General features: G+C 53.7%; 1 protein-coding gene across 1 annotated transcript; it reads right to left on the bottom strand.

Annotated features, from left to right (window-relative positions):
• Positions 1–5,824: 5,824 nt before the first annotated feature.
• Positions 5,825–58,001, bottom strand: HS3ST4 (heparan sulfate-glucosamine 3-sulfotransferase 4). Its single transcript, XM_030958429.1, has 2 exons — positions 57,325–58,001; positions 5,825–6,461 (listed from the first exon to the last, which is right to left on the bottom strand). Exons 1-2 carry the CDS (start codon positions 57,999–58,001, stop codon positions 5,825–5,827), a joined length of 1,314 nt encoding a protein of 437 aa, XP_030814289.1.
• Positions 58,002–70,809: the final 12,808 nt, after the last annotated feature.

Raw genomic sequence — 70,809 nt, forward strand, 5'->3', positions numbered from 1 at the left:
GCTGGGAGATTTCCTTGGGTCTTGAAGGGCACAGAATTCCTCCAGGGAACTACAGGCCTGTCAGTCTGACCTTGATGTTGAGGAAGTTTAAAGACCAGATTGCCTTGACTACCATCACACAGCACGTACAAGACAACCAAGGGATCGGGCCCAGTTTAGATTGGATATTAGGAAAAAATTTCTCCATGGAAAGGGCTGTCCAGCCCTGGCACCAGCTGCCCAGCAAAGTGATGAAATCGCTCTCCCTGGAGGGATTTAACAGTCATGTAGATGTGGCACTTGGGGATATGGCTTAGTGGTGGCCTCTGCTGTGTTGGGGGAATGGTTGGACTAAGTGGTCTCAGAGACCTTTTCCAACCTAAACAATTCCATGATGCTATGTAGTAAGTCATCCTTATTCAAAGGGCTCTGTTTGAAATCTGGCATCAGCAATACAGAACATGTTGCATCTTTGCTGGTACCTCTTCAATCTGGTTTGCAAGACATCCTGGAGGACGTGACCTTGGAGGCAGGCAGCATATCGAACCTGCATAATCTGAGCATCTCTGCATCAGTGGCAGCCTGTTGGGTACCGGGCAGTTAATAAATAATGAGGATGTCAAAGATGACAGCAGGAAAGTGGGAGCAGGTAGCAGCTTTGCAGCCAGCTCTCTGACAGCTGCCTGGCAACCTCCCATTACAGGGCGAGGGCCGGCGTTCATCTCAGCAGTGTCCGGCACCGGGCAGCGCCGAGACCACGGGCTGCGGGCACTGCCCAGGGCTGAGGGCACTGCTGAGGGCAGGGTGCAGGCGCTGCAGAGAGCAGGGTGCAGGCTGTGCCCAGGGCAGGGTGTGGGCACTGCGGAGGCTGCGGGCAGTGCCCAGGGCAGGGTGTGGGCACTGCGGAGGCTGCGGGCCGTGCTCAGGGCAGGGTGTGGGCACTGCGGAGGCTGCGGGCCGTGCCCAGGGCAGGGTGTGGGCACTGCGGAGGCTGCAGGCCGTGCCCAGGGCAGGGTGTGGGCACTGCGGAGGCTGCGGGCCGTGCTCAGGGCAGGGTGCCTCTGCGCGGCAGATCCCACCCCGCAGGGCAGCGGGAGGCACCGGGGCAGCAGAGGAGCGACACAGGGCCCGCCGGTCTGGGACCGGGTGCGCCGAGGGCACCAACCCCGCTCGGAGCAGGGCTGGAGGCCGTGCAGGGGACGGCTGGAGCAGCTGAATGTGACAGTCGCTGCCCCGGGGACAGGGGGACGCCGGCCCGGTGCTGTGCCGCGGCACCGCTGCTGCCGGGGCGGCTCCTCGGGACACAGCTCCTGTTCACAAGTGTTTCCTTCAAGGGTTGAATTGCATCACACCAATGCTCAAAGATTAGGAACCTGAGGTGTAATGGATCTTCTGATGGCTTTTAAAATACCTGATGAGAGGGGGCTGCTTTCCAAACAGCAGAATCTACACCAAAATGATCTTGATTTGAATAAGTATTCCATCCTTGTTTGGTAAATATACCCAGTGTTAATGGTGCTTAATGATGCCTGTAATTGGTGTCTAAAGTTATTTAAAAGTAAATTTACTAGAAAATAATTAGCAATTTTATAGTTCACTACTTCCTAATTTTGTCGATAAAAGTTTTTCTGTGGTTTTTATCAGATGACACAATAGAACCATGCTGTGAAATAACCTTTTTTTAAACAAGCAGGAAATTGTGCACACAAAATAAGATTAAAAAATTTGCCTCCAAATTTCTTACCCTGGAGCCAGCCCTCCCCCATCCCTCTCTTTTTATTAGCCACTGATTTATCCTTAATCAGCATCAAGTGAAATCTCCCAGGTATTGTTTGGGGATTTGTTCTTTGTGACCTCGGGACGTGCACCCCAAACTGAGAGGTCAGTGAGGAAAGCTCTCCTCCACTCCAGGACTTGCAGGCTGGCCCAGGTGGTTCTGCTCCTGGTCCTCATTCGGGTCCTGGCTGCAGCACGTGCCTTGCCCAGCCCTTTTGGCCATGGGGGCCATGGCCTGTGGGGCAGGTCACAGCAGCCAGGTGAGCTGGGGTCACAGCAGCCAGGCGAGCTGGGGTCACAGCAGCCAGGCTGGGGTCACAGCAGCCAGGTGAGCTGGGGTCACAGGAGCCAGGCTGGGGTCACAGCAGCCAGGCTGGGGTCACAGCAGCCAGGCGAGCTGGGGTCACAGCAGCCAGGCTGGGGTCACAGCAGCCAGGTGAGCTGGGGTCACAGCAGCCAGGCTGGGGTCACAGCAGCCAGGCTGGGGTCACAGCAGCCAGGTGAGCTGGGGTCACAGCAGCCAGGCTGGGGTCACAGCAGCCAGGTGAGCTGGGGTCACAGGAGCCAGGCTGGGGTCACAGCAGCCAGGCTGGGGTCACAGCAGCCAGGCGAGCTGGGGTCACAGCAGCCAGGCTGGGGTCACAGCAGCCAGGTGGGCTGGGGTCACAGGAGCCAGGCTGGGGTCACAGCAGCCAGGCTGGGGTCACAGCAGCCAGGTGAGCTGGGGTCACAGGAGCCAGGCTGGGGTCACAGCAGCCAGGCTGGGGTCACAGCAGCCAGGTGAGCTGGGGTCACAGCAGCAGGCTGGGGTCACAGCAGCAGGTGAGCTGGGGTCACAGCAGCCAGGCTGGGGTCACAGCAGCCAGGCTGGGGTCACAGCAGCCAGGTGAGCTGGGGTCACAGCAGCCAGGCTGGGGTCACAGCAGCCAGGTGAGCTGGGGTCACAGGAGCCAGGCTGGGGTCACAGCAGCCAGGCTGGGGTCACAGCAGCAAGGCGAGCTGGGGTCACAGCAGCCAGGCTGGGGTCACAGCAGCCAGGTGGGCTGGGGTCACAGGAGCCAGGCTGGGGTCACAGCAGCCAGGCTGGGCTGGGGTCACAGCAGCCAGGTGGGCTGGGGTCACAGGAGCCAGCTGGGCTGGGGTCACAGCCGGCGCTGTCCTGCTGTGGCTCCTGCTCATAGGGTGTTGGTGCTGCTGGGGGGCCAAGAGAAATGGAGCCAAGAAATGCAGCTGCTACAATGATTTATTGTTAGTGCTGGGGGTTCCAGGGTTCAGTTCAGGACAGTCACATCGTTCAGGTACAGAGACACTGACGGACAGAGACGCACTGGGGAGGCAGTGACAGCACAGCAATAAGATTCAGAACAGACCCACTCTCCATTTCCAGTCTCTGAACCAGAAAGTACCAGCTTTTCCAGAACAATGAATCACTCAGTCTGTGTATAAAATTAAATATAATTTATGCTTTGCTAATTGAAACCAAATACAAAATTCAATTTCCTGGGTATTCTAATGCTGACATTTGAATAGTTTTTTTTTTTTAAAGTGTTATTAACCTGACTCTCATTTGGGAGGCCTCTCTCTGGCCAGATAGAAAATAATCCCCCCATCCAGCCCCAGCTGCAGTGGGGCATACATGGGGCGCATTTCCAAAGAGCAAAGCAAAATAACACCACCCCCCAGCCCAGGGTGACTGGCATGCCCCTGCTCCCTCCCAGCACTGCAGTGCAGCAGCACCGCAGCTGCACCTGGGGACAGGGCTGTGGGGCTGCAGCGTGCTGTCCCACCACGCTGCGTGGCTGCTGTCCGTGGAGCAGGTACTCAGGGCAGAGAGCAGGGTCTCCTCTCCCAGTGGGCACCCATCATCTCCTGCCGAGCTGGAGATGGCGTCTAGTATAAAAAATAAACCTCTGAATATATGGCAGAAATGACAGGGGTGAGTGTGGGGGCAGGAGTGAGGAGGGGCACAGTGTGTCCCCAGCCCGCCCAGGAGCCACCAGCCCCGAGCTGAGCCCCTGAGCCAGGCAGCCAGAGCCAGTCCCAGCACCCAGCCCTGCTCCACGCTGGGGTGCAGTGACAGGCAGAGACTCCCAGACATCTCTGCTGAGGGGGACACTGGGCCTGGAGCCCCTTGTCCTCCATTCAGCATCTTGCACCAAATCATGCAACAACAGGTTTCATGTAGGACCTGTTCTGATATTGTAATAATGTGTGAAACATCATAAGATTGTTCTTATTATATACTTCCAATTTTCCTGTAGTAATTTGGGAGTTTGTGGGTTAGTGAAAACTGTGCTATGTCAGGAGCTGTTTTTACATCTGACCAGGCTGATGGGAACTGATGTGGTGTCAGCAGGGACCTTGCAGTGTCCCTCCAGCACGGGCCACATAGTAAATGGTCCAAATGGCTTCAGCTCTTCTCATCCAGTCCAAGGCACCAGCACCATTTCATGGCATAGTGAGCCACACGACGGGCCCTGGAACCCTGAGCAGGGTCAGCTTGTCACCCAGTGAATGCAACAGTGATTTCATCTGCTTAGCTGGAGCTGTAGGGAGTTCCTTCACCTGAACCAGAACTGAGTCCTGGTCCTCCCACAGCAACCCCTTCCTGCACCTCTGCTGCAGACCTGCCCAGTGTGAGGGGGCTCTCATGTGGCTGCACCCCGAGCTGGAGGCAGCCTCAGCCCTCATCAGAGCAAAGAGAGCTGCCAGCAGTGTCTGAGTGCCCTGAGAAATCACCATGCAAGGGACCATTTCAGCAGCTCTGCTTTCACCCCTGCTCCCCCTCTGCCTGGTTTCCTGCAGCAGTGGAGGTGGAGCTGTGCAGTTGTGTGAAAGCTCTGCTCTTCTCTGCTGGGCCCAGCAAACAGCTCTCATGACACTGGGGGATCGAGTGGGGATATAGGTTTAGTCTATAATTTCTACCAGGATTTGCAAATTTGGGTGACTTGGTCATTTCTGCTAGAAAGCACGTTTTGTGCACCGAGCAGTGCTTGCCCTGGGAATTGATTGCTCTTTTGTAATTCTGAAGTAAGATGAAGGCTGCTTCCCTGTTCTGCGACCCCAGCTGTCCGCAGCAAGCAGCAGGGATTGCATTTTCAAGGTGCAAACAAATGGCAGTGCCAGGGGTCCTGACTGTCAGACCCTGTGCCAGGGCTGTCCCAGGCCTCCTCCCCCTCGGTCCCCACTGGCAGCACTGGCTCCAAAGCATGGAGCAGGGAGCAGGGCATGGCACAGCCTGGCCAGGAGGCACCACGCTGTGCACCACACTGTGCCTTGGCAGCCTGGCTGGGCAGTGGGAGCCTGGCTCACTCCTGGGGAGCCTGGAGTGTTCTTTCAGCTTCCAGGAGGGTGGAGGCCTGGGGGGATCCCAGTTCTGATCTCACTGAGCATCTCAGCAAAGAAGGAACAACTCTCTTCCAACAGTGGAAGAGCACCCATCAGTCAGAGGAGAATTGAGACCAGGTGTCTGTGGCACTTGGCAAATTCTAGTTTTAGTGCAAGAAGTAATTGAAACATTTGGTGCAAATGAAATTCCTGTACATAGTTCCTTTGCAGCATAACTGGCTTTATTCCTTCCACACATGAAGAGCAGTGTGCATGTGAGTGCACAAGGCCTGAATTTACCAGATCTGATGCTGCTGTTTGGGCAAAACTAAAGTGCAGGGCAGGAGAAATCAAATCTGTGGGTGCTGGGTTTTGGGAGCCACCCTCTTGCCAGCTTGCTGTGGCAGGAGGTCTGGACCTGCCTGCCTGGCTGCAAGGGGGACACCAGCAGCGAAACATCGGCACAAAGTGCCCCCTCACCCTGAGGAGCCGTGCTCCCCCTGCCTCCTCCTCCTCCTCCCACCTGCCCCTGGCCCCAGTGCTGCGGTGGGGAGAGCCCGAGTGCAGCCCGAGGTGACACAACAGTTCCAACTGCACACCTGGGGCCACTTCTGCTGCAGCCCTAGCAACACAAGAGCCTGTTACACACAGGGAGGAGCCTCTGGCCCCAAGAGAGTTTTGGGTCTCAAATGATGATTCACATCCCAAAAACAAAAAATATTTTTTTCCTGATTTTGTGGTTCTACTTATCACTTTCTTCCTGCTCCCACTGGAAATCTTGGCCTGTCATTTGGTAAAACATGACATTGAAGGGTTTGTAAAACTTCCGCAGTCTGTGGATGACATCTGGGTCTATTTTGGGGTGAGTTCGACCCTTGGACTTGCCCAAACACCGGGGAGCACTGCTGTCCTCTGGCTTCTTTAGACAGGGAAACCCCTTTGTTTTATTAAAATAAAAATGCTTCTCTGTCACAATCCTCTTGAGGCCTAAGAAGTCCTGGACCTTGGCCATTTCCCCGGCTGGGTCAGTGATGAGTCTCTCACCACTGACAAACAGGATCTGGGAGAGGGGAAAATACTGGAGCCAGTTTTCCAAGTGCAGGGCATAAATCCCAATGCGGATAGCACTCCAGGAGGCATCAATCAGCCCCAGGGTCCTGTTCTTGAAGGCCAGCACCTCAAAGGTGGGGATCTCTGGCTTTTTGGAGAGGGTCTGTGTGTAGTCCGAGATGGCGCGGGTGACGGGGTTGCGCACCACCACGATGAGCTTCGTGTCCTTGGCCATGGAGTGGATGCGCCGCGGAGCCTCGTTGGTCACAAAGTAGCTCGGGGTCTTCTCCATGGTGATCTGGCCCTCCAGCGTCTTGGGCATCACGTTCCTGTGCAAAAGCAGAGGAGGGGTTAGTGAGGGGCCAGGCAGGGGTGGGCACCTGGCGCAGGTGTGATGGGACATGCAGGAGGAGAGATGCTGTCACTCCTGTGTGACCCCCAGACCCAAGCCCTTCTGTCTTTGTTTCTTCTCAGCCCCGGCCATGGTGGGCACCCAAAATGTAACGGCAGCCTTGGTGACACATTATGCAGACAATTTGCCATAGGCGTGTGTAGAGCAAAGCTAATTGACACTAAACCTGCACAATACCTGCCTGCTCAGAAGCCATCTGCTCCCATTTGCTCAATTAAGCCTATTCACTCCAGAGCCGTGTACGGAGCGCCGCAGTTCGGATTACACAGGACCTTTTTGTTATGATGACATGCTTTTAAATGTCTCAGCTAATAAAACTTAATACAGAATAAGATCCCTTGCTTCTAGTACAGTAATTAAATTTATTTACTATCTTGTGTGTGAGAAAGAATGACTTTTCTTTTATCTCTAATTCACATGCTCTGTCAATAATTAATTGCAGCTGGGTTTTGAGCTTCCTGTGCAAGCACTTTTATTAGCCAAAAGGAATTTGCCTACTGGATAAATTAGCATGTAGCAAGATTTTCCTGGATAGCATATTACCATATTGTAAAATGAAACTGCAGTGAGATAGCAGTTATGTCTAAGAAAATGAAGAGGTAAATTCTTGTCCCAGTGCCACCAGTTAAGGATTATCATAGCCAGCCAGAGGCTTTTAAGTGATCACAGAATCACAGAATAAGCTGAATTGCAAGGGACCCACAAGATGTCCCCTGCAGGAGTGTCACAGCCTCGTTCACACCTGTTGTGCTGCCAGATGGCACGGGGGCTGGAGGCTGTGCCACAGCCAGGGGCCTGCCTGCTGCCCACACCCAGCGTCACTGTGGCCCTGGCCGTGGGCAGCCCCAGCCCTGCCTCAGTGCCAAGGACAGGAGCAGAGTCACTGCCCCGGGGAAGCACCCACGGCACTGGGCAGATCTCCCGTGTCAGAACGGAGGATGGCCATGACCATGGCCTTGCAGGATTATCCCTTTGCACTGCAACTATTTTTAGTACAAACATATGGTGAGGAAATAACGTGGATAGGCTTGAAATGGCTCTGTGAGAGCACCTTGGGCAGCGACAGCGCAGTAATGCTGACGTCAAACTGCTGGGCCCCAGGAAGACCCATTTCAGGAATAACACAGCTGAAGCCTGGAGCAGAAGCAGATGATAGGCACAGCCTGCTAGATGTGCCTGTCAGTGTCACCTCGTATTTGACTGCTAAAGGCATCTTCTGGCTTTAACGCCTCTGTAATTTGTGCATTCACTGCTGGTGCCGCCCAGCCCACCAGGCTTGTTCTGCTGAGCACAAGGGTGATGAGGGCTCTCCTGCCAAGGCAAGAGTGAGGGTGGGTTCGCTGCTGTCACAGGGCTAGCAGTGTGCTCAGCATTTCGGGTGAAGAGGCTGGCGTTCCTCGGCTGCCCCTGTCCTGTTGCAGAACCTTTCCTGCTGAACAGTCCTGTCTGAGAACCAGCAATGCAGCCTGCAGGGCTGCAGCACTCCCTGTCTCTGGGCCAGCATGCTGCTGGCCAGGCTCTACAGGGAACGCCATCCCCGTGGCATCAGGTCCTGCTGGAGCTGCCTTCCCAATGGCAAGGGGCCTGCAAGCCTGTCTTCTGTCCAGAGCACTCTGGTGCTTCATGCATGCCTTGCATCAGCCACTTGAGCAGCAGTGGCACAAAGGGAGCAAGGATTAGTCAGAATGATGTATCTTGAGGTATTTATTCCTTTAAGAAAAAAAATTAAGAAAAAAATTAAGAGGGATAGGAGCACCTTGGGACTGCAGATGCTGCAGAATTACAGACCAGCTTCCCTGGGGAATCCAGTACCTGAATTTAACAGCCCCATGGGAAGGAAGCAGCTTTTATGGCTATGCACATCACAGCAAGACCCACAGACGATGAGGGATGAGCCCTTGGGTGCCCACTGCTGTCCTGCAGGGGGTGGGGGCGTGGGAGGTGCTGCCACCAGCAGCACTGCTCCGTGCCCACTCCCACAGCCCATCAGCTGGTAGGGGAGGATGGAGTGACCCACCTGCAGCAAGGACAGCAGCCACCATGGTGTCTGCTCCCCACAGCAGCACCAGATGCCCCAGGGCTTTTGGTTTGGTTTGTATAAAACAAACACACTGGTGGATTATAAAAGAAGCATGAACAAACATGTTAATTACAACTGCCCCTTCAGATGATGTTACCATAATAAATGAGAGCCCAGAAATTGCAGAGCTAATAATCTGAAAGTGTTGCCACATTTAAGGACTGTGTTTAACTCTGTGCACAATAAAGACAAATAGATGGATGGGCTGGCCCTGAGGAGAGAAAACGGGGAAGCAGTGATCAAGGAAAAGAGGAGGAGAAGCAGATTCAGCATTTGCTGCACAGTTTTAAGCATAAAGCTGGAAGCCACAGTTTGTCCTCAGGACACCCTGGCCATGCAGAGCCCGGAATGACTGTGCCTCTGGGACATACATACAGAAAGGCTTTACCCCAGACTCTGCTGTGTTTCAGAATCCCCCCACGTGCTGCCCTGCTGGGGCAGGAGCTGAGCTGCCCTGTGCAGGTGAAGGAGGCTTAGCCTGCAGCCCTAGGGTCGGGTGCCCTGTGTGCAGCCGGTGGCACACGATAACTGCTGCCAAACAGAGAGCAGCACTCTGCACGGCCAGCTCCTGCTGCTGGGAATAACAGGGGTGTTAAAGCTGGAGCAACGGAGCCTCTGGCACGGCAGGGATGCTCCTCAGAGCAGTTAACCTTCACAGAGCTGTGCCATGTGCTCTGCCCTAATTGCGTGTGTGCTGATGGAATTCTAACCAGCTCTGTGTGTGCAGGCAGAGCAGCACACAGAGCTTCCCTGCAGCGGCTGGTGCAGAGCAGTTTGCACTGTGGGGCTGGGGCTTTGCTCCCTCTGAACACATTTTGGCTTTCCCTGCAGTGTTTGTGTTCCCTTTTGAGGCCAGTCTGGCGGCTGAAGATGCACGGCCAGGGAGGGACTGCGCCTGACATGCCTGCACAGGGCACTGCAGGAGGCGAGGTGTTGGAATGGGACATCTCTACTCATGGCTCTGCCACTGGTGTCTCCCAACCTGCACCTCTTCTCTCTTATCACTGCTCACCTGAAAAAGGGGAGCAGTGACAACAATCCACTGGCTGGAGCTCTGCTGACTCAGGCATGAACCAGCCCCCTGCTCCCTTACGGGACAGGCATCATCCCCTTGTGCTGTGGGTGCAGCATCACTACACTGTGCAGTGCCAAAACTAGGCTGCCATGCTGGCCTTGGGCCCGGGAATTACCTCGTCCTCCAAGCAGATGATCCAATGTATATTACTGAGCACTTGCTTGGGCTTTGGATATTTGTCTCCTTTGCTGTTCCTTCCCCAGTGCTCCTCAGAGGCTGAGGAGGGGCAGACTGCTCTGTGCCCCCTGAGCTGTGCAGGGGCTGCTGCTCTCACTCCCGTTTCTGCTCTGCGCACAGGGAGCCCCCAGCCAGGGCAGGAGGCCGGCAGGACAGCTGGCTCCCGCCCGCCCTGGCTTGGACCAGGGACCCTCATTGGGAAAATGTGCTCCAGTAATTGCTCTTAACTGCTGGTTTCAAACAAGCTCTTTATTTTCAAAGGATACATTTTATAAATTTGCGAATTTGCATGTTGCCAAAATCCCCTTGTGGTTTATTTAAATCCAGATTATCTTGTTTATTCCTTCAGTCACAGCTGTCATTTATCTCTGTGTAGGCAGCTTGTTCACCATGCTGCAGGTTTCCTGCAATCCCACTCAAAAAGAGTCTTTGTTAACTGTATTTTCATGTTCTCAACAAGAGAAAAAACTTCATAGCAACTCCCAGGGCTTGGGGAATCACAGAGGAGGACAAGGATTTGCACAGCTGCCGTGGAAAGAGGAAATGGCCAGGTGCTGCAAGTGTCACTTGCCCACAGAGCTCTTCTCTGCTGCTCTTTGCGGTGGAGCAAACAGCTGCTTTTGTCTTCTGAAAAGACAAACATGAAACCTTTTCCTTTTTATTATTAACACATTCCAGTATAATTGCTTGAGCTGTCAGCTGTGACCTGCCAGTAATTCAGCAGGCGTGGGACTTTCAAGGGGAGAGCGGCATTGCCACTGAGCCCGCAGTAGGCATTAAAAGCAGAACCCATTTGCTATAAGCCCCCGAGTCAAATCTCTTGTTGAATTTGTTCAAACATAAATTTACAGCTGAATTTACATAGGTTTAATGTTTTATAATCTTTTCAGTCTGTGAATCTATATTCAAGAGTGAGTGCATTAGCTCAGAAATATTGTGCTTAACGCTGAAAATAATTTTAATCTCTCCAAAGTCCAATCCTTTGCACATCACTAAACCTCAGAAGCCAATCCCTTCTAATAAGAGACACAAAACTTGCATCTGTCGCTGCCTAATAGATTCACATTGCTCTAATTCAAACAGCTCACATATGTCTGTTAAAAAACACTAAACACCATTTATAAAGCCCTTTCAGAAAAGCGGATGCCAGTTCAGACTGGGGGCCAAAGGAACTATCCCCAGGAGATTCACTGGAAGAGTTTAATGGTTAGGAATCTGGTGGCTGGGAGACGGGGGTGAACCACCCCTCTCTGTGACTTGCATTCTGCTTTTGCAGGGCTCGTAACCCCAAATTAGTGGCTGCCGGTACCATTGGTTTCCCTCTCCAAAACAAGGAGCTTTCTCTCTTCCCAGAGTTTCCAAAACCATTTGCTGTCCATGCAGAACACTCTTGTGAGGGGCAGTTTGGGGTTGCAAGGACGGCCCCTTGCTCTGTGCCAGCCGTGTCCCTGCTCAGTTTCTCCCCAGCATTCCCTGCAGGATGTGGGAGCCCCGGACCCCAATGCAGCCAGGGAACAAGAAGCAACTGGGGCTTGGGAGCGTCCCAGTGTCCCTCAGCAGGGCCAGCCCTTCTGCCAGTGCGTCCAGGGCTGCCTGGAGCCGTCCGTCCGTCCGTCCGTCCGTCCGTCCGTCCGTCGGCAGCACGGCCGGATGGAGCGCGGTCCCGGGTTGCCATACCAACGCAGGTGCTAACGCGCGTTGACTAGCTGAGAGCTGAGCTGATCAGAGAATGGCAGCTTGCGGTTGCCATGGCAACCGAGATGCCAAATTGGAATCCGTGTCAATAGCAAAGGTATCCGGGAGGCGGCAAGCGCGCAGGGGGCAGCGCCCGGCGGGGCTGCGGCACCGGGGGCATCCACCTCCACAGGCTGCTCCTGCCCGCTGGGGCGGCTGGAGACCCCGGCACCGGGGCCATCCACCTCCACAGGCTGCTCCTGCCTGCTGCTCCTGCCCGCTGGGGCGGCTCGGGACCCCGGCACCGGGGGCATCCACCTCCTGCTTGCTGCCCCTGCCTGCTGCTCCTGCCCGCTGGGGCGGCTCGGGACCCCACGGCCGCATCCCAGCCGCCACCCCCAGGGCCCCCATGCCATGGGCACAGCTGCCCTGCTCCCTCGCTCCCTGTCCCCTGCCTGCTGTCCCGCGCGGAGGGGTCGGTGCTGCCCGTCCGCCTGGTTCGGCTCCGCAGCGGTGCCTGCAGGGAGGCTGCACTCAGGGGCGCCCCTGCAGCCGCACCCCCGACACTGAGGAAAGTGCCTTCGGAGCACAGCCTACTTCTAACGTGATTTTTCACAATATCGCCTAGTCTAGAGTCCAACAATCCCAATGAAAGGGCTTCTGTGTCTCCACAAAATGCAAAATCTTTAACGGCTCATTGGCATGTGCTTAAGTTGGCCTGGATAAGAAGTTACTCCTGAGAACCTGCTATTGATTCTGTCAAGGATTCAAAGGTTTTATAGGCATCGCTCAAGATCTCTTTAGTACTTGTACCTTCTTAATGGCTCTCATCACCAATGGAACTGGAAACATCCCCCAGCAGTCTGGCAACAGCTGTCTCTGCGCCAGGAGTCAGACCACGCTGCTGCCCAGGAGGGTGGCTGCCCTCCAGAGGGCCGGCAAGCCTCCCTGGCAACCTGAGAGGGGAGCCTGTGGCTGCTCCGGGGTCTTTTAGAAGGTGGGGCAGATACCGGGGTTGGGAAAGGGGCGGGGGGCAAACTGAACCCGGGAAGTCTCCTCTCCTCCTACCACTATGCAACAAAATCAGTGGGCAGGTGGCTGAATAGCAGACAAAAATATAAATATACTCTGATTTCACTGGGACCATCTGGCTCAGGCATGATAGGTGGGTAGGAATGCTATAATCATGGAGCAGAGTACTAAGCTGCATCCATTAAAGTCTTTTAGCAGAAGCAACTATGGAACCTATATTAATCTGGCAATGCTTTGTGAACAGACATCACAAGGTTAGATCCATTCAGCTGCAATTAAAACCAGCCCTCACTGATCAGGCTAGCTGGGAGAGCTGCTGCAGCATTGTGTTCCCCAAGGCTCTCATGAGTATAGACTGTTGATACTTGCACAATGTAATCTGAAATTATGATCCTAATGCTAAATCTTGCTTTCTTCTGTTCTTTCCTCAAGTGGATCTCCTCTGGGACATGGCTGCTGCCTTGTGCCCAAATCCCTTTCCTGCACAGCTCTCACACAAATTGGATAGGCTCAGGTTAGTGCCGTGGGGTTCCTGATGGGGAAGTGCCTGACATTGTTTGACCAGGGATAAATTTGGCCCAATCTCTCCAATTTTAGTGCAAGATTTATTGTTGGTCAGCATGTATGGAACAAGTTGTGAGGAAGGTTGGAAATGCATATTTCTAGCCCCTCTGCTGTCAAAATTATTTTGATGAAATCTCACTACCATTCCCTACAGAAGGCCATGATCCTATTCACTGGGAATCTCAGCATTGTCTGCTGGATTTAGTTACTGCATTAGGCACAGTTATAGCAAAGGACTCATGGGCAGGCAGGGGTGTGGCCTGCCTCCTATTACTGAGGCTGTTCAAGTGCAACTAGTCTGCTCTCAGTCCAGATTTCCCTTCAACACAGGAGTTCAAGCCCTCTCGGTGCCAGTTCACTCACTTTCCACTGGTTCTTTGTGCCCCATGCCAGCGCTCAGCTATGGGGCAGAGCCACATGAAATACTGATGCACATTCAATCTCTGCAGGACAGAAACTCTCTGAAACATGCAACCCAGTGCACCTTGCTGGCAGCAGCCATCACACACACTCCCTTCCCACCCTCTTGGGATTCCAGTCTGGGAGATCAATACCAACAAGCAGCAGGACAAGCCCCAGCACCAGCCGTGTTCTTCCTGCCCGAAGCAGAGCACCAGGAGCCCACAGGGACACCCGCGCAGGGCTGCTCCCACCCAGGAGTGCTCCCACCCAGCCAGCTCTGACGGCTGCTGAGCGGTGCCTGTGGAAGTTACAAGACTGTCAGTAGCAGATGCTGTTTGCATTGCAGGCTGCAGTACCTGGAACAACCAGTTGGATGTGGGGAAGCCACAACTCATGGGGAGAGCTGTGTGCACACCGTGCAGCTGACACCTAACACTGACCAGACTCAACTGGGTGGTCAAATCACTCCAGTTTCCCAAAGATGGGATGGGCCCTTCCTAAAGAAGGCCGGGGAAATAAAATATTAAAATATAGTGGTTTGGAGCTGCAGATCCTGAGGAGTCCTTTTTCATCTTCTGGAAAATTTAATTCTACCAGGAGAAACACCCTGGCAATAATGGCTGCCTAAGTGAAAGCACCACAGCTGTATCATACTAAAAGCTTTTCAGGGAAAAGAGTAAATAAATTCTATTCTTCAGATGTATCTGGATGTTATCCTAGCGCAGTGCCAGAGTAATAGGTAAGCCATCAACAGCTAAAAGGCTGGGAATTGTTATGGAGCAGGGATGCTGCCAAAGAGGCTGAAAACAGCAGTAATCGTTCACACCCTGTGCTGAGCTCCAGCGCCGCTGGCAGCCGGGCATGGCAGAGGGGCCAGCATAAACAGGCTGGACACAGAACCACCATCAAGGCTGCCGCAGGAGCCCGGGCAGGTCAGAGGCGGTGGCAGGACCATGACCCTCTGCACCCTCACACCTGCAGTTTCCTGTTCCCTTTCTAGCTGTCAATGAGATGGATCCATGCAAGCCATCAGTGCTGCAGGCAGAGCAGCTGAAGGGGCGGGTGGGGAGGTCACGGGCTCTCTCTTTGCTCTCCTAGCAAAGCCAGCTCCAAATCCCTCCACAGAGACACTGAGTGGTGAGATCTTCCCAACTGCATGAGCCTCTCAGCTGCCCGAAGCACGACATCCCACTGTTTAATCTTCAGAGGACCAGTGCTTGCCTGCAGCCTCTGGAGCCCAGCAGATGCCCTGGGCAGAGCCCCAGTGCTCCCCTTGCTATTGCAGGCAGCAGTGCACACCAGTGCCGCAGCCCCTCCTCTGCCTCCTCCCCATGCAAGTGGGAACCACGTCGGTTCCAGCATCAGACAAGTCCTGCAAGGCATCTCCCAAAACAACTGCCAAGGACTGCACAGATCCAGGACTTGCCCATTCCCACCCCAGAGCTGCTCCTCTGCCCCTGGAGGGAGTGGTGCCAGCCAGGCTGCTGCCGAGGGCACAGCTATTTATTATTTGCTTCTGTTGATTATTTTTGGGTTTAAGTTCATTTATTATGTATGCAAGAATGGTAATACATTGGCATCTGAATGTCTTTTAGGCATACAATATCCTTATTATTCAAAGTGGTTTTTCCTCCATAATTGAATGGTTTACCTTATTATTACACTATGTTAATGACCCAGCATTTCCATTTTTCTATAGGATGCTTAATTGTAAGCAAAGTGCAATCAGAATCAGAGATGCCATCTGTAATTGACAGCATCATAATAACAGCCAGAGTTGCAGGAACGAAGTACCAAAATAAGTAACAGTGGGGAGAAAGCTGCCCTGAAACCCCTCAGGAAGCTGATCTGGGCTGGGACAGAGCCCACCTACACAGGATCCTCTCCCCAAACTCTGACAGTTTGGGCATTAACAGAGATAGAGTGCTATTGATATCAGTTTGTACATTTAATCAGTTTTTTTGCAGTTTTCAGCGAGATGTGAACTATATCCCTGTCCAAGGCATTTGGTTCAAATCAGCTGAGACAGAGAATAATCAAGATTTATGATTCTCATTCTGACTCGGATCACACAGTCAGTGCAAACGGTACAGCAGAGCTTCCTCCCTGAGCCCCAGTGACATCCCTCTGCTTGCCCTCACACAGTGATTTAACGTCCATCCCAGGGACTCTCACCATGCCCCTGCAGCTCCACATAATGGTGACTCTGGGCTCTCTCCATAATCCCCAGGGGTGGCACTTGAGGGGCACCACAACTCAGTTAGGGGCTGGTTGGCAGAAATCAGTAAAACAGCACTTTGCAAAATAAAAGGGAATTCATCTTGCTGTGCCTCCCAGCACAGCCTGGAGCAGCCTGGAGCAGGAGCAGCCTGTGGCATGCCTGGCCTCTCTTACCCAGAGCATCCCTGCTGGGGAAGCACACCGTGGGCTCTCACAGGGGAACCATACCTACCCCTGCAGGCGTCAGGGCCCCAGGAGCAAAGTGAGCACTGCAACTGCACAGGGAAGGGCCAGGGATAGCTCCGGAGGCAGCTCCCAGCAGCAGCAAGGGCTGTCAGCACATCCTACAGGCAGCTCCATTTCCAGGGGCTCAGCAGCAGCCAGGGAGCCAGAGCTCTCCAAGAGCTCAGCTGGGAAGTGAATGTTTAGATAAAAATTAAATGATCCAAAACCAACTCTAACAAAACCAGCCAGGTGATGGGAACAGAGCAATGGTGAGGCAATTTTCAAGCCATTTTGAAGGCAGCCGTGCTGTGTGTTGCTGGCTGGCCAGTATGCTGTTGCTGGCTCCTGGGATGCTCTGGTGGGCTCCTGCCCAGACATCTGCTCCCATCAGTAGAGGACGGATGTGAGCCCAGGCCAGGCAGCCCAGCCACGACTGTGGAGGAGGTCCTGGCGCATCCCCACTGCCCAGCAGACCTGGGGGTTCCCCTCTCTGGGCAGCACAGCCCCACATCTCAGCCCATAACCCCGTGGCACAGCTCTCCAGTGTGTGGTCCATGGGAAGAGAGTGTTGTGATCCTGCTGCTGAGTGGCTCCACGCAGGAATGGGGCAATGGGAGCTCCATCTGGCAGGGGGCTGGGATGGGGAGCAGAGCCTCCTCTGCCTCCTGCCCTGCTCACAGCGATGGGAGCTCCATCTGGGACAGGGAGCAGAGCCTCCTCTGCCTCCTGCCCTGCTCACAGCGATGGGAGCTCCATCTGGGACAGGGAGCACAGCCTCCTCTGCCTCCTGCCCTGCTCACAGCGATGGGAGCTCCATCTGGGACAGGGAGCACAGCCTCCTCTGCCTCCCTCCCTGCTCACAGCGATGGGAGCTCCATCTGGGATGGGGAGCAGAGCCTCCTCTGCCTCCTGCCCTGCTCACAGTGATGGGAGCTCCATCTGGGACAGGGAGCACAGCCTCCTCTGCCTCCTGCCCTGCTCACAGTGATGGGAGCTCCATCTGGGACGGGGAGCAGAGCCTCCTCTGCCTCCTGCCCTGCTCACAGCGATGGGAGCTCCATCTGGGACAGGGAGCACAGCCTCCTCTGCCTCCTGCCCTGCTCACAGCGATGGGAGCTCCATCTGGGACGGGGAGCAGAGCCTCCTCTGCCTCCTGCCCTGCTCACAGTGATGGGAGCTCCATCTGGGACAGGGGAGCAGAGCCTCCTCTGCCTCCTGCCCTGCTCACAGTGAGGGCGGGAGCACGAAGGCAGGAGGGCTGCCCTGCTGGTCCTGCTGCCTGCACAGGGGCCCTGCTGCATTCTGTCTCAGCAGGGTTTGCTCAGCCACCTTTCCCCACACGCTGTGTGCAGCAGCACTCAGGGTTAGCCAGGGCTCTCTGTTAATTCACACATGTAGTGTAACATCCAAGTGAGTGAAAAAACAGCCTGATGCCACTCCAGTCAATAGAGTAAACAATTCCTGGTTTGGATAAACAGAATTACTAGTGTTGAAGAGCTCTGGGCAGCACTGCACAGTCTGATTAGTGTAAATGCTAAACACAAACCAATTAACACTCTCTAAGTCTGCTTATCTCATGTCACTTAGTGCTAAAATAAAGGCTAACACTAAACACACACATTGATTTAGCCATTAAATCTAGCATCACTCAAAACAGCTCATTATATCACTGAGAAACAAATAAAGTCACCTGAATTTTCAGAAGCTGCAGTGTTATGAACAATGACTCATTTGCTCCATCCTGCACTAGGGAGCCACTGCTCATACTGAGAACAGACTGATACAGCTTCACCCAAAAACCAAATCTGGGCCACGGCAGAGGTGCCAGGTGCCATCCCTGCAGTACCTGAGGCAGGGCTGCAGTGGAAGCGCCTGGGGCTGGCCTGGTGCTGTGCCACCAGCTACAGTGCCCAGGACAAACATCACCACCACTAACAACAATTGCTTGGCCATGAATCCCGGGCATCCATCAGCTCTGCTGAGGAAGAGGAAAGGCTCTCCACAGTCCCAGCAAACCCCACCAGATGCCAGTGCAGTTTTTGAGAGCAAAACCAGCACTGACAGAACATCCACCTTAGTCCCTGAAGAACCAAAGCTACTTTGGGTTTGATTTGGGCTTTATTTGGGCTTTTCTTCAACTAGAAATTATTGAAAGCTGGTATGAGGGAAGCTGATGATAGGAATAGCCTGTCTGGGGGTATCCTGCCCTAACAAGCACTGGTAGCAGGCAGGGAAGGATGTGTGGATGTTAGCAGGCAGTGTGAGATGTTTACATTCCTAATTACAAGGGCCAATTCTTTGCTTTGGCCAGGTATCCCTTCTGCAGACAAGGTTAATGGGATGTGAGAGACCACAGCTGCCACAGCACCGAGTGAGGAGGACAGGCAAGAGACAGCAGCATTAATCAGCAAGGAGCCATGCAAAAATGGTTATCTCAAGCTGTTTGGAGGCATAGAGTAAAAATAAATCTCCCTGAGTTTAATATTCTGCCAGTCAGCTCCTTTTTGTAGGTGGAATCTATTAAAAATTATCTTCCTGCTAAAATGCTAAAGTGTTTCTGACATTTAACAGCTTGCTTCGAGCAAAAAGGTGCAATAAATACATAGGAGAGCTAATTGGCACCAGAACATCCAACATGCACCCAGCACAAGCAAGCCCTGCTGTGTCAGCTCCTGAGCCTCTGGCAGACCCCAGCACCTCCCCTGAGAATGGTGCCCTGCTCACCTGGGGGAACTGGGAGGTTCCCACCATCATCCAGCACCTGCAGATGGAGTGGCTGGAGCCGAGGGGCTGGGGGACACGTGCTGCAATCTGGTCCTACCCGAGTCTCCACTTTGAGGTACTTGGTTGCTGCAAGATGCAGAAGGAGCTGCTTGGCAATGTGGTCTCAATAAAAATTAATGCTTTAACAAGAAGCCAAATAGCTACAGCTAATGTTCTTCTGAATGAGATCTAAATTTTATTCATAAGCATCAGTGTCAGGACTAAAATAACAGTTTTATGGACACTATGAGCATAAACAGCTCTGCTGATTCAAAAACAGAAACTGCACTTCTGAATGAATCAACGTGTTCATTTGGAACAAAAGCACTGCTCCAAACACATGCCTCAAATAAAAGAGAAAGCCAGAGAGTGTTCTCCTGGTGAGTCTGCTTCCATGGAATGCACTGCAGAGGGGAAGGGAGACGAGGGAACAGTGATTGGGAATGTGCTAGGGAGAAGGAGCAGGGCTCACTCAGGGACTCCTGGGGCACGGCTGGAGGTGGGCTGGGATGGTGTTTCCGCCTCATCTGCACGTGGAAAAGAATCACAGGTGAGAAAGAAGAGTGCTACACTCCTGCAGAAATCCCTGCTGAGCTCCAGCATTCAGGACTGGATGGCTCTGGCGAACAGTTGAAATGGCCTTTGTTTTCTTGAGGTCAATGCCTCAGGAAAGGGCAAGAGCTATATGGCTAACAAGTAATTGATAAGAGATTTTTAGAAAAATACTCCTTGGAGAGTGGGCTCAGACAGACAGAAGTCAGGTAGCCCACAGTGTGGCGTGCATGTGTGGGCAGTGGCATGGCCACGCTGGCCAGAGACTCCAGAGCACGGCTGAGATGGGGTGGAAAACACTTTGTATATTCAGTGAGGAGTTTGTCGTCAGGCTGCTAGTGGAGCCTCTGGACAATTTGTTTACTTTACAAGGCCAATTAAGGGTCACGTAAGAGGGAAGAACCAACTCCAGCATCCCCATTCCCACACCCCTTCTGCAAATAGGAACAGGACCAACAGGACTGAGCACGTCCAGTCAGCACTGAAACACCTCAAATATCATGATACTTGTCCAGCCCTGGGAGGCCAGGATCCTGAGATGAGGCAAGCCCAGTCCCCTGCACTGGGCAGCCCCAACAGTCCTGTGAGCTCGGGTTCTGCAGGGAGTCTCTCTGGGAGAGCCTGGCTTTGCTGCTGCAGTGCTTCCCATAACTGGGGCAATATATCTGTGGCCACAAATGAAAGATCAATATTTATTTAACAGACACACTACCCTTTAGAGGCCCCTAATTGTAAATTAATCATCATTAACTGGCAGTAATTGAACACGCTGAGAGCTGTGATCGCAGCTATCCCCCACAGCAGGGTTTGGCTCCAGCAGAGGGGAGTGGGATGGAGCTCAGAGCTGGCAGGGGGACCCACAGGGGCCCTGCAGGGATGCACAGGGACTGCTGCAGCCGAGGTTTGCTCAGCCCATAGCAACCCAGCGCTGGTGGGACAGAGCTGCGTGGGCTGGGGACTCTCGCAGTAAACTGGAGCAGGCAAGGGCCCCTCTGCTGCAGCAGCCCCACAGCCCCCAGCAGGACACACTCTGGAGCTTGGGCCCCAGCTCCAGCTGGAAAGGCAGTGTGCTTCGGGCCAGACAAGCCCCCCTGGCCTGTGTGCGCAGCACAGGGGGCTGAGAAGGGAAAGGAGAGGGTGACAGGCCCATCAAAGGGAAGGGAGACATGGCTCTGCCCTGCCTGCCTGGGGAAGCACCTGTCCAGCACCCATCAGCACAGCACAGAATGCTGATGCTGCTCACCTGCTCAGGGCCTGCTGCCTGCTGGAGGCACAGCTGGTGGCAGACTCTAAGCCCAGGGGATCCCTTCCCTTTGGGAGGGAGAAACTGTGGTTTGTTTCTTTCCAGATTTCACAGGAACACAGACCAGCAGTGCAAGTGCCAGCCCTCAGAGCCATGGGGCAGGAGCCTGCCCACAGGCTGCTGCCAGGGGATCCAGGGGGACACAAGGAGATGCACAGCCACCAGAGCAAGTGCTTTGGAGAGCGCTGCTTTCAGACACCTTTGAGCACTGGAGGGCTTTGGAGATGCTGGTGTGCTCTCTAGTCTGGGGCTTTGGGAGGCTCTACCCTGTTTCTGGTGTCACCATGATTAAGAAACTAAATCTAACATCGTCCTTGGTGTGAACACAGGCGAGTGCTCTGGCCTCAGTGCCAGCAGGCTGTGGGGGTGAGCTGGCAGCAGGAAATGCAAATTCTCCTTCTGTAAGGACGACAGTGGCACGAATGCTGACTTTATTAAAGCGCAGAATTATTTCAGGGCCCTTTGTTTAGCTCAGAGCCCAGAGGTAATTTATGCACAAGGATGGAGCAGCGAGGGCTGTGCTCGGCTGCCTGGCATTGCCAGCAGTTCCTGGCTGTGCTCCTGGTGTGAAGGCTTTCTAACTCTGGAGGCAAGCTCTGGGAACTCACAGTCTCGCTGCTTGTTCTTGCTGAAGGATTCTTCCTGTCCTCACAGCTCCTGTGTACAGCTGCTGTGCATGGAGCCTTTACACAGAGACTAATTAAGTGCTTGCTGATCAAGTCAGCTGGTCTTCTGTCCAGAGACATCCCCTCTCTGCCTGCCCCCATCCTGCTGCCCAGAACAGCCTGACTGTGCTGGGGCCTGGGTCTGCTGTGCCCACGTGCCATCCCCACCCCCGGGAGCTGCTGAGGGCCTCCTCCCGTGCTCCCCACGGCTCCCTGGGAACAAGGCAGGACCACTGCCCCACTGAGGCCTGGCCAAGGAACCTTCTGGGCCATGGGCAGTGAGGAGGGGCCCCTCTCTGTGCCCCACCATGGCTGTGAGCTGCTCCTGTGAGCTGTGGCCACCAAACACGTTATCACCTCTGCCCTGCCCCAAGTACCCTCAGGTGGGGCAGTTCATTGACTTTGCAGCCCATGAATTCTCTTTGGATTTGGAGACTCTCAAGGCAATCTGAGCTTCTGCAAATTCTCGTCAAAACTTGGGACTTAGCTGGCACCTCCACTGCTTTGGCCTCTCTGTCAAAGGGATGTATGCAGGATTTGGCAGAAAAAATTCCAGAACCTGGCACAGAGATGACAATTCATTTCTTATGAATAAATACTACAACTTGAAAGGATGAGGTTCAGAACTCCAGCATGGCTGGAGCTGTCCGGGTCCCATAAACAGCTGTGGAGGTCCTGCAAAGGTACAGGAGAGCATGAAGCAGGGCTTTCCCACACGCAATAGAAGGCAAACAGAAAAGAGGTCTCAAGGTCTCTGAGCAGCAGCAGTAAGCTCACTTGCTCATCACCACAGTCCTGGGAGAGGGTTGTGGTGGCTCAGGTGGAGCTGGCTGAAGGCTCAGGCCACTGCATTTCAGATGAACAGGTTCAGCCCAGTGCTGGAGTGAAGCAGCACAGCCCAGGGGCACAGAGGGATGCCAGGATGTGTCCTGGCAGCAGCTGGGGACTGCTGCAGCAGCACGGGGCACAGGGACTAATGCCAGGCCCTTCACCTCTGCCAACCATCACTGCAAAGGCAAACAGAGGCTGCTGGAGCTTCTTGGCAGGGAGGTCTATTGAAATGAAACCTTTGCAGCAGGTTATGTGCTCTTGTTTTGAAGAGTTTAAACCATGTCCAAGATCAGGCTAGATTAAATCCTTGACTTCCACTACTGCCCAGGAAGCCTCATCTAGGCTGATTCACGTTTTCATCTGCATACTAATGCTGGGCTTTAATCAGCAAGGAAACCTTCCAGCACATTATTTCAAAGGTAAATGCCTGCAGTGGAAGGCACACAGGGAGGAAACCCCTGCCAGCTTCTTTCCCCCTTTCCCATGCCACATACACCAGATTTGCTGTATCTCTGCTGACAGGACACGGGGGCTCTACTGCCTAACCCCACAAGCTGCACGGCTGGCATTAGGCTGTGCACTGCTGGGGCTGTGCTTGGGGAATATTGCTGTGTTTGACACAAGGTCTGGCTTCACTGAGCCAGGTTTATCACCTGGTAAAGCTGCTGTGCCCAGACATCCCAGGCAGAGCAGAGGGCCTGCTATTAGCAGGGGAAGGAGCTGGGGAATAAATCCACCTCTCCTGCTTTTGTGCAGGTGGAGTGCAGATTTCCATTGCAGAAGATCCATGCAGTCCGTGTGACTCCCAAATGCCACCCTGCCCCTCACACATCGATGCAGCAGCTGGTCACAGCCCGCAGGCTGACAGGAGGAGGGATGGAGCCGAGAGCGCGGAGCCAGCCGCCCTTCTGGAGGGAGATGCTATTCTTAGGCGGGTACTTGGAGGCAGTTCAGAGGAACCTGCCTTGTCACACTTTTAAATTCCTCTCTCTGCAGTGGCACAGTGACAGAAGCCTTTCCGTATGGTGCCGTGGGAGGGAAAGCTTCCGCCCGCCACTGCCTGTGGCGGATGCCACCCGGCGCGCTGGGCACCTGCCACCACGGGGCTGGCACCCCGACTGCACCTGCTGCCAGGGCAGCCACAGCCCCAGCCAGGGCAGCACGGCGAGCAGGCTCCCACAGCGGGCGCGTTCCTGGCCACGGAGCACCGATTCATGGCACTCAAACACCCTGCCTCAACCCCCAGGCATCCTGCTTCCCTAAACCTCTTCACTTCTCATTCCTCACATGGTGATCTCCTTGCTACACATGCCACCAATTACTATGCAAAATAATCATGTTAATGCCCACATCCATTAGCAAAGAGACAATGAAATCTCTGGCACCCACCAGAGGAAGGTTGGGACCACAAGCACAACCTGCAGAGACACGGGGCTAGCAGCACTGGGACAGCACGGCTGGGAAGGAGCTGGAGAAGCCCCAGGTTACATGGAAGGAAAATGGGCACAGCCTCAGCAGGAAACAGTTCTGTAACGTGAGGGGCTCCATTCCAGCTGACAGCGGCACCATGTGCCACCAGCCTGCCGGCCTGTGCCCTGTCCTGCCACAGGCAGCCACTGTGGCACACACACATCCCAGTGCCACTCTCGCGCTGTCCCTGCAGGGCAGCACCACGTCACGCCTGCCCCGGCCCGAGCTCTGCCTGCCCTGGCTCCTGGCTGCCCGGGACAACATCGACAGGTCAAGTGCCAACTGCAAGCACTGCATTTCCACAGACTTTCCTAGAGGAAATGTTTCTCCTCTGTATTTGAAAGGTTCCAGCAAACAGGTGTTGCAGGTAAGCAGGCCTGGGGTCAGCCATCCTGCACCAGAGGCAGCCGTGCAGCCCCACTGCAGCACACAGAGGTGTGAGAACATTAATCACCGCTGCTGAGCTCCTTTCCTGCCGTTGTGTCGCAGCCCTAATTGCGCTTGTTAAGTGGAATGTCTTCCTGGCACTTGCTCGGGGCCACGGCTCGTTCAGGTAAGACAGACCCGGGTCGATGCTGCTTGACAGGCGATGCACTCCGCTGCACTCCCAGCAAATGCTGCACGGCCTGTGCCCCTCAGAGGGCTCCCACGCAGCGAGGAGGGCATCCTCCTGAGCCCAGCGGCCCCCGTGTCGCCGTGCACTGTGAGGAGGGATGTCTCTGGCACGGGTGTGTCACTGCTGTCCCGCCAGCACTGTGTATCTGCGCCGCACAGCTTCTGCCAGGAGGGCACCAGCCTCCAGGGAAACCTGCTCACATCGCCAGGAACAATGACCCCAGGCCCTCGCGGGGCTCTACCACACAGGACACTTGGCAGCTCTGCCTTTCATGGTTGTGCTGAGCACAGGACAAAGCTGGAGCAGACCCAACACTCTCAGCATCCCAAGTAATCCCAATAGATGGTTCTGTGATATCTGACTGGTCACGAACACCTTGCTTTAAGGCAGACCCAGCTCCTCTGGCTCCGTAAGGTGATGCTCAGTCTGAATCTATCACAGCTACCCACAGCACGGGCAGGGGCTCACAGTGCATCCCAGCTGCATGGGCTCGAGAGCTGCAGCCAGTCTGGGCACACATGCTGGCTGGAGCCAGGTCACTTTTCCCACTGTCACCTGGGACTTTTCCAGACTCTTCATATTTGCTGTGCCTTTTGCAGCTTGAAGGGACAGGCCATGCTTCTTTGGAGGCAGCAGGACAAGTTTCCTGCCTGCGACAGAGCTCAGGGCAGCATGCTCTGCATCAGCTCTGGTTGCCTTAAAAGCCTCAGCCCACGTGGATGCATTTCCCACCAAATGCATCTCTGGCTGAGGAGTGCTTGGGGACCAGCAGTGACGGATGAAGGTTGTGGCTGCCCTGAGCAACCTCAGGCTTGTATGGAGACATCTCCTTCCTGTCAGGGGAGAAAAAAGCTATAATCTGCTCTAACTGATGCTGTGATTTTCTTATCCATCACAGTGGCAGCTTGTTTATACCTACCCAGGGCCCAGTGCTGCACAGGCAGCAGAGGAGAAGTGGGGCAGCTGCAGCAAAGCAGTGCAAGTGCCTCATGGGCTGGAGCCGCAGGACCAGCGGGATGAGCCTTGCTGACCAAAGCCAAAGGCCACTGCCCAGGGAGAGGGTGTGCAGCATTAGCCCTGAGCACTCCCAGGGCAGCTGGAGACCCAGGTGGGTTTTGAGAGCAGAAGAGAAGATTTGGGGAGTTGCCACGGCAACAGCATCACTTATGTCAGGGTATGCCAGAGCGGCATTGTCTCTGATTCCAAAACCTTCCTTCAAATTAGCTCCAGAGCGTACCATACTGTCTTTGGAAACATGTAATGTGCTCCTGTCCATCTATAAAGCCTTGTTTGTCAAATGGTTGGTGACTCTTCCCTGCCTGAACAGCATGCTTGAGTGCAGCCCAGCCCCTGTGTGGCACAGAGCCTGCTGCACACTCAGCTGGCAGCGGCATCCAGCCCTGCAGGGAGCTGTGAGGAGCCAACCCTCTGCCTGTGGAGGGTCTGCCCTGCACGGCCCCGTTACCCGCCACGCCTCCTACACATCCCCTCCGTATTTACAGACATCAATCCTCGGCAAATCACAAGGAAAGATTCAGCTTTGCCTGTCAGACTTGTAAACAACCTTGCAGTAGCCCACAGCTCTGACACAGACATTTTAATGTGGCACTGTCACGCGCCCAGCTCTGTTGGAGTCAGCAGCTGCCAGGTGAACCTGCTCTTCAAGGGCTGGGGCACAACCACCAGCCCTGCGGGGTGGGTGTAGCTCCAGCTCCTCATCCCACTGCACAGACCCCGGCAGAGCTGTGAGGTTGCAATTGCCCAGGCTTGGGACTCCCAGCCAAGCCTCAGCTCAGGCAGTGTCAGCAGGAGGACGTGAGAGAAGTTCATGGGGCTCTCCAGCCCGGACAGAACAAACAGTAACTTTTTAAATGTCAATTAGCTTCCTGTCAATCAGCTTATGCTGAAGTAAGGTAATTACCTTGTCGCTTACAGAACTCCCACTCTCCTGGAGAAGGCAAACCTTCCTCCTGCCTGCTGGCACCAGCAATCCCCAGACTGATCACCTGGAGCCTGTGGGGACGGTGGTGGCCAGTGCTGCCGATTCCGCTGCTCTGGCCACTGGCTGCCTGGGCACAGCACCCGCACTGGGACAGGCTGGTGCTGAGCCCCTGGCTTCCACACCCAGCTCCATGCTGGGTCTGGGCTCCCTTTTCCTCTGCTTCTCTCCAGATGCTTCTCCAGGCCCTCCCAAGGGCGGCTGGGTCAGGAGAGGAAGGGATGCCCTGGGTGCTGTCAGGTGCCAGCAGGATGCAGCACCTTCTCCCAGTCAGCAGTACCTGATGAGCTCTCCTTTGGTGTTTGGGGAATGCTGCTGTTTCCAGGCTGCTCCCTGCAGCCACAGCTTGGCAGAGCCACCGCAGTTACAGTCCCACTGCAGTTCAGGAGCTGCATCTCCAGAGGCAGACGCCCCCCTCGCGGTACGCTGCCCTGCCTTGTCTTGCCATGTCTGTGGCCAAGCAGCGTCTCACAGGTGTGTCAGAATAGGAAATCTCCATTAAAAATAAAGTAAAATAAAAAGGTTCCATTGTAATCCTATTAATGCATCTCCACACAGGTCGGTAACTCCTGAAGAACACTTCCCATTAGAGAAATCAATTTAGTATTCGGCTTTCTTCCTGTGGTGCATATTGTAGTGGGATTTGACAATGATGGAAAACAGATTTGTGTTAAATACTGCCAATAATGTCTCATAGCTCAAGGTTACAGCTTCTGGTGAGCGACAGACGCTCGTAATCCAACACATGGAAAATACTGCACTCCACTATCAATTATCTGGAGTTATTAGGTTTTAAAATAAACTGCACATCCGGACTTGAGGCCACATGTTTATTTTACATTTCTCTTGCAGCTGCTTCAGCCAGTTTGGGGCTTTCTGGTCTGTCTGACGGCTCTGTGCACAGCTGGCTCCAGCTCCAGCTCCAGCCTGGAGTCCCAAATCCTCTCAGGGTGCGATGCTGGTGTCCTTTTTGCCCAGGATTTCAGACCTGGATAGTGCTCCAGACTCCAGAGAGGCTTACAGGAGACAGGGAATTTCTTGATCCTCTTCTTTTAACAAATTGGGGTTTTCAGATTCACCAGTTTAGTGGGGAATTTTGAACAAGTGTTTTCCTTCCTCAGGTTCCTCAGGAGCCCACAGCAAAGCAGTTGCTTTGTGTCCTGAATCGCCACTTTGATGCTTGACAAAAGCTTTTTTCTCTTTGATAAACAGAAATGAAGGCAAACATTAATGGATCCTTTCCTTCCACTCAAGAAGGCTGGGGAGCCTTGCAGGGGGTCACAAGACCTTTTGGAGCCTCTTTTTACTTTGAGGCTGGCAAAGTCTCAGGCGAGGAGGGGAACTGAGCTCCTGCAAGCTGCTCCACGGAGGAGATGCCTGGGCAGCAGCAGGGAGCCACACTGATCCCCAGGCTCAGGTGCCAGCATTGCCCAGCTGGCGCCCTGGGCTGCACAGGGAGTTCAGCCTCAGCAGTGCCACAGGGAAACTGGGATAACTGGGAAATACACACTGGGCTGGATTTCAGCTCCTGCTTGGGGATGCGCAGCGTTACGTGTCTGTGGAGGAGGAACTGCCACGTGCTGGGGAGCAAAAACAACACCCAGAGCTGGGAAACAGAGAGAGAACTGATGGATTCGACGACAGGTGGGGAGTGCCACATGCACACACACCTGGACAGGGGGGCCCAGGAGCCTGGACCCCCAGGCACACACTCACTGTTGGGCATCTCCCCTGTGGGTTTTTACCCTAATTTGCAAGTCAGTAAGAACCCATATAGAAACCCTGTCCCGTTTCTGGATTGCATTGTGGAAGCAGCATTCCCTGGGACAAGGAGCCTGCAGAAGGGGACACAAGGGTGACCAGAAAGCTGGAGCCATCCCAGGGGATCATAACTGTGACACAGGCAGATCACAGAAACATCTGCTGGTCCTGCAGAACCCAGGGGAACAGAGAATGTTCCTCACCCCTTCATTAAGCAATTAGACCTACAGACATCTCTCTTCTATTAAGTGTCCCCGCATCAATGGCAAGGGCCTGCAAATATTCTAGTGGCATAAACAGAGTTATTAATCAAGTGCTGTAAAGGCAAGAAATTAACATAAGGAAAACGCAGACTGAATATTGGAGAAAGTTTTCTGGAAGCAAATGATGTTAGTCAGGGAATTGCCATCCCAGGGAAAGGGGAGAAACTCCACAGCATGAGATGGATTGGAGATCCCTGGCAAATATCCCAGAGGCAATGCACAAATGATGGCTAGTGAGACGAGAAGGATGACCCATTATGTGACTTGCTCTTCCTGACATAAATCATTGAGTGATTTCTAATGACAATTCACTGCTCTGGGTAAAGGTCCCTTCATTCACACAGTGTGCTGCCCTGCCACAGGCTGGGCTTTGCACCAGGACAGTTATTTCTTTGCAGCAGGTTATCCTCCTGCAGCAGAACCACTGTGGAATCTCCACTGTCCTGCGCCGTGGTGCCTGTACCCCTGGGGAGCCAGAGTCCCCTGCTCCCAGGTGTGCTCTGCACTGTGGCCACAAGAAAAGCTCTCTCCAGCTGTGGCAAAGAAGTTAATCCAAAGGATTGGGATGTATTCAGCTGCTGCCAGCTGCTCCCTCCCTCCAAGCTTCTGGAAGGCCATGCCCTACCTGGCTTTCCACTGGAGGCAGAACACAGTGAAAACGCTGGCTGGCTTCACAGCACATGCCAGGAACTTGGTGTAGTAACAAGTGTGACAAGTGCAACTGGTGCAGCTGCACGGATGGCAAGGTTACCTGTGCCTCCATCAAGGGGAGCAGCTGCTCATAGGACGCCCCCTGAACGCTGACAGATCATTTCCTCTGCGTGTCCTGCTGCAAACAGATGTCTCCGTGCAGCAAAGCAGCCACCCGAATGCTAAAGCAGCTTCTTCTGGCTCTCCATAAAGATGTCATATTTGTTCCCAGAAGTTAATCTTTATAGATTTTTAGAGGGATCAATAACCAGTGGAAGTGTGCAGAGCAGGCTGGAGCAGCGGCTGGGGACAGCAGCAGTGCAGCAAGCACCCATGCTGAGCCCCATGCCCAATGGTGGGGACAGCAGCAGTGCAGCAAGCACCCATGCTGAGCCCCATGCCCAATGGTGTTGGGGACAGCAGCAGTGCAGCAAGCACCCATGCTGAGCCCCACGCCCAGCAGTGGGGACTGTCCCCCACAGCTCAGACTGGGGGCACCCGGTGCCGAAGGGCTCCAGGGGCTGGATGCTGAGCCCTGTGGCACTGGGGGCTCTTGGCACTGAGCCCGGGAGCCATCTGAGCACCTGGGCAGAACTGAACCAGGCCAGCACTGGTGGGAGTTCCCAGGACATACCAAGTCATGCTGCCTCGGACTGGCTGGGAGCACACAGAGCCCCACCAGCAGCAGGGCTCCTGCCTGTCTGTCCTGAGCCATAGGCTCTGGCTGCATGCAGATGGCTGCAGGGAGCAAGGGGAAGTTTAGCCTCAAGCTGGCAGGCGGATTAGCAAGGAGAGGAGTGCTCAAAGCCAAGAAACTGGAAAGCCATTTGCACGAGGCACAGAGCAGGATGCTGGGCTGTGCCGCCGGCGGGGACAGCGTGTGCTGAACTGAAGGAGCCTGTTCTGCAGAGCACGGCGTGCAGCCCAGCCCCACAGTGGCTGCTGGAAAACTGGCTGTCCATACACAGCACAGGTAATGTTATCCTCACAGAGCTCCCCTGCACCCGTCCCTGTGCCCCTCCAAGAGCCAGGGCGGATGTGAGCACTGAGGGCTGCTTCAGACATCAGTTCCCTGTGCTCCAAGAACGCAGGATAGGAACGCTTCAGGAAAGCACCCCAGGTCCCAGCAAACCCCCTTCCCCCATCTGAGAAAAATTTCCATATTCATGAGTCTTATCACTCCCCTCAAGCTGCTGTGTGAATGCAGCAATTCAAAAAGCAGCACCACACAAAGACATATTTTGAGGCCATTGGGGAATCAGCAATGGTTTCTCAGGCTCCCTTGCTCTGTGCCTGTCCTGTTGGATTTGAGCTGTGTTCCAGCCCCACTGGTGCAGTGACTCGGTCCCAGCAAAGCTGGCACAGGTCAGAAGTCCCTCTCAGGGCTGTCCATCACGTGGCAGCAGCAGGGTCCATGGGGACAGTCCTGGCACTGCCCCTGGCGTGGGCTGCTGCTCCCATCTGCTGGAGGGTGGCAGTGGGCCCTGGTGAGGCGCTGGAGTTGCTGAGTGCTGCTGCCTGAGGTGGAGCTGGGCAAGGCTCCGGGCTGCCAGATTGGTGTTATGGCCAGCTTCGAGTCCCTGCCACAGTCAGCCTGTGCCTGCTCCCAGGCTGGGGTGGCCATGCTCAGGATGGCCATGAAGCCTCGCTGCTTTCAGCCCTGCCCACTGTTGTGATTGGCATTTTATTAAGGAGAACCATTATCATTTGCAAAAACATTCCAGACTTTGTCAGTGCTTATCCTTGTCTGACTCCACAAACCTCGTTGAGCTTTTATCTCCTGCAGACTAGATTACTGTAATGCCTCCATGCTTGCCAGGAGGGCTGATTTCCAGCCCTCAGCCCTACAGGCAGCACAGATCGTGCCCACTGTGCCCACCACCAGCCCAGCACCGTGCTGGGGCTGCTCCCTGGCTCTCCCTCCTGGGCAGGTCTGCAAAGCAGAGTGCTCTGTGTTGGCACCATGACCGAGCTCAGTCCAGCTGAGCTCCCCGTGCCCCAGTGCTCAGCTGCAAGGGGCTCAGCAGCCAGCACTGCTGTCACCCAGGCTTTGCCCCTGGCAGAGGAGCCCCGGGTGTTCCACTGCTGCCATCCCAACAGCCCCAGCAGGGAGATTCTCCAACAGTGTGCTCTCCTGCTCGCCACTCTCTGCAGCCTGCCATCATACCTGGCTGCGTGGAACCATTTTGGCATTCCTGGGGCCCAACACACTCCCTGCATGGGGTAAAACTGCCAGAAACCTCCTCCTGCCTCCTCCCAATAAAGGTCCAAAGTGCCACTTGTATGTTCAGGCAGTGACCCCAGCCTGGCGCAACGCTCCCAGACCATCCTGTGGGACTGAGCCATGGGTGGCAGCAGCAGGGGAGAGGGGAGCAGGGCTGCCAATGAGGCTGGCACTCCTGGCTCCTCAGCACGAGGAGTGCCACCATCTCCCCTTCCCAACACATGCCACCTCCTGCTGCTCTACCTGCGCCATTCTGCTGTAGGCTAAATTAATTATTTCTAATAAACTCGTGTTTAAATTACCAACCCAGGCAGGGGCCAGCTGATTTGAGGGCTTCTCACTCTGTTAGCCTTACTGCAGTCAGCACTGGGCCAGGCAAAGGCCTCACCCCCACAATCAGCTGGGATGGGGCCCTGCAGCCCCCCTTCCTCTGCTGGGTGAGACCTCAGCCGTGTCCCGTGTGCCTGAGCACAGCCAGACTCACCACATGCCCAGGCACACGCCTCAGCGCGGGTAGAGAAGGAACAAACACCTCCTCTAATCTGTGCCAGTGATGGAGAAGATGTCACAGGCAACAGGGACATGGGGACAAGCCAGCTCAGGGCGTGCAGCTTCTGTTTTGGGGAAAGAGCAGGGATAATACACAGCAAGGACAGCAAGTGTATTTATAGGCAGAGCTGCTTCATGAGCAGGTGTCTGCAACAGGCAGGTGCAGTCAGCAGGACCTGCAGAGGCAGCTGTGGGGAAGAGGCTGAAGCACCCAGGTAGGCTGTAGCCCTGTGCGTTGCAGCTTTGTCGCCCCGAGCCCGGGGAGGTGAAGCACAAACCCTGGCAGGCAGCAGGTCCATTCCAGCACGCTGCAGGCAGAGCCTGAGCTCTGGGCTCTGGGCTCGGCTGGCTCCCCCCACAACTTATCTCAACTCTTCCCAGATGGCTTTTATCTTTAAACTACTGTACAGCAATACAAAAAGACAACAATAATTTAAGATCCTCTTTGACTGCAGGCTAATACCAATTCACTCCGCTTGCCGAGGGATGGCACTTTCCCTTTTTTATATAGCCTCTGTGATTTTTCTAGCGTATGCAGATAATCTCAAGCTCCTCATAAATGCAGCCATAAACTTTCCTCCTTCTGCCCCCTCGGAAGTGCATAAAACCAGCGGGATAACCAGCATCATCCTGGGAGGCCTCTGAGGAGGCAGCAGCTGAAGCAGGGCTCAGTGCCTGGGCAGATCTCGTGGGGAGCTCCCGGAGCTGGCGCGGTCACTCACCCCGTGCCAGCCTGCGCAGAGAGGGAGGGCAAAGCACACAGCAAGGCAGCTGGATCTCTGCACAGTGAGAGTCTCCACATCCACAGTGGCTGCCTGGGAAGGTGTCCCTGGGCAGGGCTCCTGGCCAGCCTGTGCTGGGGAGTGGGACCTCTGGGCACACAAGGCTGCCAGCCTGAAATCAGCTCCTGGTCCCTCTCAGAGCCTGCGGCTCACACAAACACCTCCTGGGGCCTGTCTGGAAGGAATTCCTGCTTGCAGACAAGCCAGGAATGGTTCTCTTTCCCTGAAGAGATTTTAAAATATAAAATGCTCTTCCTGTGTGGATGAAAGACCAACAACTTATCATCTCTCAGTAAATTATTTGGTGTCTATGGAAATGTAGTCTTCCAAGAATTCAGCCCTATTAGTTTGGGGTTTTTTACATTCTAGGCCTGAAGTAATTAAGCCTTCACATTCTGACTCATTTTCCAGCCTGTTCACCAGCACAGCTGAGAGAAGGTGTTCTGTCAACAATGGAACCTTTCCCCCAAACAATTTAAAATCCAAAGGTTCATCAAAATCAACTTTAGTTTGCAAACTGTTTAGGTTTTGACTTAGCAGCTTTTCTTTTTCTTGTGGCAAAAAGAACGGTTAAGAAAATCTCCCAGGCATCTCTGCTGCAGATTCTGGGAGAGCAAAGGGGGCTGGCACAGAGCTCTGATTCTCAGCCAATTTCTCCAGCACCAGATTATAAGCATCCTTCTTCCTCTTGCTGGAGTGCAGACAAAAACTGCATGTTCTCATGAAAGCCCCCAGCCATAAAGACAACAAAATGGTGTGTGGTTTAAGAGAGCATGGCTGTGGCTCTGTGTCCCTGGGTTTTGCAGGGGCAGCTCTGGCCCTTGCTGGCCCCCATCGCACTCAGACACCCCTGGTGTGCGGCACATCCCTGCTGAGCAGTGGCAAGGTGCCACCATGGACATCAGGGTGCATCAGCCCCAGGCAGGAGTAAACCTTTCCAAGGCTTACTTGCAAAGGGGGCAAATTACTGGAAATCCCTTTGCTGCAGCAGAAACCTCCGGCCTGTCTGCTGGCTGCTCTTTCTCAGCTCCTCGCCAACAGGGGGAATGAGCACCTGCATTTCCCCTTGGCCTCTGACAGAGGCCACCTGGAAACCACCTGGAGGAACATCTCACGCTGCTGCAAAGGTGCTGCCCCACCTGGCTCCAAGGTGCCCAGTCAGGTTTGACAAGGAGACTTCAGGCTTTGTAGGTTCTCTCTCTAAGGCCACCCTTGCCCATCCCTGTCCTGGGGCAACCTGGGCTGCTGGTGCAGTGCTGAGTGTGCAGCTCCACCAACAAACCCTCCCAGTCTGCTCCCCACCAAGAAGCAGCATCGAGTTTTTCCAGGAGTCATCTCATTCCAGATGCCTCCATCCTGCAGATGACAAATCACTGCCTGAACGGACAGGCTGCACGGCGTGTCTCTAGCTGAGTTGAGATTTCACCCAGAACCACATCCCCAAGAGTTATTACCAGTTTCATTAGATTAATGATTGCAGAACCACCAGCAGCATCGCAGATGAGGCGTTAACGTTTGCATTCCCATACAGTAACACCAGTTGCATGGTTTTGCTTAAATCAGGACAAGAGACCAACTGGAGACTGACACAGTGAGGTGTGATTTCTTGCTGGCTCCAGCAGCAAGAAGACAGATTTATGATGCTTAAAAAGCACCAACTGGACTGGGAGACAGAAATCTTGGTCTGTGCATAATGACACACAAGACTTTGACCCCAATGACACGCAGGACTTTAACCCCCTGTATGCTATAAACTTCCTCATCTACTCTCACATTAGCCTGGTAGTAGAACCCCCACTAATACAGGGGGGTGAGGAAAAGAAACTAGAAAACATCCATTCACTGCCTAAACTGTCATCTGTGCTGCTAACAGTCATGGGCAAAGCACATGGTGGGCCTGCTGAGATAAAAGGAAGCTAAGAGATTGTTTGTACCATTAATACATCTCGTGATAAATGATGTGTGAAGTTTTACTGCAAGGTCTTGAGGAGGCTGTGAGCCTGGAACACCAGCTGAGGGAATGCCAGCTTGGGGGAAGGACTGAGGCAAATCTGGGGAGGCTGGGGAAGGGTCAGGAGCAGCCTGAGCCATCTCTTCCAGCTCCTTGTGATATCCCAAAGGCAGATGCAGGGCACTGAGATTCCAGATCTGATGGAGGCTGGATGAGGGAGACTGGGGCATCCACACCAAGAAGCTGGAATTGAAGATGCCTGAGACAGGTGGAACATTGAGGCAGCCACGTCCGATCCTGGTGGCTAAATATGCTCCTAGGGGGATTTCTTGCTTTACCTCTTTTAATATTTTCCTATGCTGTGACCCAGTGCTACATGCAATAAAACAATTTTTCAACCTGAAAATGATGCTTTGTGCTCAGCCTGAGGCTGCTGAGGACTGTGCCCTGGTGCCCAGGGAGCTGGAGTGAGCCAGGCTCTGTGCCTCTGGCCACAGTCCACGTTCGAGCCTCTCAGCACCCCTCCTGGAACAAATCCTGGGTCCCTGGGAAGCTGTACCCACCCACATCTGCTCTCCCTGCCCATCCATCAGCACCAAACCCTGCTATGTGCATCCCGATGCCAGGGGCAGATCTGTGACTGGGGGCGCTCCGAGCCACTCTTCCCCACCAGGGCTTTGAGATCCCCAAAGCAGAGGATTGATGCCATGATTATCTCAGAAATGCCACACAAACATGAAAATTGAGCAAATGATAAAATGTAGATGAATTTTCAGGAGCAGAGAGACTGAATAAGAAAAACCAAGGCATCAAACTACACAGTTTATGCACAAGAAAGATATATCTTGACAAGGACTAATATTTTATGGGGTGCAAATAATTCAGTAGTAACAGATTTGCACACTTAAAAATATGGTATTAGGAACAAAGTCCTGATTTCCCCTACTTTTCATCCAAGTCCCTGACATACACAATCTCCTCACCCTGGCCTCAGTGCTGTCTCGTATTCCAGCCCTCCTTTTCCCTGACCTTCTCCTTCCTCCCCACAGGAGCTGCCACGTTGGAATGGGCCTGGGGCTCCAGCTCTCCAGTGTGGAGAGGGAGCACCTTCTCCCAAAGCCTGATGGGCAGTGTCCTGGGTGGGCTTTGGGTGCAGAAGAGCCCACCCCACACACCCCAGTGCCCACGTCACACCAGGGGCTGCCCTGGGCCCCACTCCCTGTGCCAGGGCTGCTCTCGGCACAGGATCCTCCTCAGCCCCAGTGATTTACACTTCTGTGGCTGCTGTTCATGGAGGCAGTTTGAGACCAGCCCAGGGGAAGATGACATGCTGAGGGAGTGTGAAACAGTGGCCACGATGGTGGGCCCAGCCCCAGAGGGATGGGGAGCTGGGAGCCCCAGGTCACCCCAGACTCTGCCACAAGGCCCCCAGGATGTGTTTTGGCCAGGGTGCCTTAGCAGCTCCCCGTGCTGCCTGTGCCAGACCATCTGTCAGCGCTCCCCATCTCTCCCTAACACAGCCAGAGATTTGCACAATCAAGCCCATTTAACTGATGCTGGAATCTTCCTACCTGGTGTGAGGCTCTAAGCCTTATCTGCATTTAGGAATTGTGCTAAGCCAGCAGATCTCCTGCGTATTTGCTCTTTGAAAGCCCACTCTGAGGAGTTCTGGCAGGAGGGCCACATAAAGGGAAAGCCCCACAGCTCCAGCCCACAGATAAAGCTCTGTACCATACAAGACATTTTGATATTTTATGCCAGCATTTGGCGCTGCTCCAGAAGAGCTCTGAGTTATCTTAAGCTTCATAAATGCAGAGCTAAAGCATTAGCAAGGGAATTGCTCCTAAGTCAAGGGTTAGAGGCGGGCAGCAAAATGGGTTCTTAGGGGGTGCTGTCCCCCTGGCTTTGGGGGATAAGTCTGTATTTACCACCCCCCCAACCCTGGGCAAACTGTGATGCTCCCCAGTGCTAAGCTGAAGGGTTTTACTGAAACACTCCAGCAAAACGATTCCTTCTGGCTCCTAAGTACATAAAAGCATCAAAAAGTAAAAATGTATTCTACACTATGGAGATTAATTAGGATGATGGATGAGGACAAAAATCTGGTTCCACTGCCCCCTTTGCACAGATGCAGGAACTGGTCTGAGAGGAGGAACCCAGGCAGGTCAGAACACAGGGGTCCCACTTGTGCACTGCACAGGATGGCAGGACACGACCGTGGCCACCAAAACGTGCCAGGGGCTCTCTGCCCACCCTGGCATGGCAAGGCAATCACATCTTCATCCGTGCCCACCCTGGGCTGCCCATTTTGCAGGAGCCGATGGTGGGAGCTGAGGAGCTAAAATAGATGGTCTTGAAATAATCTTGAAGGAGAGAATCAAGGCAGCTGCTCAAAGGCTTGTGCCAGCCTGGAGCTGAATCTCGCTCCAGGAAAGGTGCTGCAGCAAAGGGGACCCTGCCTCTGATCAGGGAGCTCACTCAAGAGCTGGAGCATTGAAACAGACACAGCAAAGGAACTGGGAAACAGAAAACAGGAAAGAGGAAACGGCTTCTAAACAGTGGAAACGTTCTGCTATGGAGGAGGATGGGGCCTGGAGAGGGAGGATTAGCCAGCTATAAATACAAGCAGTGCTGAGTTAAAAGGCTAATTAGAATAGCAAAAAGAAATACAGCAGTACATTTCAGAGATGATTCTGACTAACAAAGAGTTTTTCAAATCTGTTTGCAGAAGTGAATATGAAAGAGAAAATTGGATTCCTATGAAATTATTTCAAAAATTGGAGGAGGAAAAAGGTAATGGCAGATCTCTTCAACAGCCAGTCAGGCTCCTGACATCTTCATCTGCTGCAAAGGCAAAGAGAAAGGCGACAGGTCTCAGTTTTCATGTCTTGGGAGGAAAAAAGAGCTGGTGACAAAGAGTGGTTTGTGCAGAGATGGGGCACAAAAGCTGATGCCAGACATTCTCCCGGAGGCAGCCTGGAAAGAAGTGACCAGTCTAAGTGCTTCAGGCTGAACTCAGAGGCTGCAGCTCTCCCCTCCCTGAGGGCTGGGAACTGTGTGGCCCTGTGCCAAAACACATGGAGGGGACATTGCCACCCGCCACTGCCCCTACTGTCCATGGCCAGGGAGGGTGAGGGGGCCCAAGGTCACCCTGCCTTCAGGCCATGGGGTGGTTTGCTCTGCAAACCCCACTCTGTGGCAGCAAACCACTGAGCCCTCAGTGATTAATCACCTCCAGCCTCAGCATATGCCAGAAATGGCTTTAGCTTCCCCCAAAAGCTGGAACAGATGGTCCTCAAGTTCTTAACCCAATAAATGTATACAGACACACTGAGACACACGTACATACATACAGATATATAAAAATACAGCCTCTACCCCGCCTCACCCTGCAGACATGCGAGGCTGGTTGAGCCATGCCTGCCTCTTCCCGTGACAGAAGGATTTAATGCTCTGTTTTTTCCAAGTCTCTGGGACACAGAAACATTCCTGCACTCAAAGAGCTTGGACCTAGCCTGAGACAGAGCTTGTCCCACACATCTGCTGGCCAGAAGCAGCACACAAAAAAGGAGACTGACACCAGAGCAAAGACTAGTTCGGATTCACATCCTTCATCTGGGCTCCCAGTAGTTGGGGCTGTAGTGTGGGGCTGTCATCAGAGACCCTTGTAGCTGGAGGAGAGGGACTGACATCACCAGAGCCCACGGTGAGGTAAACAGCTGAGGATAAATGGGATGACTTTTGTTCTTCGACTGTTCATGAGAGCACTGGTGGCTGCTGTGACCAGAGCCACAGGTCACAATGACATCAGGCCATTAAGAGGACAAAGAGTGACAACTGGGATCATGCAAGAAGCAGGGATGGGGCAGGGGGGAAGAGGTGCTCAGAAGGAGCAGACAAAGAGTGCTGCTGTCTCCTCCGTGGCAGACAGCACGAGCTGGCTCTCTGTGAACCTGTCTGTGGCAGGGACAGCACAGTGGCTGTGGAGAGGGCTGGCTGGCTGATAGCTCTCTGAAATTAAACTAATTGCATTGCCTAGTAAATCCTAACAGCAGCTACAATACCTTTGCTCTTCTCCAAAGACGCTGAGTGGCTTTATGAGCATTAATTAACTCCGACACACACAACAAGCCTGTGAGGCAGGTACAATTAGATCCGTGGAGAGGGAAGTCCACAGCCCCAGGTCCCACAGCCTGGCAGTGTGTGGGGGTCCCTACAGGACCAGCTCCGTCCCCAGGGTGCAATTACAGCCCAGGAGATCCCACTCCCAGGACTCTCCTCTAATTAACCATCCCATGTCCCTGTGCACTCACATCCATATTTATCATGATTTCCTATAACAGACAAAAGGGAAAACCACGAGAAGCTTCGCTAATAAACAGCCACCAGCAGCAGCCCTTCATCCTGGCCAGTCCCAGCAGAGTCCATCTGTCCTCATGCCATGACCCTCCATGTCTGTGCTCCCTCCCAACACAGCCAGCCCACGCAGCCCACGGGCTCTGCAGCTCCATGTCAGTCTGCTCCCTCACCCGGGAGTGCTGGGCCTGAGGCAGCCCTGGAGGCATGGGACATGGCATGAGGCTTCCAGACACTCTATGGGCTTGGCTCTGAGTCCCTGTCCTCTCCCCCTGACATCTACGAGACCCCATTCACTGCAGCGCCTGCACCCCAGAGAGTGCTCCCTGGGTATGGAGCCAGGAGAGGAGAAGCAGAAAAACCCACAGACACACACCTAAATAAAATATTTTAAAGTGAATTTCCCATGAGGTGTCAGCAGCTCTTTAATATTGTACTGCTTTTCCTGGCCAATCATGTTGTCACTCCAGCTGGTGGGAGAGTGATTGCCAGCTGCCTATGAGAAAAGGATGACAGGAATGTCTCCTCTTGCCTGGAAGACCTGCACTGGCTCATCCTCCTGCCCCACTCCTGACTCCACAAACAAATGGCTTCTTGCAGCAGGAGCAGAGAGGCAGCCAGAGGGTCAGCACACACGTGCCACCACGGCTCCCTGCCCTGTCCCCAGTGGGGAATGGAGGGCAGGTCCCAGCACAAGGCACACAGCGTTCTCCTCGGGAGCCAGGAGCTGGTCTCACAGCTGTGGAACAGAATGGAGCCTTTTGCATCCGCTCAGCCCGGACCCGCTGGCCAGCTGGGACACTGCCCTAGCCCTGGAGACCTTGCTGTCCCTCCAGCAGCCCATGGGATGCAAAGCCATACAGCTTCATCCTTTGCCAGTCCCCACTGGGCACCTGGCTGGCCCCTGTCCTGGTCCTCAGGCTGAGAGCATTTGAGATTGGAGAAATACTGTAGGAAATAGAGAGCAATACTGAAATAGAGAGCAATACTGTCCTGTGTCCCTGAGCCGTGGGGCCTATGGGATGGCATGACCCTGGACTCGGTGCCCTGCCTTCTCCACTGCTCCAGCTGCTGCTGCCACCCCAGAGGCAGAGCTGTGGTATGGAGTGGGGACAGCTGCTGTGAATGTCCCTGTAACAGCAGGCGTCACCGCCACCGCACACAAGAGCTCCGTGCCCTGTGGCAAAGCCAATGCAGCTGAGCTGCACAAACACACCAGGTCAAAGCTGGCCAGCTGCAGCTTACAACTTCTGTGAATGGGGAAGAAATAGTTATTTCCCCTAATTACAACTTAAATGCCAAATAAGTGCCTGTCCGCTATGGTAATTGCAATGTCACTGGGTGATTAGTGCTGCTCTGCACTCCGAGAACCTGCAGCACATCTGCAAAGCACAATAACCCACACCCCGAGTGCCCCAGCTGCCGACAGCCCTTCTGTCCCTGGCCACGGGGGCCAGAGCGGGGCTGCAGTGGGAAGCAGTGGGCACAGAGCGGCTCTGCAGCCTGCCAGGAGCCTGGCTATGCCCAGCTCCCAGCTCCCAGCTCCCAGCCCAGCCCCAGGGGCAGCTCTGTGTGCCCGGGGTGTGCAGGACCCCGACCTGGCCATCCCAGGAGCTCCCTGAAGCTGCTCTCACCCCAGCCAAGTGCTTATCAATGCCAGGCTGGACATCAACACCCATCTCCAGCTGCTCTCAGGTGCCAGGGCCAGCACCATGCTCCTCCAGGGCTTCCTGGGGGCTCGCCATTGTTACCCGTACCCACGATGCAGCGTGGGAGGGGGCCTGGCCCCAGCCCACCCACCAGGCAGCCACAGGGCCAGCTGCAGGCAGCCAGGGCTGAGCTGCACATCCTTGCCTGCTGCCACTCCTGAGGGCAGCCCCTGGGGAGAGGGACAGGCTTTTAGCTTTAGCTTTATATGTATAGGAAGGTCTCAAGCAGTGACACTTGCTAACTACAGTTTAGAAAACAACAAAAGGAAATTCTATAGAAAAACACAGCATTTAGTCTCACACCCACCCCTGTTTTTTCCCTTATTCAAAAGAAATAATCTTTTAAGCATTAAAAAACTTCCCAGTGCTGCTGATACAAAATGCATTGTAACCTTGAATTATATGTAGCAGGGCTGGCTTTCATTATTTATTAGCAAGATCAATTAGAATATTCTGTTTGCAGAAGAATATAATCCAATATGTACTTCAAGCACTAACAGCTAAATATATGCTTATTTAAAAATCAATCTAAAAGTCAAGGTTTCCTTTGTAAATCCTTACTACAGATTAAAAAAAAAGCTTTGAGCGTTACCACCTGCTGAATGCTGTAGTCTCAAGGAGACAGTTATACATTTTAAAACATCTCAAATGGGGATTGATTGTGCCAGGCAAACAATCGCTGAACCCCAGCATGGAGGGCTCATGGCCCGTGTGATGGCTGAGTAGCTCCCACGGGAAGCACCGTGGGACCACAGCCCAGCCACTCCACAGGGACGTGGGAGCAAGCCCCGAGGCAGGCAGTGAGAGCCAGCAGCCCCTGCCAGCCGGGAAGGGCACCGGAGTGTGCCAGCCGTGCTGAGTGACTCACACCGGCTCCCAGCATCCCAGCACAGACTTGTTTTTCACTGACTTCCCCGGGCTGACATGGAGCCAAGGCATCCGCCTGCCAGCCCAGCTCAGGATCCGCAGTGTCCTCGCCTTTCTCCCCCGAATCACAGGTTTCTAAGATTAATTGTCATGTATAATTTATTGACCTCAGCCACGACCTTGGCCCAGCGCGGTTTCCTTTCTCTGCGCCGTGGCAGTGGCAGCAGCAGGCTCTGGCAGGGCAAGGGAGCGCCAGCAGCACGGGGTGGGCAGTTCTCCTGGTGCCAGACGTGCCGAGGGGCTGCCCCACAGCCCTGGAGATGCCCCAGCCCCTCTGCTTCCCCTCCGTGCCACCCTGCAGAGCCCTGTTCCCGGCTGTGCCAGCGCCCGCTTTAATCTCCCCCCTGCTGCCAGCCAGGCGCAGGCTGCTCAGCCAGCTTCCCGCTTCTCCTTCTTCCTTAAGCCCTTTCTCTTTCGTCTTCCATTTTTAAATCTTATCTCCAGGTAAAGAGGGTATTTGATGGGATCAAAAAGTGACCTTTAACAAGGGTAGCAGAGCTTCAAACAATATCCCTGCAAGTTCATGCACACTCAAGTGTTAAAGGGAACAGTTCTCTGATCTCCTGTTCCTCAGTGGAAAAGTCGTTTCACAAAGATTTCTGCCAAAAGCTGGTGCAGCAGACTGAGGAAACTTTCTTAAAACCCAGAACCTAGAATTTGGCACAGGCTGTCCTTAGTTTCTGATAAACCAATCCTTCAAAATCTTTTGGTCTCAGTCTTCGCCAGCAAGTGCTCCAGCCACACCACCCTGCACCTGGGTGGAAGGAGGGTTGGAACAGGATGATCTTCAACCCTTTCCAACCCAAATCTTTCTGTGAATCTCCAGAGTGTTTGTTTCTCTGCTCAAGTTCCCTATCTCTTGCCAGTTTCCTGGGTCTGACAGATTCCCAACTATCCCCCATCTTTCACTCAGCTGAGTAAAATCCCTGAAATGCCTCTTAGGTAAAGCATTCCAGCCGTGGAGGGAAGTCAGACAGAAGCAATCAGAGGGATCAGACAGTGATTAGTGGGCTGAAAATACAGCCAGAGCACAGTGGACAGACACCCTGAGGCTTCCCAAGGCCTCCTCAACAGCACCATGTCCTGCTCCAGCCTGAGGTCCTCCCAGCCGTGCTGGGAGAGGCGCAGGGAGGGACCAGAAGCATGAGCTGGTGGCTGGCATTGCCCTTCCTGAGAAAACCAGGCTGTTTGATCTACGATCCGGGGGTCACTCCAGTCTTGGTTGAGACCAAGACCTACAGATCTCCCCATAGCACCGTGCAGATAAATTCCAAGTGGGAAAAGAACAGCAAGAGCTAAAGGATGATGTAGGCACATAACAGTTTGCCTCCTGAGTTTCCACTGTGCCATGAGGCCAAAGGGTTGCAGCGTCACATTTCCCTGGGACCTTGGCAGGCCAGAAGGGAGCAGTGGGGGCCAGAGGCCACGTTATGCCAGATCAGGACAGTCCCACACTCTCCAGCAGCAGCACACAGCCAGCGCTGGCAGCGATGCGACCCCCATACCACCAGGGGACGAGGGGACACATGTGGGGTCCCCCATCTGCAGTGGAGCTTGCTGGTGCCCCCACAAGTGGCAGGGTGCCCGCAGTGGACAGACGGGAGTGGTGGGTGGGTGGCAATGACAGAAGCATTAATCATTTCCGTGGCACCGTGCACCAAGGAGGCGGGCACAGCCCATGGCGGGCACAGCCCATGGCGGGCACAGCCCATGGCAGGCACAGCCCAGGGCATACAGCCCATGGCAGGCCACAGCCCATGGCGGGCACAGCCCAGGGCGGGCACAGCCCAGGGCGGGCACTGCCCAGGGCGGTCACAGCCCAGGGCGGTCACAGCCCAGGGCAGGTACAGCTCAGGGCAGGCACAGCCCATGGCGTGTACAGCTCAGGGCGGGCACAGCCCAGGGCAGGCACAGCCCATGGCGGGTACAGCTCAGGGCGGGCACAGCCCAGGGCGCACAGCCCATGGCGGGCACAGCCCATGGCGGGTACAGCTCAGGGCGGGCACAGCCCAGGGCGGGCACAGCCCAGGGCAGGTACAGCCCAGGGCAGGCACAGCCACTGCCGAGGTCTGCACTGCCCGCTGCCGAGGGCTGAGCACAGGAACGGGGCACGGGGGAGCCTCTCCTGCCTGCCCATCAGGAACGGGGCACGGAGGAGCCTCTCCTGCCCAGCGGGAGCAGGACACGGGGGAGCCTCTCCTGCCCATCAGGAACGGGGCACGGAGGAGCCTCTCCTGCCTGCCCAACACAGCCAACACCGCGGCTCTGCCGGCCCGGAGCGGGTCCCCTCCCTGTCCCGTTTCCCACCGTGCCCTCTGGGGAGAGGGGCGAGAGGCGCCAGCTCCGGCTGCTCCTGGATGGGATACCAGACAGAGCTGCGCTCCCCCCTCCAGCTGCCCACACACACATCCCTACAGCACACCTCGCCAGGGGGACGCAGCCCGCCCCCACAGGCCAGCAGCCAAGGGGTTAAAGTGCCTTGTTACTGCTTCTGTAGCCGGGCTTCACTTCTTTGCAGCCGGAATTCCCCAGGAGCCTGGGCTTTTACTAGTGGCTCTGCTGTAGAACCATGTCATTATAGATTGCAAGTCCCTTAAAGGTCAGATAACACAACACAATTGAATCATATTAGTGAGCATAGCGAGCTGATATTTTCCTAGGAAAACCCATAAAACAGATTGTTTGCTGCAGAGAAACACACTGTTGTATAGCAAAGCCAGTGTAATCGTCTGCACAAACAAACAAGTGCTTTGTGAGAAAACCCTCCCATGCTGCAGATCCTTGGGGCGGGAGCCAGCAGGACCAAGGGCTGCCCACCTCAGGCACGTTGGATTTCAGCTTGGGTCACAGGACTGAAATACATCGCAAAAGACAAGGAGGGAAATAAACAATTTCCAAGTGTATTGTTGAGAGACAAATACTCGATATTTCATTTAATGTCTGGATGCAGGTAGTGGTTAATCTAAGACCATGCTATTAAAGAAATGCAGAATTGATTGAAGATTTCTGAAGAGCACAATTTCCATGGCCATGATGACCCCACCTTTTTTTTTTCCTAATTTGTCTGTAATCTGTTTGGACAATTCCTTCTATCACATTTATTTCCTTTCCAAGTTCCAACAGTATGATTAATTATGGAACTTTGCAGTCCTACTTACCCTACTGCATGCTCTAATTTTGCTTCCTTTTAAAATGGCTTTCCATCCCTAATAGACACCTTTCCTTGTTCAGCTCCTTTACTTTGTCCCTCTGAAATCTGCTGTCACTGACCCGTCACACTGGCAGCCACCCATCCTGCCTGAATCTGCAGTTCCATCTGGAGGCAGCCAGCACCAGTGGCCACTCGCCGTCCAGTGGGCCTTTATGTGGGGAGAGGAAAGGCACAAACCTCTTTTTCCAGAAATTTGGGTGCTTGTCAGAGCCCAGGGTCTGCAGCCCCTCCACCAGCCTGGAAATTCACATTTGGTTCTAGATTTAACTTCAGAATGAAAAAGCAACTGGAATCAGCACAACTGCTTTAACCTTCCCCAGTCACAGAAAGAGGAGGAAAAGTAATTAAAAAAAATAATTTTGAATACACAAAGCCACATCTCCTCTCGTTGACTTTCAACACCTGCGTCAGCTGTCCAGGGCAGCAGAGCAGGAACACCACGGGCTCCCACTCCCACCAGTGTGGCTCCCCTCTGCTGCATTTCATCATGTCCCACACAAACAGTGGTGAAACACAGGCAGAAAAACAATTAGATTTAAATCTCGTTTCCTCTTTCTATCTTGCCTTTTTCTTTTCTCTACTTAGATGCTCCTCAGTGCACTAATAGGATTTGTGTTTAGCACAGTGCGAAACGAATGATTTATGGGTCTGTCCGCACCGCACACTCCCAATGCCATTGCAGCCCCCTGAAAGGGCACTCCCAGAGTAGCCGGATGAGAGTGATCGGGCACTCTGTGTGATTCTTTGTACACACTGCCCACACGATCCCTGCTAGCCTGGCTCTCACAGTGCCTCTGTGCTTTCCTCACACTGCACTCGGCTCTGCTTAGGGAGGAAATGGGACCAAGGCCCTTGACCAGCTCCAGCCCCTGCTGCCACGCACCACCCACACTGCTGCCACAAACCTCCCTGCTGGTTTAACTGGTGTTTCAGCTCAGATTGGCTTGTGCCTCATCTAAGCCAAGCAGGAGCTCAAGTCCCTGTGTTTCATTGCCAACAGGTAATGCAAGGGCCATGTGAGAACTGACCAGACCCAACAACCCAAGCACGGTCAGGAGCACAGCACACTGAAGACTGCAGTGACTCAGGTGCCAAAGTCCTACCGAAGGTCTCTGGGACTGGTCAGATTTTCCTGGTGGCTCTGAACGTGGCTCTGCCAGTGCAGCTCCTGCAGCTCTGCACCAGCAGTGCCCTTCATTAATTCCTAATGCTGCCCCAAGTACATGTCATGTCCTCCAGGGTTTGGCAGCCCCTGTGAGCTGGGGCACAGAGCACAGCTCCCTACCTTCCTTCCACATATAACAAGAAGCCAAATGAAATAATGAAAGAAACTCATTTTAATGCCACAGAGGGAATTGTTTTATTGCTAAAGCAGCAAATAGAACTAATTGAATCCACTGGAAAAAAAAGGCGCAAAGGAATGGAAAGGGTAGGTGTGGAACACAGACAAAAAGGGCGAGCTGGAGCCTGAATATTCATGGACCTAGAAACCGCAAACCCTTGAATGCAAAATATCTTCATAACTGATCATATGCCAATGGCAATGCATGCACAGCTCGGAGACAGGCTTGGAATGTTTGCATTTACAAGATTTTTTAAGTAATATTATGGAACAAATTCTCTGGTTCATTAAGCTGCTTTGCACCTCCCTGGTAAAAGAGAACATCCTGGGAGTGAGCACCAGGACTGGCACAGGCTCTCACCAACTGGAGCGCAGGGCAGGCGGCAGCGCACGGCCCTGGGACAGGTGTGGTGTCCCCAGTGCCAGGCGGTGGGGCAGGCAGCTGCCTGCCCACTCTGGGGGCTGTGGAGGCAGCTCTGACCTCAGCCCCTGCCCTGGGCTGAGCACGGCACTGCCTGGCTGGGCTGCTGAGCTGGGGCGCCCCAAATCACGTCCCCTTTCACATGCCGCCAGTTACACCTGCCACAAGCTTTTAAACTCAGTTTTCAGTGAAATTCAATTTTCAGTGGCAACACATATATTAATATGAGGGTTACATTTTAGTTAAGGCAGCACTCATGTTCTTCGTTACAATACAAAGTCATCCAGCAAGGAACACCAAGGATATAAATCCCATTAATGAAGAAAGAGATACGTAACCTGCACTGCATGCTCCAGCACAGAGGCGCCTGTACAAGATGACTCTCATACAAAGTGCAAGGTGAGAAAGCTGGATTAGAAATGCAGTTTATACTCCCAAGGGCCATACAATGCTCCTCTGGCACCACAGGCCCTGGATCTGCGCCCTGAAAGCACCCAAAACACCAGTCCTACCTCAATCTATTTTCCCACCCCGGGAGAGAGCCCAAGGCACAACACGGCTGCTGGGTGTGCTGGTGGGGACATGCAGTGCCTGGCTCCCTCCTGGGCGCCAACAGCCACAGGTGGGAGGGGAAGGGCTGCAGCTGAGACCCTCCCCAACAGCAGCAGCAGTGCTGCAGGATGAGGGTGTCTCCCCAGCCTTGGGGAACTGGGGGCTCAGCTCTCCCCAGGCTCACTGGAAGACAGAGGCACTGGTGAAATCCACCTCTCTGAAAAGACCTCCCTTTGTCCCTACACCAGCATCCCAAATCCTTACCCTTTGGGCATAGCAAAGAGTTTGCAACACACTCCAAGCATTAGAAAAAGTTAATAGGGGTCAGGGGGGGAGCTGCACTGGGCAAAGCCATGCAGAGCACCTGGGGGAAGGACCCTGAACTGCGCAGCAGGGACAGACCCGCCACAGCGCTGTGGGGCCCTCAGCAGCCGGAGCCCCCAGACCCATCACCTGCTGACAGCCAGCAGCTCTGAACTTGCACACTGATCAACAAGCTCCTTACACGGCCTGGCCGTGGGAAAGCACTTCAGCACTGCCTACTGCAAAAAAAATGGCTGAGGAGCTCCTGCTAAGGTTTTCCAAAGGAACCCATCTGCAGCAGAGACATGGATTGCCTCCCACTGAGACAACCGTATCCCAAGACGAGAGTGCTTCAGAGTATTATGTGGGAACAGAGTAATAATAAAACACCTTGCCGTAACTTTAGCAGCAGTGGCTCTAGCAGAAAAGCCTGTAATGATCTAATAACACATTTCCCTTGCTGCCACTCCAGCCTTGTGAAATCCAGGGTACTTTAAGCCATAAATCCATCCCAGCTCTTCCTTTGTCATTAATTGTCAGGCTATTTGTATCACACATTTCACATACCAAATAGACTCCAATTTCATGGTGGGCTAGACTGCAGAAATGCTTCTTTTAATCTTTTTTAATTTTAAATTGGTACCAAACTTAAATATTTTCTAATGGAGTGTATGTTTTACTCACATCTAATAGTATCACTACAATTTAGGAGCAATAAAAGTCAAGCTCCCGTCTGTACAATAAGCTTGAAGCTCTATTTCCAAAGTTCAATCAGTTAACCTAGGAGAGCAATAACTTCCCTACAATGAGTAACAGTGCGGAATAATATTTAGATAGAGATAAACCCTTTTTGCATAGGAAATTGCATTATGATTTGCTGGGTCTATGAAATTCTCAGCAAGATGCTTTAGTTTAGCAATGAAGTTGTTGCCTCAGGCATTTTTCTGGTGTTTCGATTTCTTGGGGAGGGTCTAGATGATTTTGAGCTGAGTAAGGAGCCCTTTTCACTCCAGATCCCAGTGTGCGCAGCAGACCCAGCAACAGAGCTGCTGCAGCCTCTTCCCCACACTGGCAGCACAGGATGAGCAGCCAAACAACAGCTGCCCCATCTCAGGGCTGTGCAGCCCTGCAGTCTCTGCCCTCCTGCCCCATCTCAGGGCTGTGCAGCCCTGCAGTCTCTGCCCTCCACACTGCACCAGACCTTGGGGCTTGCCCCGCAGACCCAGCTCCTGGGAGGTCCCACACACGGTTACCACAGCGATTGCAGCGGGTGCCTGGGTGCCCTGGATTGTGCTCATTTGGCCAGATACCCATTTCTCTGGGGGAGCCATTAACAAAGACCAAGAGCAGGAACACTGCTGAGTGCCATCCCTTTGCGGCCAGGCCCCTGGCAGATGTAACCTCCTCTTTTCTGCGGCACAGCTCAGCACCAGCACCACCCATGGCTCCAACGCCTCCCTCATGCTGTGAAATCACCATCCCCACCGCACGGCCTGGTGCCCCAGAGCCCCTCTAGATCACACCTGACTGTGGATTTGCCTTTCTGTGCAGGATGAACAGCTCATGTAGAGGAGGCAGAGCCCCTTGCTAGGGTACCCAGAGCCCTTTCCTGATGTACCAGTGCTCCTCTTGCTGCGCAAGCTCCAGTGCCACAGAGCATGAAGCAGAGGTGGTGATTGGTAATTCAGGAATTAAAAGGGTACAAATAAAGAGCCCTAAAATGAGCTTGAAGGTCGTGAGTGCTGACAGTGCAGGGGAGGGGCACTGTGGGATCGATGCTGGCGCTCCCTGGGGAGCAGACCAGGGAGGGATGAACCAGCAGCCGGTTAAAGACTCCAGCAGCAACAACTGTGGGATCCATAGGCCTGCCACCAGCATTTCTTGAGTCAGCACTTCGGATGGAAAACGGTCAGTTTGTTGTTGAACAAGCAGGACCAGGGCCGAGTAATTGACAGTTTGTCACCTGCACAGGTGAGGCAGCACCCTGCCCCCGGGGCTGAGTTGGGAGGTGACCCCTTCCCACACGTCTGGGGCTCAGGGGTGGCAGCAGCTGAGCCTCCCGGGGCACAGAGGCACCTGGAGGAGCCTCAAAGGGGCTGGTGCACGGCCCCATGCTGCCTTCACACAGGCTGGTGGGTGTGCTCAGCCTGCCTGGATGGCGGCAGCTCCTGATGGGGCTGTGCAATCCAGCCGTGGTTTAACACCCAGGCCTGATGCTGACGTTGCCTTCCCACGAGCGTGCTCACGGCTCGGCTTAATTATATGAGTGTCCATCAGAGAAATACAGAGAGGGCAGAGCTGGGGCTGAAATAAAGTTATTTGCAGATGTGGATGAGCACTAATACTAAATATATTACTGTACACATCTCAATGCAAGATGAAAGGAAATACTCTCTAAAACAAAGGAGAACTGCAGATCTGGGCTATCACAACAGTGCTGCTCTGCTCGGATCCAAAATAATTACTGCTAATAAAGGAGGGGGCCAAGTCCAGTCCAGCCTGGCTCTGAAGGGAATGGAAATCAGATTTTGGCTTGAAATGTGTTATAGCAATCTCTGTAATACAAAATAAAGTCTGGCAGATGGAGTTATTTTTATCCAGAGCTAGTTCTGTTTAGTAGGTCGGTGGCTATAACTGATGTCCCTTTGCTATTTCCTCTTCCCCCAGGTCCCCCTGCCTCAGTTTCTCCAGGCACTGACAGGATTGAAGCAGACAACTCCAGTATATTTTGGGAGGATCCTACTTAGCTGTAAAAATCAATTGTGAATTTTGCATCCACCCCCAGCATTTGGCCTGTTTATATTGCCAAATATATTCTGTAAAGAAGTACCGTACTTCACAGGAGAGCTTGTCAAGGTAAATACCTTAATTTACATAAAATGTGACTCGCAATTGAAATGTTAAAGCCATAAAGAGCAAGTTTATGATCCATCCTTGATGCCTGGATGTATAATATGACAAGGGGGGAAATACTGTGCCTTACAACATTTACTAAATTGGTGTTTTAACACTGGGGAGGGAAATGGGAGATTTTGGAAAAAAAGGTTGGTGGGTTTTTCTGAGGGCTGTTTTTTGGCTTTTTTCTTGTCTCTTTTCATAAATATGAATTTTTCCCCAGCCTTCTACAGTCAGCTTTCAAGAGTCTCCTTCAGCTTGGAAACTGCAGCTGCCTAAATAACAAATGTGGGGAGCAGTGCCCGTGTGCCATCATGGAGCAGAGTCTGGGCAACAGCTTGGCCATGCCAGGGAGAGGAGCTGCTCTTGGCAGGGTCCCATCCTGCCCAGCCATTCCCCCATGCCCCTGACAGATACCTTTGATCTAAACAGGAATTTCTCAATGTGATTGAACAGACTCTTGTAATTCTGGGGTTCCTTTAAACTTTTTCAAATATAGGGGAAACCAATTTAAACTTCATACAACCCTAAATAATACTTATTTAAAAGTGGATTAAAAGCCTAAAATGAGCTCCTGCCCACATGCATACAGCAGTGAAATTACAATATACACACTGGATGCTCTGGAAAGTTTGATCATGGAGGTTCCTCACCTGGACTCCATACAAATGTGTCAGCCATTCATTCATGCTCATACCCTCACACCCTTCACAATTCATTGAAACCCTTCAAGCAAAAATCATTTGAAAGAAATTACCTCTGTGTATCACAGTCTGAGCAGTGAGAAATGTCCCACATGAACCAGCCCAGCCCCCAAAGCAATAAAATTTCTGCTGAAGTGCATGAAATAATGACTCAGAGAAAAGGAGTCCCCATGAAAAGAAGACGTAAAAGAAACACATGAAAAGAAAAATACTCTGACCTTTGTCGATACAAGGTGTCACAAATTTGTGTTGGAATTTTGACTTTGAAAATCCAAAGCCTTTGCCCATAACTTTCTTTGAGAAGCTGTTGTTCCTTCTCTGCCAGTCCGGGCTTGGCACAGAGCAGAGTGAGCCAGGGAGCAAGCAGGGGTCAGGAGCATCATTTAAACCAGAGAATGCCACCATCCAACACTTCCCCTTTTGCTTCTCCAAGGGGCTGCTCTTCCCCATGCCTGTTTTTGAGTTTTCTGTAACTCTACATGCACGAGCAGTAGTGCACTCACAAAGAGAATGAAGCTCTTTGACATCCCAGACAACACTTAAATCATTAGCACCAAAGCACCAGCCTGTTTACAAAGTGCGTAGTTGAGCAAAATCCTAGAGAAAGGATGTTCTTGAGACTACAGTGCAACAGTTCAATGATTTCAGGGCTGGTGACGTGTGCTGGTTTCCTGCATGCTCCAAGGAATGTCCCAACAGCCATTGGAAGAGGCATCCCCAACACGTGTGGCTGGTGTGCTGGGCCCTGTGTCCGTAACCCTGCCAGGAGAGCTGTGTGGCTGCTCCTGTTCCAGGCTCCTCGCACACCCTGGGATCAGAGTGGGAGCAGGGCAGAGCCCAGCTGGGCTTGGTGGGACGTCACCCTGGTCATCCCACCCCATCCATCTGAGGGAATGGGGCCCGACACCTCCCTGCCAAGGCAGAGGGGGCCAGGCCTGGGGGCTGCCAGGGGCACAGAGAGCACCCTGTGCCTCCCCCACTGCTTCCACCTTTCTCCCAGCACCCTGTGCTCACAGTCAACCACAAACACCTTCCACATGGAGGCAGAAGCAGTGACAAGCCCTGCAGGAGCGGGTGCTCCAGTGCCCTCCTGACAGTGTTGGCCCTGGCACTTCTCTCACTCTCTTTGCAGGAAGAGCCAGAGCAGCACACAGGGGCTGCAGGTGCTGAGAGCAGCTGCCATTCCCATGGCTACAACTGAGCAGCATGTGGATAACCACCATCAGGTGATAAAACACTGCAAATAGACACAATTCTTTCCTTCTCCCATTCCTTGAGCTAAAACAGAGCAGAAAGGAGGGAGACAACTGCTGCCCAGGAAGAGTGCAGGGTGGGTTCCCCCGGCACAGCACACAAGGCAGAGGCAGAGCCAGGAGACCCTGAGCTCTGGCACACAGCAGATTCTCTGCAGTAGCTGCAGGATGCAGAAGAAAATCCATGCCTGCTGCTGGAATGGCCTCTCATCAGTCCCCAGATGGGTGAAACACGGGAGCCAACCAGCACAAAGCCTGACCCCTGCTCGCAGTCCCCAGCCCAGAGCTGACCCAGATGTCAGCAAAGTCCAATACACTGGATCCATGGAGGATAGAGGCAGCTGAGTCACTACATTTCAGCAAAAGCCAACTCACAGCAGGGCTCAGAAACAAAATCAATACACTTTCCCTAAGTTCCCAGAAGTGCAGTGGGTACAACACTCTGGGAAGGCCTTTTGCAGAGAAACACAGCAGTTCTCAGGCTCTGCAGCTGTGCCTGTGGGCAACAGCAGACCCCAATCCATCCTTCCATTGTAGGTGTTCCCACAGTGCCGCCAGCACAGGCTCACAGTGCTGATGGAAAGGGTTTGATTTCCTGAATGCCCTGAGCTGATCAGAACAGCACAGGCATTAGCCAGCAACACAATTACAGCTCACAGCAAGGTACAGCTCACAGCGAGGTGACAGTGTGGGATGAGGCTGAAATGGCCCCAAGCTATTGCTGCCCAACAGCTGTTAGGGGACGCTGAAGAAGGGACCCTGCACACATCCCTGGACACAATTCCTGCCAGCAGCCATGGCAGCAAAAGCCAAGGCTGGATCATCCCTGGGCACGCAGGGCTGGCCCCACTGCCCCAGCCACCAGGTCAGCACAGGAAGGAAGGTGAGATGGCCCCATGGGGAGCAGAGCCCATGGCAGAAAGAACAACACTCAACAGCCACCTGCCCCATACAGACGAACTCAGCATCCCCAGGGATGGGACTGGGAGTGCCAGCTCCAGAGCCACGGCCAGCGGCTGCACGGAACCGCTCACTCGTGAGCACGTGTTTATTACTGAGGGAAGAGCTCCCTGTCATGGCATTATTCATTATTTGTATGAGGCCAGCAGCTCACCAAATAACACGCAGTCCTGACTGCTCGGGAGAACACTCCAAAAAACCCAGACAAGCAGTTCAAATAGCATTAGACATGCAAGCCACTCCACTGCCTGTCATGGTGACTGCTCCTGCAGCGGGGCCACTCCACGCACACAGCTACACCCCGTCCAAGCACTCAGCACTGGAGACCAGGGCAGAGAGGGGAATGTGATCTAATCACAGATATTGCTGCAGCCTCTCCATGAGCGTTCCGCTGAGGAGGAAACAAGGAGTAAAGCAATGTGCATGTACACATAGAATTCAACTCTTCCAATCAGCAAACCTTAAAACTCAATTTCAACTCACCACTATCAGATGTCCTTTTTGTGTTATGGAAATCATATTTGTGTTAAAATTGCAAGTTTGTTTTCAAAATATTGTTACAAATCCCCAGTTTTTCTGCTGAAGGTATGATGTCAAGATAGCCTCGAAATTGTAACATGACAGAGCTTAACCCCCTCACCATGCTGAGCCTGCAGGCAGCTGGGGATGGTGGCTGGGAGCACTGGGCTGTTCCACTCAGCTCAGAAAACCTCAAGGGTGCCCAAGTGATGAGGTCTCCTGTGCTGGTCATTTGCACCAGCAGAAAGACACAACTAAAGCTCCCCCCATGGCTTGGAGCTCCCACTCCCTTCACACAGCCACCTGCAGCATTTCTCTTCCAAAACCCCCAGAGCAGTCACCAGCAGCATCTGAGCACCCCGAGGTATTGGATCTGCACAGGCAAACCCACAGGTGCAGGGCAGTGTGGCAGTGATCCTGCAGACAGGATCAGCTCCCCTCCTTCCCCAGCCACACAGAGCCAGTGGCACCACACCGACTGCAGGGCTCCCCTGCCCACCCCTGCCCACCTCCCGGGGTTCTCTCCTCTCTGAGGCTGAACCAAGGGCCCAGCGCCACAAGGAGACAAACCTGTCCAGGTGTTGGACACTGCAGGCAGTCTGCAGTTCCCACCATCCTCAACATCCCTACACAATTGTGTGCCCTCGATCCACGCCCAGGCAGGGAACTCAGACATGTCTCAAATGCGGTGCCTGTGATTGTAATGAGCATTTATGGATGTAATCTCCATTCCCTGGTCTCAGAGGCCTCTCTATCATTCTGCCATCCTTTCCGTGCTCCGAGAAAGGCTCTCAGTGCTTTTCCAAACACAGGATAGCTCAGGGCAGAGCTCCTGGCACAGGACATGCCCACTGAGGCATGAGCATCACACTGGAGAGAGCAAACGCCTGCAGTCCAGCCTGGCCGTGGGGGACATGTGGACATCACTGTGCCTGAGCACGTGAGAGAGCAGGGGAACACTTGGACACTGGCTAAAAATCAGCAGCAGCTCCTGCAGGAAAGCTGGCATATCCTGGGGAAGGAAGGAGCAAGTTAAAGACAACGGCTTACAAAGGAACAGCAGAGGAAGACTGGATCTCGTTTAAGGAAAGCTGTACCACGGAACTTGTCCTTCAGACAGCCCAGCATTAGGATGGACAGAATCATAAACTGCAGCCACACAAACAATCCTGGCAGCATAATAGAAACTAACCAAAACTAATCTGGGCCTAGCTTGCACCAGTTTGTGTGTGGAAAGACCTCTGTTTGCAATTGCCACATGAACTGAGCTAAAGAGATCAGAGACAGCATACAAACCTTCAGCTTTCTCTACAGGTTCCCAGAAAAAAACAGAGCAGGCAGTGTGGAACTGCCATCCTGGCATGCCCCCCTGTCCCCAGCAGCACAGAGCTGGCATCCCCTGGCCAGTGCTTGCAGCAGCTCCAGCCACTGACAGAGATCCCAGACCAGACGTCCAGAGCATTTAGGACTTTTCAATCTCAAGGCAGCAAAGACACAGGTAATGCAGCATGGAGTACATATGAAGAAATGGCAATGCCCTGGCGCCGTCTCCATTTTACAGGAGAAACCAAGGTGGAGGAGGCATTTCCCTTCCTCCAGCTCCTCGAGGCTGGGAGATAATCTGGTGACCGAACAACTAAGCAGGGAACCCCGAAGGTTTGCCATTCCCTTTTTCCACTATGTAAGAAAAAATCTGACCGTGTTAAAAGCTCACAGTGTGTAATGCAGAAGTCACCATAAGGAGGTTACTTCAATAGTTGCTTCTTTGCTAAAAAAAATTGACACTTCTGTGGACAGGAAAAAAAATCCCTAATTACTGTACCTGGGACACAGCTATGAGCTGTCAGCCTCCCTAGTGCACTCAATCAGGTAATCTCAGAGGTCAGGAAGAAGCAGCTGCTGGGATGGACGGTGAGCTTCCCCCATTCTGTTTTTGGTTTGTGTTTGTATGGCACTAAAAGCCAGTCCATGACGACAGCCTGGCACCAGTACAGCACCAGGGAAATTGTGGCTGCTGCTGAGGCACAGAGCACCAGCAATGTCCTGCCCCTGCAGGGCTGGACACTCTTGAAGGAGGGGAGGAGAAGCACCTGTCTGTGTTGGGCAGGTGTGAAGATAACTGCAGGTCAGGCAGCCAGGGCTGACACAGCACAGAGCACCAGTCATTGCTTTACCCATCCCACAGCCTGCTCTGCCCAGACCCTCACACACCAAGGGTGCCCCAACCTGTTGTCCCACCTCTCCTGCCCAAGCAGCAGAGCTCCAGGGCTTGAAATGAGCAGCACACCCCGGAGAGCTGCTGCAGGGATAGAAAATACCAAACTGCATTCTGCAAATGGAAACCTGTGTGTGCCTCTTACTCCACGAGAGGAGCTACACCCACTCACTAGCCCTTTTCTAGTAGCATGACTTTAAAGATGAAAAAGCAACTGCTCATCATATTCAGCACTTGATCTTCTTCTGCCTGTTTTGAATAAAACCAAACTTTTTTTTGTGCCACTTTCTATCCTCTTCTAGCCAATTTTCTAAACTTATTTTTCAAGGTTAAGCGTTTCCTCCAAGAAAATTCAATACAATAAAATACTGTGTCTGAAATTATATCTCTAAACACAATAACCATATCCAGTCCTTTAGTTCTTCCCCCATCAGAGCAGCAAACCAAAAACCCTCTCAGAGATAACCTCACTTTCTCAGTGCTGGTGTCCACTTTCTTGAAATCCCTCCAGAAAATCCAGCATTTCCCCAGAGCCAAGCAGATGCCACACCAAGTGTTATGAAGACTTTCCTTCCACAATCCCCATAGAAGACTGCCTGGAGTTTCCCACCTTTAAATACCCCTGATATGCAGACCATGTACTTCATTTTAATAATGAGGGACCAGATAATCCAGGCAGTAACTTGCCGGCTGCCTCTCATTTTTAGCTTCATTTGCAGAGCAACTAAGAAGCTGCCATACTAACCACAACAAGAACTTCACCAGCTCAGCCACAGGCCACCTTTTATCAAGAACCAGTATGGTTTGCTTTGAACCATGAACTATAGAGCTACTGGGAGTTTTTAAGTTCTACTGCTGTGCTACATTCTGCTCAGAATTTTTAAAGAGAGAGAAAGACACTGGGCCATCACAATCCACTGATTTCCTAAACCTGTCAAGACATTTAACACTTCCTTACTGCAGTCCAGTGTTTTCTAATAACCAGGAATTTTAGCATAAAATTCCTTTAAAATGTTACCAAGCTCCACTCAACAGTATTTAGAGACTTCTTCACAAACAGAATTAGATCTTGTCAATGGAAAAAAACTTCCTAACGTGGAACTTGTTGAATAAAGAGTAAACCCTATTTGTGAAGCAAAGCCTGTGCTCACATGAAGGCAGCATCCTTCAGCCCTAGCAGCACCTGGAATAATTTGTGATCTTGTTTATTTCAGTAATTATTAATTACCGACTTATTTAGGCGTATTTTACACCAACTGCAGCTGAACCGCTACGGTATGCTCACACACTCCGAGCAACCGAGAGGGATGTTATCAGAGATTTCCTGCTTTCCCACCAGAACAGCGCGTTTTCCATCGCCACCGCTGCCAGGCGCGGCCCCGCCGACCCGCCCGCCCGCCCCGGCCCCGCGGGGTCCCGGAGCTCGCCCCGGCTCCCACCGGGGCAACGAGGACCCCCGGGACCGCGCCGGAGCTTCGCCCGCCCCGCACGGACACGCGTTCCTCCCCCGCCCCGCGGATCGCGCCCGCAGCCCCCCGCCCTCACCTGTACCACTCCAGCCCTTTCTCGTAGTTCCTGTCGAAGAAGTGGGGCTCGGTGCCCACGGCCCGCACGTCGGGGTGCGCCCGGATGGCCTCCAGCAGCGCCCGCGTCCCCCCCTTCTTCACCCCGATGATGAGGGCTTGCGGTAGCCGCTTCTCCCCGTAGTCCGGCGTGGTGCTGCTGCTGCCGCCGCGGCTGCCCGGGCTGCCGGCCCGGCTCAGCTCCTCGTCCGTGGTGCTCGACTCCTGCGGGTCCCTCTCGAAGGCTCCGCTCTGCGCCGTGATCACCTCCCCGGGGGCCAGCGGCGTCCGCAGCCAGGTGTCCGCCGCCCCTTCCCGGCTGCCGTTGGAGGCCCGCGGCGGAGCGGCGGAGGGGCCCGGGGCGCCGGGGCTGCCCGCGGGGCTGCCGGGGAGCGCGGGCCGCCGTGGCGGGGAAGGCGGTGGGGGAGTGCGGGGCCCCGGGGCCGCCGAGCCAGGGAGCGCGGCGGGGGAGCGCAGGGCGGCCGGGCCGGTGCCCCCCATCAGGCTGTAGCACAGGTAGGTGAGGCACAGGGAGAGGCTGCACATGCAGAGGAGCTTCCGCGCCGGGGGCCCCTTAGAGCCGCGCCCGCCCGGCACCCCCGGCTGGGCGGGGGGGACATGGCTGCTCCCCGCTCCTCGCCCCGGGCACCGGGCGCACATGGTGTCAGCCGCCGCCCGGCCGCCCCAGCCGCATGGGGCGCCGCTGCCCGCCCGCCCCGCCGCCGCCGGTGGGGGGCCCGCATGGCACGGTCGCCGCCGGCCCCCGCCGGGTACCGGGGCGCTGGGGCTCCGCGCGGCCGCGCTCCGGTGCCACCGGCTCCGCACTGTTGCCGCCCGAGTTCCTGCCGCGAAACTTTGTGCCGGGTGGGAGGCGGGAGCGCGTTCCCGGCGCGGGGAGGGCCCGGCCCGCCCCCCGCCGCCGCCGCCGCCGCCGAGACGCGGGGAGCGCGGGGAGCGCGCCGGGCCGGGCCGGGCCGGGCCGGGCCGAGCGGCGGCGGCGGCGGCGCAGAGCAGCGGCCGGGCAGCACCGCGGACAGCGGCCGGGCAGCACCGCGGAGCAGCGGCCGGGGAGCACCGAGACCCCGGGCCGGGCCGCACCGCGGACAGCAGCCGGGCAGCCCGGAGAGCCCCGGGCCGGGCAGCACCGCGGACAGCGGCCGGGCAGCACCGAGACCCCCGGGCCGGACAGGCCCGGCTGCCGCAGTCCCGCCGGCCCACGCTGCTCGCCGCGGACACCCCTCCTGCCCCATCTGCTGCCCAGACCCACCCGCCGTGCCGCATCCGCTCGTGTCAGCACTCGGCCCAGGGCCCCAGAAACAGGGCCCAGTGTCAGCTGTACCCTACAAATCCTCCTCCTTTCCCCTGCAAAAATCACCACGCCATAGCTCCTTGGCCCCATGTTCTGGCCTGCTCCCCTCCACCTCCCCGAAGCCTGTTCTGTCCCCAGCCCATGGCTCCTGCACAGAGCCTGCAGCTGCCAAGGGACAGATCCTCTGGGACAGCCCCACGCAGCAGGGCCCGGGCCCCTTGGTTCTGGCCTTATGGGGATCTGGGACAGGTTCTCAGGGCAGCCTGGTTTCCCCTGGGATCCTGAGGAGAGGTGGCAGACCGTGGGCAGGGGCAGGCAGGAACTTAATTTGGAGCATGGAGGGTTCATAGTTTGGGTGCCAGGAGCCGCACCAGTAGATGAGCCCAATTACACCCTTGCACGATGTTCTTCCAGGAACTCTGTCCCCAGCCTTGGTGGAGCAGGTTGGGGCTGACAGCCTCCCTCCTCACAGTTTTCTGGAACAGCCATAACCTCTTTCCAGCTCCACGTTTTGTCACTTCCCACCTCCAGTTCTCAGGTTTGGCATTAGGATGTGTTTTGTGAGGGGAAGGAATGCATTATTGTCTCTCAGCTTTCTCCAATACCTCATCTGGGGTCTCTCAGAGTTTCTCCATCATGAGTGTTGCCCTGGGATATTGGGGCATGTCACAGCCCTTGGCATCCTGCCCCTCAGCAGAACAATGCTGGCAGTGCCATGTACAGAGATGAATTGAGAAGCACGGCCATGGGCTAAAGCCCTCACAGGTGAACGAGCAGCAATCTAACCTTGTGCACCTGCCAGCACTACCTGAGGGCAGCAGATCCCAGACAGAGCCAGCACCTGACCCCAGTGGCAAAAGCTGCAGAGCAGCTCCATGTTCACACCCACAAGGGCCACAGCTGCACTTCTGAGCCAGCACTGGGAGAAGGCAGACTGCGTCTCCAGCCTTGTGCATCTGTGAATGCCGTGTAACTCCTCCTGCCTGTGGGCAGGACGAGAATTTGGAGGCAGTGACACTTCTCCACTCTGGGAAACTTCTGGATTGTACAGAGATGCTCTGGGTGAGGCTGGATGGGAGAGAGCTGGCAGAGCTTCCTCTTGCTCCCCCAGCTGATGAGCTGTGGCCTAGGTTTTGCAGGGGAAGCCCAGGAATTGCCCAGGTTTTACAGGGGAAACCCATCTCCAAACCTTACTGTTGCATAGGGGACATAGAATCATGGAATGTTTTGAATTGTGAGATTCTTCAAGGTCATAGAGTCCAACCCTTGCCATGGCCAGGGACATCTTCCACCATCCCAGGCTGCTCCAAGCCCCATCCAACCTGGCCTGGAACACTTCCAGGGATCCAGGGAGAGCCACAGCTTCTCTGGGCACCCTGGGCCAGGGCCTGACCACCCTCACAGGGAAGAATTTCTTCCATATCCATATATCCAATCTAACCTTGCCCTCTGTAAGTGTAAAGCCATCTTCCCTTGTCCTGTCACTGCTCTCTTTGACCTCCCTTTTCAGCTGACATATCTGTAGAGGCCCTTCTTGTTATTCTGTATGTCCCTTGCCAAGCTCAGCTCCAGCCTTGGCCTTCCTGCTTCCATCCCTACACAACTGGGCAGTTTCCCTGTACTTTTCCCATGATAACTCTTCCACTGCCTGTTTTTCCTTCCTCCCCTCGAGTTTGACCAGCAGGTCCCACCTCAGCCATGTCAGAGTTCTGTCTTCATTGCCTGATTTCTTGTGCCTGGGGATCACGAGCTCTTGTGCTCTATGGAAAGTGCCCTTAAAGATCTTGCAGCTCTGCTCTGCTCCTTGTCCCTGAGGGCAGTTTCCCAGGGGTCTCATTGACCAACTCCTTGAAGAGCTGGCAGTTTGCTTTCCTAAAATTCAGAGCCCTAACTTTATTCTTCGCCTGACCTAAATCCCTCAGGACTGCCAGCTCCACAGAGCAATGCACCTTTTGGGTCCCAGCTACGCTTGGTCTCATTGCAAAAGCAACATTTGGAAACAGAAGTTAAGTGCCAATGTTAGGTAGCTACCCAGAGCTGAGAAATGTACTCATAAAAAAAGGAGGAAAAGCACCAATGTTTCCCATAATGAACAAAAGCTCAATGCTGCTCTCAGCTGGACATGTGTTCTCCCTGTGTAGCTCCAGTTCCAATGGAGATAATTCCTTCATAATATATTTTTTATGGCACACATGAGACCTCTGAAATGCAGTGTCTTGTGTCCCGTAAATCATTTTCTGTAACTCGTGGATTCCTTTTCAGCTGCATTACAGTAATGTGAACGTTTGGGGACTAACTGGAGCTGACAGGAGCGCAGCCTCACGTCCCCGCCCGGCGCTGCAGGAGCGGCACAGCTGCCCCGGCAGCAGCTCCTGGCCTCGGGCATCCCTCGGGCACTGACCAGGGGAACACGCTGCCTGTCCTGCACTGCCCTGGCCCACAACAAGGCTGCTGCAAACTCAGAAATCAGGCTTGAACCTTGAATGAGAATCCCAGTGGGTGCAGTGTGGGTCACACAGTAGGGCTGGGGACAGACGGACGCTCCCAGAAGGCCCTGGCAGAGCAGGTTCACTTGGCTGCTCTGCTTAGCACGTACACGTGGCCCCTCGTGTAATTGTTCTGGTTCGCATAGATTTACCTTGAGAGAGAAGAATCCTTCTCATACATGGAGATATATTTATTCCAAACTGGGAAACCCACAGAGAGCCTGCTGGCAGCCACAAGCCTGCCCTTGAGTTTCCCAATATCAAAAAAACCTAACTCAACCCAAGCCAAATCCCAAATAGTTTTCAGTTTCAAAAATAAGATAAACCTCAAACTAGACTCTATTTAATGAATTCACAGTGCTTTGGTCTTTCTGACACTGAGAACACACCCAAACTGCAGTGCTTAGCAGAATGCCCCAGCCTGACATCCCTGTGGCTCCAGCTCCCGTGACGTGCTGCACATGAGACCAACAGGATTTACAGCAAACACACAGAACACAGAGACAATTTCTTCTTGGGCACCAGCTTCCAGCCCAGAGGAAATTTTATAACCGGAATGTGAATGTGAAGCCCTCTAAAACAAATGGTTCATCCTTAAACGCCTGCTGCTGGGCTCCAGCTCCTGATTCATCACACAGTGCGTATTTCTCCTGCATGGATGTCAAACGCATCCATGAGCAGATCTGAGTGTTATCCAATGCTGGCTAGTGCTGTTCAGCCATGGATGCAATAGGAGCTGATGGAGTGTAACACTTTATTTGACAGTTCTGCTCTTAAAGGCTTCTGTATTTACCCTGCATACCTGCCTCTCCAAGGCACATCAATTAGCAATGGGAGCACTTCCAGGCAGGCAGCAGAGGCCAATCTAGCAAGGCCAGCTGAGAATTCCCTGGGTGGGTTGGTTGGGTAGATCACCTAGTTCATGCCCCACATTTTGGCAGGGATCAAGATCAGTTGATTTTGACAAAGGGAAAGGAATCTGGGCAACCATGGAGCAGCCACCCTTTGCAGGCAGTTTTTTCTAAGTTCAATCACTTGGAGTGACTTATGGCTGCCCCACCTGGGCAATATGCCTGTGGTGCTCTCATCTCCACAGGGACAGCAGTGCTGAGATTTGTCCCAGAATCTTGGTTATGGGGACATATGACAGTAAATCATGGTCAGCAGCTGAGACCCCTTCCCTGCACCAGCTGCCGGGGTCTGACTGCACGTGCTGGTGACCAGGCTCCAGTTAGAGCCATGTGTGACACATAATGGGCTGGGAAGCCCTTTCAGAGGTGCTGCTGCCCCAGCTGGAGCTGTGCAAAGGCTAGTGGCCTGGCTCATGGGGGGAACCAGAACTCCACTCCAAGGCTGAGACGACCGAGTGCTGGCATGCTCACTGCTTAGATACGGGATTTTCTGCTCCAGTATTCTCACACCTTTGCTCCAGGAACAGAAACTGGGAGAGGAGCACTCTGAGGACATCTTCAGACTGCAGAGCCCATCTGAGGGGGGCCTGGGTATATTTGGCCAAGCGAGAAGGGAGCTGGAGATCATGTCCCTGCTCTCTAAATGAACAAGCAGATGAGCACCAAGAAAGGAGGAAAATGGCCTCAGATAATAGTCTGTACTGGCACAAAACCAAAGAGATATGAGTTGGCACAAATAACTTTTGGCTGGAAATCAGATGGTTTCTAACAGTGGGAGAAATGTTGTTCTGGAACAGATTCCTGAGAGGAGCGTTGGGGGCAAGGTATGCAATTAGTTTTAAGATTGAGTTTGAAATGGACTTTATAACATCATTGCCAGCAATTGCAGGGAAATGGGATTTGATGGCCCAAGCTGTCCCTTCTAGTTCCACGCTCCTGTTGTCAGTCACAAGCACCGATCAGAGCAGGAGCCCTCTAACAGGAAAGGGCTCTCTAATCTATCAAAGGCTTAACAAGATCCATTGAAGAGAATCTGGAATTAGACTCATTTGAGTGCAAAGGAAAGGGTGTATTTTAACAGGGACAGTAATTTCCTTTTGTAATAATTTGTGAAGGAATATCACAGGACACTTCTCTTGGAAGGCTTTACACTGCAACTGGAATTCTTTGTAAAGAATTGGGCCCAGCTGGGAGCCAGGATGTGGTCCCTTCAGGACAGTCTCTGGCCTGAGAATCTAAGGACTAAATTCCAGAGATTATCTCCTCAATTTCCTGACTTTTACAAACACTAGGAATATATTTTTCAAGAAACTTCAGAGACTAACCTCCCATAATTCCTCCTCATTATTTACTTGTCAACGGAAGCAATGAAACACCTTGAAAAGAAGTGGATTAATGCACACAGTGCTCTACATCCTTCAGGGAATGAATAAAGTTTGTAAATATATACTGAATAACAAAAAAGCACTAAAAGTGCAATGACATTTAAACTCCAGTCAAAGAAGGCACTCAAGATGTTTTGTAGTGGCATTCCACTCTGTCAAACCATTTTCCCATTCATAGAAACAGCTTTAGGTTTAGAATCATTGGTAATTCTGATGGTTGTTAGTAGCAGCTCCAGTGATCTAAATGGCCCAATCTGGGAACCTGCATTCATTTCTTTGACCTAAAATTACAAAGGTGGAAGAAGACAACACTGGGCAAGCTGCTCAGGCACCAAACCCACTGTTTCACTGATGTGCTGTTCAGAGTTGCTATAAAAAGGAACAGCTCTTGGACTTAGAAAAATGCATTACCACAAATATGCTGTGGAATGTGGTTTATCCAGGGTGTAGTCCTGAAAGTGGAGCCAGAGGAAAGCCAGTCAGCCTGAGAGGTGTGTGTTAGCAGAGGTGAGCAAAGGGGCACTCACAGGTGACACAGATGGTCCCTCGAGGTCCCACCAGCTCCTGCAGTCTGCCTTTGCACATTCAAAGGTGCTAAACACCCCTGGCTCCCACGGTTCCAACAATCAGAGTAGCTATGGCAAACACAGGGAATATAGGAGCTTCAGGATCTTTGGTTTCTTCTGGCACTGTTGGGACAAACAAGCCCTTAGGAAAGTCAAGAAAATGCTGAAACCAGGAAATTTTCTGTCCATTGTTGAACAACTGAATTACAGCTCTGTTCCCTCTAAACCTCCCCTTGCAGTTCTGAGGCTCCCCCTCCTCTCCCCAGCTTTTCCTTCAATCAGCCTGGATCCCTGTGGTGCTGCGGAGGGCCAGCCTTGCCTTTCCTTGGGGAGCTGCAGATGGAGGCACCCAGAGGCTGTGGCACCCCTCACCCTGAGCCCAGCCAGCACCCCCGGGACACGGCCCGGGCAGCAGGGCTGCACCGGCCTCAGCCCGACCGGGATCCAGGGGCTGCAGCTCAAGGTCCTTCCTCCCGGGCAGCCTGCTCCTCCCCTGCAGGCTCGGTCCGACCTGGGCAGCCTGTTCTCTCCCTGCAGGCTCGGTCCTTCCTCCCGGGCAGCCTGCTCCTTCCCTGCAGGCTCGGTCCGACCTGGGCAGCCTGCTCCCTCCCTGAGGCTCGGGTCCGAGCCCCGGTGCCCTCCCGGGTGCCCCCGATCTCTCTGAGCAGGGACTGGCCGCTCCCCGCAGGAAGGACACTGCAGCCCCCGCCCCGTCTGTCAGTGGGTGAGTGGCTCTATCTGCTCAGGATCAGGAGATAATCTCCCACTCTAATCTCGGTTCGTACAGAATGAGGACCAGGGCTTGCACGGGCAGCCCTTTGCTGATTGCACAACAGGATGACATGCCAAGTCTGTGCTGAACACGGTGTTAGTTGGCTGTCTCCATCCTGGGCTAAATAGTGGTGATAGTCAGAAAGGGGAAGGCAGCATCCACAGAGAAACTGTCCCAGATTTGCAAAGTATCTGAGTGTATCATGAGGGAAACCGAGGCAAGGAGGGAGACAGAGGCCACCTGTGGTCACAGAGTGACTTTGATCCCAGTTTCAGAAGTCACACTGTCCGATCCCAGCCCTGATGAGGGCATGACACCCAGGGCTGGAGGCTGCAGAGGCTGCAGAGGCGGATGGAGGCTGCAAAGGCTGGTGGATGGTGGCAGAGGCTGCAGAGGGTGCGTCACACAGAGAGCAGTGCCAGCTGTGCAGCTTCAGCTTCACATCGAGGGCTGCCTCCAGGGCAGCTGTGACTCAAGCATGGCCTGTCCTGCGGCTGCCATGGACTGCACAGTGTGGCTGCAGGGAGCTCATTCTGAGCCATCAGGACACATGCAGCCAGCCAGCCAAGGACAAACATATAACAGGACAGCCAGGAGACCACCTGGCCTCCCTGCCACCTGCCCTCTGTGACTCCCACTGCCAGTGCCCTGCTCACTCCGTGCTGGAAGAGTCCCTGAAACGCTGGGGGAACAGTGCAGAGCTGAGGACCTTGGGCACAGCTCATCTGCTGCGTGGCCTGCTGCCACATTACTATCAGGAGGCTGGATTAGAAATGTTCTGTCAACATATTCTGTGCTTTCTAAAATGCCCTTCACCAGCTGCGTGGGCCACTCCAGAACTCCCTGGCTGGGTGGCTTGGCTGCCCAAGGAGATGGGCCGCATGCTGCACAGTCCATCCCCTGCTGCAAGACACCTCCTGTGCTTCCTCGCGGGCCAGCGAGGCCTGTCTGTGACCAGGTGCCATTGCAGGTGTGCAGCCTCCCAGCCCCTGGGGCAGCTGGCTCACACCCTGCCCTGAGCAGCTCATCACGCACTGTCGTACCCTGCAGAGAGGGAACGGCCAGTCCAGCCTCTGTGTCAAGGGGATTCAGCTCCCCCTGAGCACCAGCCAAAGTGCTTTTCTTCTGCCTTCCTTCTCCCTCGTGTGGCCTTCTTGCGCCATGGAGCAAAGACAGCCACTGCTGCCCTTTGCTGGAAACAGCAAAGCCCAGCGTGAGTCCCTGTAAATCATCTGCTCGCTCTCATCCCTTCCCTTCCCTGTATGGTTCCTTCTCCCTCATCACCTGCCATTCAGCCAAGCCCTGCTGATTTCAGTAATGTAATCCCTGCTTATTAGATAGATCCTCCACCTACCTCATAATTTCTGTAGCTCTTCCGTGAGCTGCCTAATTTATCACTTTGCCTGGTAACAAGGTACCCAGTGTGCCAGCACTAAGATTTATACTTCAGAAACACCCATGCCACCTCCTTGGCAGGGCTCTGCTCTCTTGGCTCCTGAGGGACCCTTTCTTTCAGGATTTTGAATTATTTCACTTGGGATTGAGTCTGAACGCATTCCCTGGAGATGATATTTCCCATCCCATAGCTGCCAGAGATGGAGCAGTCCAGCTCTGCAGGACAGAACACTGAGGGATGATGAGAAGGACCTGGAAACAAAATGGGTGTTTGCCACGCGTACTTCTCTCTGATGAATCCTGCAACCTGAGCTTATCCCCTGTTGTGAGAACACAGCAAATGTATTCAGTTTGTGATCCAGTCCAGCTGCAGGAGTGAGACCCAGGTAGAACCAACTCATGTAAAAAACATTTGGCATCATTTGGGAGCAGCAAACTCTTGCTGTGTGCCAAGGGACTGACTGGGCAAGCTGGTGTCAGTGCATGTCAGGCCAGGGTGTTCCTTGCAGTTCCAGCCCACAGATCTCAGGGAACAGCCCCTGTGTCCTCACACCAGCTGGCAGGGGGGCAAGGGCAGCCTGGCTGTGGCCCTGACAGGTTTCACTGGGCCCTTTCCCACCTGCTCTCCCTGTCCCTGTCCCACGACTGGGCAGCATTGTGCTGGGAACATCCCCTGCCCCTTCCTTGTTTCCCCCTTTCTGGCTGTGCCTCTTTCTTCCGCAGCTGAGCAATCCAGCCACTCTTGGCCAGGTGTGGGTTTTCTTCCGTGATGTGAGAAGCGATAGCCCATAAACTGGAGAGAGTCTTGGGAATGTTTAAGGAAAGGAAAAGCTAGAAGCCCTCATGATGCCAAAGCAAGGGGCTCAGGGCTTGCAGTCAGGCACTGTGTGACTCAGAACCCACCGTGCAGGGGGCTGGAAGCAGAGGGGATGCCTGACACTCCTGGAACAAACTTCAGCTTCACCTGAGCAGAGCTTCTAAAAACTCTGCCATAAAGGTCAAATAGTCCTTCCCAGACCATGAGCCTTTCTTAGAGAAGAATCAACTACAGCTCTCATTATGGAAAACAGTCAAAATAATACAGCGAAGCTCCCTCTGAGGGAAAATAGATAGTGCGAGTTATTCCATCTTCCCATTCGGCGATATCAGTTTAGAAAAGCGAGGCTATTTACAGAGAGCATTTTGCTTCCAGTACTTCTGAAGTAAGTGAATTCTGAATTAGTTTAAGTGCAGGATAAATCAGCGAAATAGGAACATCTTTACACTCCAATAAGATGCTATTACTCATAAGCATATTGCACTCCAGCTTGTGGGCTAAAACTACCAGTGCATGACAGGACACCGAGGGCATGAAATGCAGGGGATCCATGAAAATTAGCACAGCACCTTTGGTGTGAAGAGGTAATTTGGGATATTGATTGGTGATGATGGCAGCCCAGTGCTGAGATGCTGACCTGATCCTGTAATCCCAGAGGCTCCAGAGAGCCATGAAAACCCCAAAACTCCTTCCAAAAGCAATCTGTATTTCTTCAGATTTCAGATCAGAGGCTGAAGCAGGAGCACGGAATTAAATGTTGGGCAGCTGTTCAGGCACTGAGGCCCCATGACTCGTTTGCCACATCCATCACACTGGCAAGGAAGGAGCCCAGGTGGGAGCAGAGCCCCAGCCAGGCACACAGCACACATGGCAGTGACAGGGCGTCTGCAGTGAGTGTGACCCGGGCTGGAGCACGCTGCACAGGGTGGCAACTGCACAGAGGTGAAAAGAAAGTGAGGAGCTGAGGCTGCTGAAGAGGAAGATGGAGCATCACCACGGGAATTTTGAAGAAATACTTTTTTTTTACCTCTGTGACCTCCCTGGCTGGGGGACACCTGCGGCTGGGCACAAGGAAATGGCACAGGTAGCCCCGTGCCCTGCTCCCCACTGCATGGGTTGTTTGGCCTCTGGCACAACACTGGGCAGGCCCTGTTCCTGGCAGCACAGCATGGAGCTCCAGCGTTTTCAGTGTCATTGTGTAGGATACAAACAGGATATGCACTCAGAAAGACAAACCTGGAGGGCTCCAGGGATGACTGGACATGATGGATTGTGCCTCATGGCTGCGATCAGCTATTGAGCAAGACCTTCAGCACAGGCAGTCACTTCCAGCCCTCGGGATGTCTCTCCAGGGGAAGAACCTCCTTGGGCTGCAAGTTCAGGCAGAAGCTGGTCAGAGGAACGATGCTGAGTCTTCATCATCCATCGTCCCAGCTGGCTTCAAGCATGACAGTAAGAGGATGAAGAGCAGAAAGGGCTTTGCAATTTTTACCATTTCTATCCCTCCTCTCCTTGCAATGGGGAAGGAGATTGAAGTTCCTGAGGCAGTTCCAAGCATTGGGCTGTGACCCAGCCAGGTCATCACAGCACCACATGCTGAGGTACATTGTGCTGAGATTTCCCAAGGATCCCAGCTGCTTTCCCCCTTCCAGGTGACCTTCCCATGGGCTGGTGTCTGGGTCCTGTACATCCAGCTCTGCAGCAGAGGTGTCAGAATCCTTTCTGGGAAATGGAACACAGCCAGGCACTGCATGCAGAGAGGCACTGAGAGCCTCTCCCTGATCCCTTGACATCTTTCACCCTACTTCTCACAAGCTGCTTGGATTTTGTGTCAAGAGGGTGATTCTGCAAATTACATCGGTTCTTGTCTCCTCTTGGTTGGCATGGCAACCTGGGAGGATGGATGGCACAGCCTTGCTGTAGCTCTCAGGGATGCAGACACATCCCAGCTCCGCTGTGCCTGTGCTCCTGCTGATCAAGGCAGACGTGCTACAGTCCCAAAGAGAGCAGCTCTGTGGAAATGAGGGGTCCAGCTCCCAGGGTGCTCCTGGGCTCTGATTCCCACTGGTGGAAGGGCTGAGATTGGCTCGGGTGAGGCAGGAACAAACTCCAGTGCAGGACATGGGTGCCCAGGCCAGCAGCACTCCAGAGCCAGTTGTCAGCATGGCCACATCCCAGCTCTGGATCTCATAGTCCTGGGCAGGGATCCACTATTCCTGCTGTCTCAATAAATAAATTTAAGCATTTTCCAGCTCAGCAACCAGAGCCATTGCTGGGCTTGCATTTGTGTCTGATTAATGAGACAGTTGGTCATTTACACATCTCTTGGGGTCTCTTGTCTTTCCTGAGTAATTCTGAAGTTATGGCTGTTTACACAGACGAGAATCACATCACCTTGCCAAGAGCACAGCTGGAGTGATCCACATGGAAATTGATCTTCAAGGACCTGAGGCAACAGCACTCCCATGGAGTTTCAGTGAGTGCTCATCGTTTCCTGGAAAACAGCTTCTGCAGGTTGAAAGTTGCCCACTTAAATCTTGGGGAGACTGGGACCATTTCTGCCCCAAGGATCTGAAGTGCCTGAGACTGTCTGACTTCACCTTCCTTGGGAGAGGACCAAGAGAGAGCCAAGGGGACTGGGACTGGCCATCACAAAAGCCCTGTGTTGTGGATTCCTCCCAGCTGGGGATGGGAGAGTTGATTTCCAGGAGCAGACTGGCTGTCAGACCATTTGTGATAAATCTGTTTGCAAAATTATTATGTTAAAAGGTTTTAATTATTAGGGACATGTGAGGAAGGCAGCTGGGTAATACAAATACAGCCTTCTGTTGTTCCCATCAGGCCTGATCAGTCCTTGGTTTTCTCACATCCCAGCATAAATCTGGAATAATCCTCCTGGTCAGAGGAATCAGGCTGCTGTCATGGCAAAACGCAGCCTGGGAAGAGTGTGCTGACATGGATGATTGGGGGATGTTTTTACAAACCAGGACTTGTTCTTGAGTCTCAGACCTGGGATTAGTGCTGGCACTAAGTCCTGAAGATTCCTCTGTGTGTGACCTTGGAGCCGCTCTGCCTTTGGGAAGCAAATGCTGCAGCCCAGCATTGCTGGCAGCACCCCACTCCAGCTGAGGCTCCCGGAGGAACTTGGAGCCAGTTCAGCTCCTCAGTGCTGGCAGCCAAGAGCTGCTGTCCCACCTTGCTGCCATGGATCCGGGCCTTTCCCAGGGCTGCAGAACTGCACTGGCTGATCCTGAGCAGGCGAGGACCTGGGGCAGCCTCCCTGTGCCCGGGCAGCTCCCTCTGCCCCGGAACGTGGGGAGCCTGGCGCCAGCTGAGCACAGCAGCTCAGGGTGGGACAGCACAGGCTGCAGTGGCACAGCATTCCTGTGTGAAGAGGTGCGCAGGAGGTGCCCCCCAGGTAATTTTACCACGAGATTCTACTGGAGCACCCCACTCCTACACTACTGTTATCCCCCAACAGCCCCCAGGGAAGTGGCTGAGCAAAGGCTGGGCAGACTTCTGTCTTGCTTTCCCTGCTTGGGTGGACCTGACACCAAACTTTGCCAGCATCTCCCTGCTCTCTAGCCCAGCTCTCATGTGGCCCTCTGAAAAATAATTTGGATTTAATAAGTTCAGTTAACTGACAATTAATCAAAACCAATTTTGTACAGGTTCCTTTTTCATCATAAAAACATTCTGATTTGTCTTTTCATTTCTCAAAATTGTCTTTCTGTGGTCAATTTCCCTTTCTCCCCTCTCCTCTCCTGCTGCTGATACAATCACCTTTCCTTACCTGGGCTGTCTGGGAGAGCAAAAGCCTCAGAAAC

Source organism: Camarhynchus parvulus, chromosome 14 (assembly GCF_901933205.1).
Source record: "Camarhynchus parvulus chromosome 14, STF_HiC, whole genome shotgun sequence".
Classification (NCBI taxonomy): Eukaryota; Metazoa; Chordata; class Aves; order Passeriformes; family Thraupidae; genus Camarhynchus; species Camarhynchus parvulus.

Bases quoted from the DNA above. Each gene is read 5' to 3' on its own strand.
- HS3ST4 (XM_030958429.1), bottom strand. From the start codon at position 58,001: ATGTGCGCCCGGTGCCCGGGGCGAGGAGCGGGGAGCAGCCATGTCCCC. The intron at 6,462-57,324 runs GTGAGGGCGGGG...GCTTTTGCACAG, and splicing joins AAAGGGCTGGAGTGGTACAG to GAACGTGATGCCCAAGACGC.